Source organism: Arachis ipaensis, chromosome B4 (assembly GCF_059453495.1).
Source record: "Arachis ipaensis isolate K30076 ecotype BB chromosome B4, ASM5945349v1, whole genome shotgun sequence".
Classification (NCBI taxonomy): domain Eukaryota; kingdom Viridiplantae; phylum Streptophyta; class Magnoliopsida; order Fabales; family Fabaceae; genus Arachis; species Arachis ipaensis.
Genome location: NC_142439.1, coordinates 45,166,069 through 45,238,157, shown reverse-complemented (window position 1 = coordinate 45,238,157; position 72,089 = coordinate 45,166,069). Strand labels below are relative to the sequence as shown.

At 39.1% G+C, this 72,089-nt stretch overlaps 3 protein-coding genes across 3 annotated transcripts; 2 read left to right on the top strand and 1 right to left on the bottom strand.

Annotated features, from left to right (window-relative positions):
- The first annotated feature begins 32,118 nt into the window (after positions 1-32,118).
- Positions 32,119-32,955, top strand: LOC107636444 (uncharacterized). The gene has a single exon (XM_016339951.2). The coding sequence runs from the start codon at positions 32,119-32,121 to the stop codon at positions 32,953-32,955; it is 837 nt and encodes a 278-aa protein (XP_016195437.2).
- A 7,265-nt stretch (positions 32,956-40,220) lies between these two features.
- LOC107636445 (ABC transporter G family member 1-like) lies at positions 40,221-41,510 on the bottom strand. Its single transcript, XM_088484563.1, has 4 exons — positions 41,496-41,510; positions 41,160-41,337; positions 40,871-40,950; positions 40,221-40,439 (listed from the first exon to the last, which is right to left on the bottom strand). Exons 1-4 carry the CDS (start codon positions 41,508-41,510, stop codon positions 40,221-40,223), a joined length of 492 nt encoding a protein of 163 aa, XP_088340689.1.
- A 17,744-nt stretch (positions 41,511-59,254) lies between these two features.
- LOC148567395 (uncharacterized) lies at positions 59,255-61,111 on the top strand. The gene is made up of 4 exons (XM_088484562.1): positions 59,255-59,653; positions 59,958-60,180; positions 60,903-60,957; positions 61,036-61,111. Exons 1-4 carry the CDS (start codon positions 59,255-59,257, stop codon positions 61,109-61,111), a joined length of 753 nt encoding a protein of 250 aa, XP_088340688.1.
- Positions 61,112-72,089: the final 10,978 nt, after the last annotated feature.

Here is a 72,089-nt window from a genome sequence, read left to right as displayed (position 1 = left end):
AAATCTTTCTAATTTATGTTTCAATTCTTTTTCAAAATAAATTTCAATCATATCTTTTTAAAATTTTAATTTCAAAATCTTTTTCTAACTTCTTATCTTTTCAAACTTTATTTTCAAATCTTTTTCAATTAACCACTTGACTTGTTTGTTTTAAATAAAAAAAGTTTACTAATTCTTATATTTTTCAAAACCACCTAACTACTTTTCTCTCTCATTAATTTCGAAAGCTAACTAACAATTTTTTCAAAAATCTTTTTAATTAATTAATTTATTTAGTTTTCAATTTGCTTTTATTTCTTTTCTTAAATTTTGAATTCTAACTTATAATTAAAATAAAAATAAAAATATTTTTCTTTTCTTTTAATTAATATTCGAATACTCTCTCTCTCATGTCTTTCTATTTATTTTATTTATTCATTAATACTTCTCTTCTACTCATCTAATAATTCGAACCCTCTCTCTCTCTCTCTCTCTCTCTCTGTGTTCGAATTTCTTCTTCTTCCTTCTTCATTCTATTCTTCTTTTTCTCTGACACATAAAAGAATCTCTATACTGTGACATAGAGGATTCTTCTTCTTTTCTGTTCTTTTCTTTTTCATATGAGCAGGAATAGGGATAAAAGACATTCTTGTTGTAGCTGATCCTGAACATGAAAGGACTCTGAAGAGGAAGCTAAGAGAAGCTAAAGCACAACACTCCAGAGAGGACCTTACAAAAAATTTCGAAAAAGAAGCAGACATGGCAGCCGAACCCAACAACAATGGTAGAGATGCAAGGAAGATGCTTGGTGACTTTACTGCACCAACTTCCGACTTCTATAGAAGAAGCATCTCAATTCCTGCAATTGGAGCAAACAACTTTGAGCTTAAGCCTCAATTAGTTTCTCTAATGCAGCAGAATTGCAAGTTTTCATGGACTTCCATTAGAAGATCCTCATCAGTTCTTAGCTGAATTCTTGCAAATCTGTGACATTGTTAAGACCAATGGGGTAGATCCCGAGGTCTACAGACTTATGCTTTTCCCCTTTGTTGTAAGAGGCAGAGCTAGGATATGGTTGGACTCACAACCTAAAGAAAGCCTGAACTCTTGGGAAAAGTTGGTCAATGCTTTCTTAGCCAAATTCTTTCCACCTCAAAAGATGAGCAAGCTTAGAATGGAAGTCCAAACCTTCAGACAGAAGGAAGGTGAATCCCTCTACGAAGCTTGTGAAAGATACAAGCAATTGATCAGAAGGTGTCCTTCTAACATGCTTTCAGAATGGAGCATCTTATGTATATTCTATGATGGTCTGTCTGAATTGTCCAAGATGTCATTGGACCACTCTGCTGGTGGATCTCTTCATCTGAAGAAAACCCCTGCAGAAGCCCAGGAACTCATTGAGATGGTTGCAAATAACCAGTTCATGTACACTTCTAAAAGAAATCTTGTGAATAATGGGATGACTCAGAAGAAAAGAGTTCTTGAGATTGATACTCTGAATGCCATATTGGCTCAGAACAAAATATTGACTCAGCAAGTCAATATGATTTCTCAGAATCTGACTGGAATGCAATCTGCATCTGGCAATACTAAAGAAGCCTCCTCTAAAGGAGAAGCTTATGACCCTGAGAATCCTGGAATAGAAGAAGTGAATTACATGGGAGAATCCTATGGAAACACTTACAATCATGGAGGAATCATCCTAATTTCTCATGGAAGGATCAACAGAAGCCTAATCAAGCCTTCAATAATAATAATGGTGGGAGAAATAGGTTTGGAAATAGTAAGCCTTTTCCATCATCTTCTCAGCAACAGACAGAGAATTCTAAGCAGAGCCTCTCTGACTTAGCAACCATAGTCTCTGATCTATCTAAAATGACTCTCATTTTTATGACTGAAACAAAATCCTCCATTAGAAATCTGGAGACACAAGTGGGTCAGTTGAGTAAATGAGTTACTGAAACTCCTCCTAGTACTCTCCCAAGCAATACAGAAGAGAATCCCAAAAGAGAGTGCAAGGTCATAACTATATCCAAAGTAGCCGAACCTGGTGAGAGCAAAAAGGCAGTGATTTCCAGTGAGGAAGACCTTGCTGGACGTCCACTGACCAATACGGAGTTTCCCATTGAGGAACCAAAGGAATCTGAGGTTCATATAGAGACCATAGAGATTCTATGGAACTTAATGTTGCAGTTCATGAGCTATGATGAAGATTCCTCCTCTGATGAGGATGAAGATATTGTTGAAGAGCAAGTAGCTCGGTATCTAGGAGCAATCATGAAACTGAATGCCTTGGTTCAACAGAAATTACCTCAGAAGAAACCGGATCCCAGAAAGTTCTTAATACCTTGTACCATAGACACCATGACCTTTGAGAAGGCTCTGTGTGAAATGGGGTCAGGAATAAACCTTATGCCACTCTCTGTAATGGAGAAACTAGGGATCTTTGAGGTATAAGCTGCAAGAATCTCACTAGAGATGGCAGACAAATCAATGAAAAAGGCTTATAGACTTATAGGGGATGTCTTAGTGAAGGTTGAAGGCCTTTACATCCCTGCTGACTTCATAATCCTAGACATTGGGAAGGATGAGGATGAATCCATTATCCTTGGAAGATCCTTCCTAGCCACAACAAGGGCTATGATTGATGTGGACAGAGGAGAGTTAGTCCTTCAATTGAATGAGGACTACCTTGTGTTTAAGGCTCAAGGATCTTCTTCTGTAACCATGGAGAGGAAGCATGAAAAGCTTCTCTCAATACAGAGTCAAACAGAGCCCCCACACTCAACTTCTAAGTTTGGTGTTGGGAGGCCACCATTAAGCTCTGAGTCTCTGTGAAGCTCTCTAAGACCTCACTATCAAGCTATTGACATTAAAGAAGTGCTTATTGGGAGGCAACCCAATGTTATTTAATTATATTTATTTTTTATAGACATTTGTTTTCCATTGCCATGTTATGTTTTCTTTAGGTTGTTGATCATGTGGAGTCATAAAAACAGCTGCAGAATTAAAGTGGAATCAAAAACAGCATCAAAAATAGCACACCCTAGAGGATAGGCTTACTGGCGTTTAAACGCCAGTAAGGATAGCAGAATGGGCGTTTAACGCCCATGCAGGCAGCATTCTGGGCGTTAAACGCCAAAATAGGCAGCATTCTGGGTGTTTAACGCCAGAAATGGCAGCATTCTAGGCGTTCAGAAAAATGCCCAGTAAAGAAGGATTCCTGGCGTTTAACGCCAGCCAGGGTATCTGGCTGGGTGTTAATGTTAAACGCCCAAAGAGGCAGTCAAGTGGGCGTTAAACGCCAGAATGGATAGCATTCTGGGCGTTTAACGCCAGGATGACACAAGGGAGGTAATTTTGTTTCCAATTCGAATTTTTTTTCAATTTTTCAAGTTTTAATTCATAATTTTTTGCATCAAACATATTTTAACGTTTATCTTTCAATTTCTATTTTCAAAAATTAATAATCTTTCCAATTCTTTTTAATTCTTTTTTTCAATTCTTTTCAATTCCTTCCAAAATGTGTTCAAAACTTACATATCTTTTCAAATTGTTTTCAACTCTTTTTAATTTTTCTTGCATACAATAATAAGTTTTTAAAATTAATTGCATCATTCTTCTTCTACTCCCTTCTATCTTATTTTGCTCGAGGATGAGTAAACCTTTTAAGTTTGGTATGGAAAAAGCTCTGCTTTTTGTTTTTTCATTATCATTAATGGCACCTAAGGCCGGAGAAACCTCTAGGAAGAGGAAAGGGAAGGTAGTTACTTCCAACTTCGAGTCATGGGAGATGGAGAAAGTCATCTCAAAAGCCCATCACTAGAAAGAAGGGTGGAGCAAATAGGAGAGCTCATTCATGGATCTCAACAAGAGCACTCTATTACCCTCCATAAAATCAGAGAGGAGCAACAAAGGTAAGGAAGAGATATTGAGGAGCTCAAGCACTCCATAGGATCTTCAAGAGGAAGAACTAGCCGCCCTCACTAAGGTGGACCTGTTCTTTAATCTCCTTATTTATTTTCTTTTTTGTTTTCAGGTTTTATGCTTTATGTTTTGACTATGTTTGTGTCTTCATTACATGATCATTAGTGTTTAGTGTCTATGTCTTAAAGCTATGAATGTTCCATGAATCTTTCACCTTTATTAAATGAAAAATGTTTTCTGAAAAAGAAAAAAAAGTACATGAATTTCGAATTCTATCTTGAAAATAGTTTAATTATTTTGATGTGGTGGCAATACTTTTTGTTTTCTGAATGAATGCTTGAATAGTGCATATTTTTTATAGTGAAGTTTATGAATGTTAAAATTGTTGGCTCTTGAAAGAATAATGAAAAAAGAGAAATGTTATTGATAATCTGAAAAATCATAAAATTGATTCTTGAAGCAAGAAAAAGTAGTGAAAAGCAAAAGCTTGTGGAAAAAAAAGAAAGAAAAAGAAAAAGCAAGCAGAAAAAGCCAATAATCCTTTAAACTAAAAGGCAAGGGTAAAAAGGATCCAATGCTTTGAGCATTAATGGATAGGAGGGCCCAAAGGAAAAAAATCTTGGCCTAAGCGGCTAAATCAAGCTGTCCCTAACCATGTGCTTGTGGCGTGAAGGTGTCAAGTGAAAAGCTTGAGACTGAGCTGTTAAAGTCGTGATCCAAAGCAAAAAGAGTGTGCTTAAGAACTCTAGGCACCTCTAACTGGGGACTCTAGTAAAGCTGAGTCACAATCTGAAAAGGTTTACCCAGTTCTGTGTCTGTGGCATTTATGTATCCGGTGGTAATACTGGAAAACAAGATGCTTAGGGTCATGGCCAAGACTCATAAAGTAGCTGTGTTCAAGAATCAACATAATGAACTAGGAGAATCAATAACACTATCTAAATTCTAAGTTCCTATAGATGCCAATCATTCTGAACTTCAAAGGATAAAGTGAGATGCCAAAACTATTCAAGAGGCAAAAAGCTACTAGTCCCACTCATCTAAATTGGAACTAAGCTTCATTGATATTTTGAAATTTATTGTATTTTCTCTTCTTTTTATTGTTGTGATGAGTGGATAATTTATACGCTTTTTGGCATTGCTTTTAGGTAGTTTTTAGTATGTTTTAGTTACTTTTTATTATATTTTTATTAGTTTTTATGAAAAAAATCACATTTCCGGACTTTACTATGAGTTTGTGTGTTTTTCTGTAATTTCAGGTATTTTTTGGCTGAGAAAGGACTGCAGATGCCGTTGGAAAGTAGACATCTTGGTCTTTCCATCAATATATAATAGTCCATATTTTGCCCGAGATTTGATGTCCCAAACTGGCGTTCAAACGCTAGCCAGAGACCCTTTTCTGGCGTAAAATGCCAAAACTGGCACCAGAACTAGAGTTAAATGCCCAAACTGGCATCCAAGCTGGCGTTTAACTCTAGAAAAGGCCTATGCACTTGTAAAGCTCAATGCTCAGCCCAAGCACACACCAAGTGGCCTCGGAAGTGGATTTCTGCACTATTTGCACCTAGTTACTTATTTTCTGTAATCCCTAGTAACTAGTTTAGTATAAAAAGAACTTTTTACTATTGTATTGAGATATCTATAATTGGACTTTTATGTTACATTTGGGAAGCATGGCCATTCGGCCATGCCTAAACCTTTTTCTCTTATGTATTTATAAGGTGGAGTTTCTACACCTCATAAATTAAGGTGTGGAGCTCTGCTGTCCTTCATGAATTAATACAAGTACTATTGTTTCTCTTTTAATTCACGCCTACTTCTTCTCCAAGATATACTCTCGTACTTAATTCAGTTAAGTCAGAATGAAGGGGTGACCCGTGACAATCACCCACTATCTTCGTTACTCGCTTAACCAAGATCCGCGTGCCTGACAACCAAAAGTGGTCTACATGATGTGTAACGTAGTCATTGGACGACAGCCAGAGTATAGTCTCTTGGGTCTCTGATCCACGGATTTGACTTGCCTCTCCTGACTACAGAGCATTCAAATCCGTGAGATTAGAACCTTCGTGGTAGAGGTTAGAACCAAAAGTCAGCATTCTTGAGATCCGAAAAGTCTAAACCATGTATGTCGTATTCCGAGTAGGATCTGGGATGAGATGACTGTGACGAGCTTCAAACTTATGAATGTTGGGTGCAGTGACAGTGTGCAAAAGGATAGAGAGATCCTATTCCGACACAAGTGGGAACCGACAGATGATTAGCCGTGCGGTAGCTGTGCCTGGTATTTTTCATCTGAGACGAGAAATCCGACAGTTGATTAGCCGTGCAGAAACCGTACCTGGTATCTTTCACCCGAGAGGACGGATGGTAGCCATTGACAACGGTGATCCACCAACATGCAGCTTGCCATGGAAGGGAGCACGCATGATTAGATGAAGACAATAGGAAAGCAGAGGTTTAGAAGCAACAAAGCATCTCCAAACGCTTACTGAAATTCCCACCAATGAATTACATAAGTATCTTTATTTTAATTTACGTTTTCTTTATTTTTCAATTATCAAAACTCGTGACTAATTGAATTTGCCTAACTAAGATTTGCAGGATGACCATAGCTTGCTTCAAGCCGACAATCTCTGTGGGATCGACCCTTACTCGCATAAGGTTTTATTACTTGGACGACCCAGTACACTTGATGGTTAGTTGTGTGGAGTTGTAATGGTGTGATTGCAATTTCGTGCACCAAAGATCCACATCAGTTCTTAGCAGAATTTTTACAGATCTGTGATACTGTAAAGACTAATGGAGTTGATCCTGAAGTCTATAAGCTGATGCTTTTCCCCTTTGCTTTAAGAGACAGAGCTAAATTCTGGTTAGATTCCCACCCTAGAGAGAGTCTTAACTCTTGGGAAAAGCTAGTTAATGCTTTTCTTACTAACTTCTTTCCTCCTCAAAGGATGAGCAAGATTAGAGTGGAAGTTCAAACCTTCAGACAAAGAGAAGGTGAATCCCTCTATGAAGCTTGGAAAAGATACAAGCAATTGATCAGGAGATGTCCTCCTGACATGCTCTCAGAGTGGTCCACCATAGGCGTGTTCTATGATGGCTTGTCTGAGATATCCAAGATTTCCTTGGATAACTCTGCAGGTGGATCTCTTCACTTGAAGAAAATGCCTACAGAAGCAAGAGAGCTCATTGAGATGGTTGCAAATAACCAATTCATGTACACCTCTGAGAAGAATCCTATAAACCATGGAACCTCTCAAAAGAAAGGAGTTCATGAAGTTGAGACTCTGAATGCCATCTTGGCTCAGAATAAGATCTTGACCCTACAGGTCAACATGATCTCTCAACATCTCACTGGGATGTAAATTGCACCTGGCAGTAATCAGAAAGCTTCTCTTGAAGAAGAAGCTTATGATCCTGATCAACTCACCATGGAGGAGGTGAATTACATGGGAGAGCCCTATAGAAACACTTACAACCCTTCATGGAGGAACCATCCAAATCTTTCATGGAAAGATCAACAAAAACCTCAGCAAGGTTTCAATAACAACCAAGGTGGTAGGAACCAGAATAGGTTCAATAATAGACCACCATTCCCATCATCTCAAGGGAATATGGAGACCTCTAAGCAGAGACTCTCTAACTTAGCCACTCTAGTCTCCAGCCTCACTAAGATCATTCATAGTTTCATTAATGAAACAAGGTCCTCCATTAGAAATTTGGAGGTACAAGTTGGTTAATTGAGCAAGAGGATCCCTGATATTCCTCCTGAGACTCTTCGCAGTAATACTGAGGTTAATCCTAGAGAAGAGTGCAAGGTCATAACCATGGAGGTTGAAGCCGAATTGAAGGAGAATGGGAAGGCGTTGAATGCCAGTGAAGAAGCCTTCACTGGGCGTTCAATGCCCACAATGGCAGCAAGCCTGGCATTAAACACCAGTAAGGAACCCTCACTGCGCATTTAACGCCCATCCTGGCAGAAAAGATGGCGTTGAACACCAGCCAGGGAGCACTAGCTGGGCGTTCAATGCCCAAATAGGAAGGCTTTCTGGCGTTGAACGCCAGTGAGGAACCTCTCACTGGGCGTTCAATGCCTAACCAGGCAGCCATTCTGGCACTGAACGCTGTGAAGAACCCCTCACTGGGCGTTTAACGCCCACCAGCCCAGGGAAGCTGGCGTTGAATATAAGAACCGAGACTAATTAATCATGTAAGTAAATAATTAATGTTGCCCAAAATAGGATCCGAAAATTTGGAATGAGAGTTTGAGGATTTAAATAAGATTTTTGGACTCAGTAGATTTTTCTGAGTCAAAAAATGTATTTTCTGCAAAAAACCGAGAAAAATTGCGAACCCGCAGTTGAACTGGTCGAACCGGTTTAAATCTGCCTGGTACATTGCGAGAAGATTTAAAACAATGAAAAACCTTAGAAAAATATTAGAAATGCAAAACCGGGTGTTAATTTTAAAGGTTTGGCCCAAAGTTAGGCCAAATGGGCTAAATCCGCTAACGGGTTGGACTGGGTCCAAGTTGGGCCCAAGCCCAACATATATATAGGTCCATTAATGAACACATTCGGCAACAACACACTTAAACACAACACCACACAGCTGAAAGGGGAAGAAGGAAGAAAGCCCCATTAACACTATTCATCATGAACTTCTCAAGCTCAAAACTTGAGCTATAGAGCTCCGTTCGCCGCACCGTTTGCGGCCACACAATCCTTACGAAGAGCTCTACAAAATCCACCCAAGAAACTGGTAAGGAAGTGATGAACGGAAATTGTCTATTGGTAAAGATTTTTGCAAATAAAATCTCGTTGCAAGTATAGTTCTAAACCAACAAACAATCCTCAATAAAAAATTTGTTTGTCACAAGTACAAATCCCAATAAAAATAAACCGAAGTATCTAAACCTCAGGTCATCTCTCAAGGACTTGCAGGGAAGTGTTCATGTTATTGGTTATGGGACAAATATCTTTGGGGTTTTGGAATAAGGGGCAAGAAATGTAAATAGCAAAATAAATAAGCTAAATACTAAGAAAGCTCTTGGCAAGGAATGAGAATTAGAAGTCCTATCCTCATTATCATCATCAATTATGACAAGAATTGTCCATTGCTCCACTTAGTTAACCTTTAACTATAAAGGAAAGTCAAGTGGACATAATCAACTTGAATCCACAAGTCCTAGTCAAATCTTAAGGAAAGACTAGCTTTAGTGGCTTTCTAGTCAACTAGCAACTTCCAATTATCAATCAACAAAAGAGTTTGATAACTCAAGAGTCTCCAATTACTCAATTCAAACCAAGAGGAGAAAAATCTACTCTAACATCCTTCCAAGCATTTTGTCAAGGACTTGGAAGGATTAAAAGAAAAGCATGGTGAATTGACAACAAGAGTATTAAATCTACAACTACCCAATTATGAAGAAACAATAATAACAACTCAATTAAACAACAAGGGCATATAAAATACAAATCGCATTAAAAGAAAATCCAAATCCAACAATAGTGCATCAATATAGGAGAGACATCAAAAGGGAAATTGACAAGGAAACTAAGAGAACAAGGATGTAACAATAAGAAATTGAAAGGAAAACCAAATGAAAACATGAAATCAAACCTAAATCTAAGAAGAATTAACCTAATCCTAACCTAATTCTAGAGAGAAGAGGGAGCTTCTTTCTCTAGAAAACTAACTAAAGGCTCATCATCCTTCATCCAAGTGCTCCCCCTTGTCCAATCTTCAATTCTGCATGAAATAATCTCTAGAATCAGTTGGATTTGGGCCTGGGAAGCTCAGAAATCGCCCCAGCATTTTCACTTTAATGAGGTCACGTGCGAGCTGCGATGCATATGCATGGGTCATCCGTACACGTTGATTGGCATTTTTACTTCCCACGCGTACGCGTCATGTCACCCGTACGCATCGCCATGCAACTTCACATCCAGGCGTGCGCGTGTATTACGCGTGCATGTCGATGCATGCACTCCAAATCCTTGATTTTCCATGAATTCTCCACTTTGTATGCTTTTCTCTTCACTCCTTTGATCCATTCCTAGCCTTTTCAACTTGAATTCACTAACAAACACATCAAGGCATCTAGTGGAATCAAAGTTGAATTAAAACTAGCAAATTAAAGGCCTAAAAAGCATGTTTTCAAACTTAAGCAAAAATTAAGAGATAATTACAAAACCATGCTATTTCGTTGAATAAATGTGAGAATAATGGAGAAAAATCCACTCAATTCAGCATAAAATGCACCACGAAATAGTGGTGCATCAGGAAGTCACGAAATCCCTCTCAGTTCTTCCTTCCAAAATTTTGAATTCTTAGGGTTTTGTATTGAATGAATTTTTGTGATTTTGGGTGTATAGGTACACTCTAGCCTTTAATTACCTTTGGGTTTGGCCTCCAAAACTGTTGGGCAAGATAAGAGGTCTTGAACTCTTGTGAAATTTTAATTATGATGAACCCTAGGTTGATTAGTTATGATTTGTGTGTATATAGCTTGATTATTGTAAGTTTGGAAGCCTTTGGAATTGAGTTGAAGCTTGTTGGAGTTGATTGGTGGCTTGAATTGTGATTGAAAGCTTGTTTGCACTCAATTTTTGGGTTTTGGAACATATTGGGAATCGGCCAAGGTATGGTTTCGGTTTTCTCTATGTAATATATAATATTTTTTGACACTTAGGCTAGTGACCCATAGGATAGGGTTTAATTAAATTGGTTGTTAGATTGTTGAATGATGATTTATGATGAGTTATGATGGATTGATGATTTGAGTATGTGATTAATTATGATGTTGAATTTGATAAAGATGGTGTAAAATATTTAGATTGAGATGACGTGAGATTGAATATGATGGTTGGTATTGAAAGATTTATGATTGATGAATGTGTTGGTGGAGAATTGTTTATAATGTGATATAATTGATGATTGCGGTTGAGAATAATGAAATGTGACGAAAAAATTTGGTAAGAATGGGCTAATATGACACAAAGGGTATATTGTGATGTAAATTGGAGTTGGAAGGATTTTTCACTTGTTTCATTAGGTTTTATGCATTTTCTTGCACAATAAGTAAGTGATTTGGAGTGGATTCTCATGGTTATGTTAAACCAAGCAACCATCATTTAATTGACACAAAATCATAGGGTTTAAGCTAGAATCAGTTGATTTTATGAATGATTTAGAAACCTTGTGAATTTGGTGATACTTTGAATTTTATGAATGATAAGTTTATTTGGTTGCTTGAAGGAGAAGAAAAGAAAGATACATGAAAGCGTGCTCAACCAAAGTGTGGCCCATGATACTAAAATTGTAGCGCTCATCCAAAGGAGCAAGGGACAACGCTCGAGGACCCAACGGAGCACCCAATGATGCACCAAGAAAGCAAGGATGAGGGAGCAACAAAGAGATGTAGCTCTCACTAATTGAGCGGAGTGTTCACAAATTGAACGCTAGTGACAAGGGTTCGAAGAGCAAAGCTCTCAAGCATAGCGCTAAATGCACCAAACGGAGTGCTCAATTAGCAAGGCAAAGCGCTCAAAGAATGGAGCGCTACGTTAAAACATTTTAACATTTTTGTGGCCTTCATGCAAAGAAATCTAGGTGCAACACTCACAAAATATGGCAACCAAGGATCGAAGAGGGGGCAAGGCGCTACAAGGCTTGGCATGAGGAAATTGCAAGCAAGCAAGGAAACCCACAAAGTGAAGCCAGCAAGGTTCGAAGAGGGAACCATGGAAGCAAGGGGCACTACGTTGGAATTCTCCAACTGAGCGCTATGTGTGAGGCTTGGTTCGAAGGGAGACACACGAAAGGGAGTGCTACGTTTTGAATCTTCACTGAGCACTCCACTAGAGGTAGCCCTTGGTCCAATTTTCAATCAAAAGCCATCTTGGATCCACTTCTTCACTAACTTGAAAAGCTCACTCCAAATTCTGAAAACCAAAAATAGAAAGTGTATAAATAAGAGTTAATTTGATTTGTAAAATAACTTTTGCTCATTTTTAGTTTTACCTTTAGCTCACTTTTAATTTTCAATTGTTTTGAATTTGGGAATTTGGATCAGAGGTTTTCTTTCTGCATTTTCTTTCTTCTGCAACTTTTAATTCTTGTTGTTGGATCTGGAATTGAGATTGAAGAGCTCCATTGATTCAAATTCTGAGAATCATCTTTTACCTCTCTTCTCAATTATTCTAAGAATTGGATCTGAGTTTAGTTTTCTGTTTTCAATTTCTTTCATCTGCAACTTCTACTTTTCTGTTTGGGTTTTTGAATTGAGGTTGAGGAAGTCTATTGTGGAACTGAGTTTCTTTTGCTGTTTTAAATTTCATTTTCTTCTGTAATTTATTTTCTGCTTAATAAAGAGAGTAATTGAGAGTTAGATATGCATTCTAACCTCATTGCTCTTTTTCGATCTTCAATTTCTCTTTAAGGTTTTCATAATTGAATCAAGTTCTCTTGCTGTTTTATTTCTTGAAGCAATTTTCAATTTCTGTTCTTGCTACTGAGATCCAGACTCAGAGCTTTCTGATTTACTTTAGTTTGAAATTCCTTGTTCAATTCCAAGTCCCAGTACCCAAATCCTTTTACTCTTCAAGCAATTTACATTTTTCAGCAATTTAGATTCAGCAATTTACTTTTCTTGCACTTTAAGTTTCTGCAATTTACTTTTCTTGCAATTTAAGTTACAGCTCTTTTACTTTCTTGATCTTTAAGTTATTTGCAATTTACCTCTTCTACACTTTATCCTTTTGCTCAATTTACCTTCTACACCTTTATTTACTTGCAATTTAGTTTCTGTCAATCAAAATCACTCAATTCATCAAATATTCACTTAACTAAATTCATCATCTAACTAAAATTGCTCAATCCATCAATCCCTGTGGGATCGACCTCACTCTTGTGAGTAATTACTACTTGATGCGACCCAATACACTTGTCGGTGAGTTTTTGTGAGGAAATCTGATTTCCACCCATCAAGTTTTTGGCGCCGTTGCCGGGGATTGATATAGATTGACAATGATTAAGTAAGGTGATAATCTAGATTAAGCATTTTTTTCTTTGTTTTTCTTTATTTCTTTTGATAAGCACACTAACTGTTTAAAATTTTACTTAAGCTAACACTAACTCACTCTAGCAGTAGAGTGGTGCATCTTGGTTTCTGGTTTTGTGTTTATGTCAGGAGGAAGAAGCGACGAATCCATACCGTTTGATCCTGAAACACTTTGAAGGTTGAGAAGAGAAGCAAGAGATGGAAGGGAATCCCTCTAATCCACCAGAGGGAGTGGCCAACAATGGCCAACCCCAAAGGAAAATTCCAGCTTCCTACATCTTTCCCAATGCAAGACACTGCGGGAGCAGTATACTCACCCCCAATGTCCATGCAAATAACCAATACTTCTATGCTCATCAAAGGCAACACCCCCCAGCTCCCAAGAGAGGTGTCTTGGAGCTTGAAGGTGTTGACAGCATCTTAGCACAAAACAAGCAGATGCACCAACAACTTCAGCAACAAATGGAGCTGATGGCCAGAAAAATTGATGGACTGCAAATTATTGCAGTAAATGCACAAAGCCCTACATTCAACTATGAGCAACAAATCCCTGAGCAGGTGCAATACATGAATAACACCTCAAGTTTGTTCCAACACAATTTGCATGGTAATGCACACAACCCATCCTGGAGGACTCATTCTAACTTGAGGTGGGGCGAGCACCAAAATCAAGGACAAAGGGGCTTCAACTATAACAGCCACAGCAACACAAACAACCAAAGCCATTCATCCAATAATACCAACCAATTCAAAAACTCACAAAGCACATATCACCAACCCCATAACCACCAGAATAACTTTTCCACATCCACATTCTACCCACAAAATATTCCCGCAAATAATTCAAACAACTTCCAGCAATAACCATCTCATCTCACACAACTACAACCATCTCAGAGAATCTCTAGACTAGAGATAATGATGGAGAAACTCATGAAAAATCAAGTTCTGGCATTCAAAAACCAAGAGGCCTCAATTAGAAATCTTGAAAAACACATGAGGGAAATAGCTGAGCAAATTTCAGAAATGGGTGAGAAGAGAGCAAATACCCCCTCCCCCCAGTATCACTGAAGACGACCCAAGAGACAAAGGAAAAGCCACAAAATCGGAGGATTGCAAAGCAATCACAGTAGGAAGTGGGAAGACTATGGGAAAAGAAGCCATCATCCAGGAAGAACGCAATAGAGAAGCTCCACAGGAAGAGGTAGAGGGGAGAAGTGAAGGGGATCAGAAAATCCCCACTGAAGGCTTCTCACCAGGGGATAAAGTGATGTTAAACACCCAACCAATGAAGGTGTCTCCACAATTATCTGAGTACTATACTGTGAACCGAATCCTTCCACTTGAACACCTAGAGATTATCAAAGAAGAGGCCAGAAGGAAGTTCACAGTAAGAGGAGAAAAGCTGAGGCACTATGATTTTCAGCCCCCATGAACAAAGAATGAAGGATGTCAAGCTAGTGACATTAAAAGAGCTCTTGTTGGGAGGCAACCCAACCAGAGGTAGTTTTCTTTTCCTAACTATTTCAATAAGAAGGTTAAGTAGTTTTATCTGTATTGCAAGGAGCTAAATTTGGTGCTGCACACCAAAATAATTTAAGGGTGAATGAAGGATGCTAAGTTTGGTGTTCCACCAAAAATCTCATTTAAAAACACATTTCACCCTCTGCATAATTGGTTACTAGCTCCAAGCAATAAGGAAAACCACTAAACCACTGTCTGTTTTCTAGTTTTTAGCTTCATTACTTTCAGCAAAGGCACAAGGTTTCATATAAATGGTTGACTTGTTGCATAAGAAAAGGAACTAATTTTGGTGTTCACACACCAAAGTAAGTTCAAAATCTTACAAACAAATTCTACATATTAACCATTTGCCTAAGGGCTTGGGAAACAAGCAACTTCTAAGGATTATGTAGGAAAATATTCAACCTTTGAAAGGGATATGCATCATCATCCAAAGGAGATACAACAAAGAGAAATAATGAGGACAGAAGAAAAGCTGAGAGACATGCCCACCAAGTTGTATTGACACTTAATCCTTTTTACTGTGTTTTAACTTGAAGATTCCTATATGTCTTGCTGAAGTGTTCAATTAGGTGTAAGTGGAGATGTTTGCCAAGAATGCTAGCCTGCATTATGCTTATTATCAATCATGTGTTTAAATTCTGTTTTGTTCCCTTCTGCATAAATAAAAGAGAAATGTTTGATATAGAAAAGTGATTGTCCAATGTTGTAGAAATTAGAATGAAATTCAGTGGTGGTACTTGTTTGATTTAATGGTTAGCTTGATGAGCGGATATTTTATACGCTTTTTGGGGTTAATTTCATATAGTTTTTAGTATATTCTAGTTAGTTTTTAGTTTATTTCCATTAGATTTTAGGAAAAATTCATATTTCTGGACTTTACTATGAGTTGTGTATTTTTCTGTAATTTCAGGTATTTTTCTGGCTGAAATTGAGGGAGCTGAGCAAAAATCTGATTCAGGCTGAAAAAGGACTGCTGATGTTGTTGGATTCTGACCTCCCTGCACTCAAAGTAGATTTTCTGGAGCTACAGAACTCGAAATGGCGCGCTTCCAATTGCGTTGGAAAGTAGACATCCAGGGCTTTCCAGCAATATATAATAGTCCATACTTTGCTCAAGCATAGATAACGTAAACTGGCGTTCAACACCAGTTCTCTGCCCAATTCTGGCGTCCAGCGCCAGAAAAGGATTAAAAGTTGGAGTTCAACGCCAGAAATGGGTCCAAACCTGGCGTTGAACGCCCAAAATGGCCTTATGCACGTGAATTGCTTAAGTCTTAGTCCTAGCACACACCAAGTGGGCCCCAGAAGTGGATCTCTGCACCATCTATCATAGTTTACTCATCTTTTGTAAACCTAGGTTACTAGTTTAGTATTTAAACAACTTTTAGAGACTTATTTTTGTATCTCATGACATTTTAGACCTAAACTTTGTACTCTTTGACGGCATGAGTCTCTAAACTCCATTGTTGGGGGTGAGGAGCTCTGCTGTGTCTCAATGAATTAATGCAAGTATTTCTGTTTTCTATTCAAACATGCGTGTTCCTATCTAAGATATCCATTCGCGCCTAACTATGGAGAAGGTGATGATCAGTGACACTCATCACCTTTCTCAATCCACGAACGTGTGTCTGACAATCACCTCCGTTCTACATCAGATTGAATGAATATCTCTTAGATTCCTTAATCAGAATCTCTGTGGTATAAGCTAGATTGATGGTGGCATTCATGAGAATCCGGAAAATCTAAACCTTGTCTGTGGTATTCCGAGTAGGATTCAGAGATTGAATGACTGTGACAAGCTTCAAACTCGGGAGTGCTGGGCGTAGTGATAGACGCAAAAGGAGGGTGAATCCTATTCCAGCATGATCGGGAACCTCAGATGATTAGCCATGCTGTGACAGAGCATTTGGACCATTTTCACAAGAGGAGGGGATGTAACCATTGACAACGGTGATGCCCCAACACACAGCTTGCCATAGAAGGACGTGCGTGCGTGAATCAGAGGACAAAGGAAAGCAGAGATTCAGAAGACAAAGCATCTCCAAAATCCCAACATATTCTCCATTACTGCATAACAAGTAACCTTTAACCCATGCTCTCTTGTTTATTCGCAATTCAACTGATAAATACAATTGACTTCCTGACTAAGAATTACAAGATAACCATAGATTGCTTCAAACCAACAATCTCCGTGGGATTCGACCCTTACTCACGTAAGGTATTACTTGGACGACCCAGTGCACTTGCTGGTTAGTGGTACGAGTGGTGAAAAGTGTGATTCACAATTCGTGCACCAAGTTTTTGGCAGCGTTGCCAGGGATTGTTTCAGTTTGGACAACTGACGGCTTATTTTGTTGCTTAGATTAGGAAAAATTTCTCTTTTTAGTTTAGAGTCTCTTATTGTTGTCGTGTTAGAATTTTAGAATCCTTATTTTCCTTTTCTTAAAATCTTTTTCAAAAGAAAAAAATAATTTTTCTATTAAGTCCTGTGCCAAACTTTAAGTTTGGTGTTTTCTTGTTGATTTATCTGTGTTTTTCGAAAATTTTAGTTTGATTTTCTAAAAATTTTAAGTTTGGTGGTCTTCTTCATGTTCTTGTGTTCTTGTGAGTCTTCAAAGTGTTCTTAAGTTTTCCTTGTGACTTGATCTTAAAATTTTAAGTTTGGTGTTCCTTGGTGTTTTCCCTCCAAATTTTTCGAAAACAAGGAGCATTAGATCTAAAAATTTTAAATCTTGTGCTATTTTATTGTTTTTCTCTTTTCTCACTAAATTCAAAAATATCTTTTCTCTCTAATTTTAAAACAGATTTTCGAAAATTATTTTTAAAAATTCAGATTTTTTTTTAAATTTAAAATCTTTTCCAAATCATATCTTTTTCAAAACTTCCTTACCACTTTCTCTCCCCTCATTTTTTTCGAAAATCTTCACTTACTTTTATTTATTTTATTAATTTATTTTATTTTCGAAATAAATAAATAAATAAAAAAATTTTATTTTCTCTATTTTACATCATCTCCCTTTTTCCATCATGGATCTAAGTGGAAATGAACAGTCCAGGAGGACTCTGGGGTCATATTCTAATCCCTCTACTGCTTCATATGGGAGTAGCATCTGCATACCCTCCATTGGAGTCAGTAGCTTTGAGTTGAATCCTCAGCTCATCATCATGGTGCAGCAAAGTTGCCAGTATTCTGGTCTTCCACAGGAAGAACCTACAGAGTTTCTGGCACAAGGACATGGAAACAGCTGACAGAAAAATTCCTGAATCAATACTTTCCCCCAAAACGGATGACACAGCTAAGGCTGGACATCCAAGGCTTCAAACAAGGAGATAATGAATCTCTTTATGATGCCTGGGAGAGATACAGAGAGATGCTACAAAAATGCCCCTCTGAAATGTTTTCAGAGTGGGTTCAGTTAGACATCTTCTATTATGGGCTTGCAGAAAGAGCTCAAATGTCCTTGGATTACTCAGCTGGTGGATCTATCCACATGAGAAAGACAATTGAAGAAGCTCAAGAGCTCATTGATACAGTTGCCAGGAATCATCATCTGTACCTAAGCAGTGACCCTTCCATGAAAGAAGAGGTTAAAACAGCAACTGCTGAACTCAGTCCTGTAAAACAAGCTGCTGAATTCAATCAGCAATTGGACTTTCTAACAAAGCAGTTAGCCGAATTCAAAGATAGACTACAAGAAACAAGGATGGCTAATATACATATGGACGAACAGTTTAAGCAAACAAGGCAGCAGCTGTCAAGGCAAATAACAGAAGAATGCCAAGCAATTCAACTAAGAAGTGGGAAAACATTAAATATCCCACCTCAAGGCAGCAAAAAGCCAAAAAATGAGCAAACCACCCAAAATTCACCTGAGGACAGTAAGAGCCCAGGGAAAAGTAATTCTGGAACTAAAACGCCAGAATTTTAGTGGAAGGCTAGCGCTGAACGCCCAGACCATGCTCAGGACTGGCGTTCAACGCCAGAAATAGGCAAGGATCTGGCGTTGAACGCCCAAAATGGGCAAGATCTGGTGCTGAACGCCCAAAATGGGCACAGTTCTGGCGTTCAGACGCCAGGAACAGATAAGGAGCTGGCGTCCAATTTCACTTCAGCTTCTAACCCTGGCACTCAATTGCCAGTGAGGGATCAGACACACACAAATGCTGATAACAACCCCTCTAAAAAGGCTTCTTCAACCACTTCTGTAGGCAATAAACCTGCAGCAACTAAGGTTGAGGAATACAAAGCCAAGATACCTTATCCTCAAAAACTCCGGAAAGAGGAGCAGGATAAGCAATTTGCTCGCTTTGCAGATTATCTCAGGACTCTTGAAATAAAGATTCCATTTGCAGAAGCTCTTGAGCAAATACCTTCTTATGCCAAGTTCATAAAAGAGATCTTGAATCATAAAAAGGATTGGAGAGAAACAGAAAGAGTTCTCCTCACTGAAGAATGCAGTGCAGTCATTCTGAAAAGCTTTCCTGAGAAGCTTAAAGACCCTGGGAGTTTTCTGATACCATGCATATTAGAAGGTCAATGCACCAAGACAGCTTTATGCGATCTTGGGGCAAGCATCAACCTAATACCTGCATCCACTATCAGAAAGCTTGGCTTAACTGAAGAAGTTAAACCAACCCGGATATGTCTCCAACTTGCTGATGGCTCCACTAAATACCCATCAGGCGTGATTGAGGACATGATTGTCAGAGTTGGGCCATTCGCCTTTTCCACTGACTTTGTTGTGCTGGAAATGGAGGAGCACAAGAGTGCTACTCTCATTCTAGGAAGACCCTTCCTAGCAACTGGACGATCCCTCATTGACGTCCAACAGGGGGAAATAACCCTGAGAGTCAATGATGATGACTTTAAGTTGAACGCTGTCAAAGCCATGCAGCATCCTGACACATCAAAAGAATGCATGAAAGTTGATCTTATTGACTCTTTGGTAGAAGAGATCAACATGGCTGAGAGTCTCGAATCAGAGTTGGAAAATATCTTTAAAGATGTTCAGCCTGATTTAGAGGATTCAGAGGACATGAAAGAGCCTCTGAATATTCTTCTGGAAGAAGAAAAACCTCCTAAACCCGAGCTCAAGCCATTACCACCATCCTTGAAATATGCATTTCTGGGAGAAGGTGACACTTTTCCAGTGATCATAAGCTCTGCTTTAAGTTCACAGGAAGAGGAAGCACTTATTCAAGTGCTAAGGACACACAAGACAGCTCTTGGGTGGGCCATAGGTGACCTTAAGGGCATAAGCCCAGCTAGATGCATGCACAAAATCTTATTGGAGGATGATGCTAAACCAGTGGTTCAACCACAGAGACGGCTAAATCCAGCCATGAAGGAAGTTGTGCAGAAAGAGGTCACCAAATTACTAGAGGCTGGGATTAATCCTATTTCTGATAGCCCCTGGGTGAGCCTTGTCCATGTCGTCCCAAAAAAGGGAGGCATGACAGTGGTTCATAATGAAAAAAATGAACTGGTTCCTACGAGAACAGTTACAGGGTGGCACATGTGTATTGACTACAGAAGGCTCAATACAGCCACCAGAAAGGATCATTTTCCTTTACCATTCATAGACCAGATGCTATAAAGACTAGCAGGTCATGATTATTACTGCTTTTTAGACGGCTACTCAGGCTATAACCAGATTGCAGTAGATCCTCAGGATCAAGAGAAAACAGCATTCACATGTCCATCTGGAGTGTTTGCTTATAGAAGGATGCCATTTGGGCTGTGTAATGCGCCTGCAACCTTCCAGAGATGCATGCTCTCTATTTTCTCTGATATGGTGGAAAAATTTTTGGAAGTCTTCATGGATGACTTCTCAGTATATGGAGACTCATTCAGCTCCTGTCTTGATCACCTGAAACTTGTTCTAAAAAGATGCCATGAGACCAACCTAGTTTTAAACTGGGAAAAATGTCACTTCATGGTGACTGAAGGGATTGTTCTTGGGCATAAAATCTCAAACAAGGGAATAGAGGTGGATCAAGCAAAAATAGAGGTAATTAAAAAATTACCACCACCTGCCAATGTTAAGGCAATCAGAAATTTTCTAGGGCATGCAGGATTCTATAGGAGGTTTATAAAGGATTTTTCAAAAATCGCAAAACCTCTAAGCAATCTGCTAGCTGCTGACATGCCATTTGTGTTTGACACAGAGTGCCTGCAGGCGTTTGAAACGCTGAAAGCTAAGCTGGTCACAGCACCAGTTATTTCTGCACCAGACTGGACATTACCATTTGAGCTAATGTGTGATGCCAGTGATCACGCCATTGGTGCAATGTTAGGACAGAGGCATGACAAGCTTTTGCACGTCATTTATTACGCTAGTCGCGTTCTAAATGATGCCCAGAAAAATTACACAACCACAGAAAAAGAATTACTTGCAGTGGTTTACGCCATTGACAAGCTCAGATCATACTTAGTAGGATCAAAAGTGATTGTGTATACTGATCATGCTGCTCTTAACTATCTACTCACAAAGCAGGATTCAAAACCCAGGCTCATCAGATGGGTGTTGCTTCTGCAAGAGTTTGATATAGAAATAAGAGACAGAAAAGGGACAGAGAACCAAGTGGCTGATCATCTGTCCGAGATAGAGCCAGTAGAAGGAACGCCCCTCCCGTCTCTTGAGATCTCTGAGACTTTTCTGGATGAGCATTTATTTGCCATTCAGGAAACACCATGGTTTGCTGATATTGCAAACTATAAAGCTGCAAGGTTCATACCCAAGGAGTACAACAGGATACAAAAGAAGAAATTAATTACTGATGCAAAGTACTACTTGTGGGATGAACCTTATCTCTTTAAGAGATGTGCAGACGGAATAATCCGTAGGTGTGTGCCTAGAGAAGAAGCACAGAGGATCCTGTGGCATTGCCATGGATCTCAATATGGAGGCCATTTCGGAGGTGAGCGAACAGCCACCAAGGTCCTCCAATGTGGCTTCTATTGGCCCACACTCTATAAAGATTCCCGAGAGTTTGTACGTAACTGTGACAGTTGCCAAAGAGCTGGTAATCTGCCTCATGGTTACGCTATGCCTCAACAAGGAATCTTGGAAATTGAGTTGTTTGACGTATGGGGAATTGACTTCATGGGACCTTTCCCACCATCATACTCAAACACTTATATTCTGGTGGCAGTTGACTATGTATCAAAATGGGTTGAGGCCATTGCCACACCCACCAATGATACTAAAACAATGCTGAAGTTCCTCCAGAAACATATCTTTAGCAGGTTTGGTGTCCCTAGAGTACTAATCAGTGATGGGGGCACTCACTTTTGCAATAAACAGCTTTACTCTGCCATGGTTCGGTATGGAATTCGCCATAAGGTGGCTACTCGATATCATCCACAAACTAATGGGCAAGCTGAAGTCTCTAACAGAGAATTAAAGAGAATCCTAGAACGGACAGTAAGTACCCATAGAAAGGATTGGGCACGAAGCCTGGATGATGCTCTGTGGGCTTACAGAACAGCATTCAAGACCCCTATAGGGACCTCTCCATACCAACTTGTGTATGGTAAGGCATGTCACCTGCCCGTGGAACTGGAACATAAAGCCTACTGGGCAACCAGATTCCTAAACTTTGATGCCAAATTAGCAGGAGAAAAAAGATTGCTCCAGCTAAATGAGCTAGAGGAATTCAGATTCACAGCTTTCGAAAATGCCAAGCTTTATAAAGAAAAATAAAAAAAGTGGCATGCCAGAAAGCTGTCATCTAGAATCTTTGAGCCAGGAGAGAAGGTTCTGCTGTTCAACTCTAGACTCAGGCTATTCTCCGGGAAATTGAAATCCCGGTGGAGGGGACCATACTTGATTACAAGTGTATCACCATATGGTTATGAGGAGCTTCAAGATTCTGATTCTGATAAGAGGTTCATTGTCAATGGACAGAGAATCAAGCATTATCTTGAAGGCAACGTTGAACAAGAGTGCTCAAGGCTGAAGCTAGACTAAAAGCTCAGCAAGGTCCAGCTAAAGACAATAAAGAAGCGCTTGCTGGGAGGCAACCCAGCCATGGGGCATCAATCCTCCAAGAATTTTGCCCCATTTCTATTTTTATTTTTATTTTTATTTGTTTATATAGATTTCATTGATGACAAGGTAAAGAATCAATTGCATAAGTTCACAGGGTTACAGAAGGAATCTGCACGCAAAACAGAGAAAAAGAGCTCACTGGCAAGAAAACGCCAGTAAGAGCCTATTTTAGGCGTTCAGCGCCCAAAAGGGGCAGCCAGTGGGCGCTGAACGCCAGTAAGGATAGAAATCTGGCGTTCAACGCCAGAAAAGGGCAACAACTGAGCGTTGAACGCCCAGGAGATCAGCATTTGGGCGTTGAACGCCCAAAACAGGCAGTGTTTGGGCGTTCAAATGCCAGGATGACAGGGAGGAGGCAAAATTCATTTTTCTTCATATTTTTTCATTCAAATCTTGATTTTCATACTTCAATTCATGATTTCTTGCATAAACATGTTAGGAACACTGATTTTTAAAATCCCTAATTTCTAAAAACCCTACCTTAAAAATATCAAATATATCTTAATCCATAAGCACAAACCCTCTTTGCAAATTCAATCCAACTCTTTTAAAATCCTGTTAAAAACAAATCTATCTTTTCAACTCATCAATATCATTTTCAAAATCTCCAATTTATCTTTTTCAAAAAAAAATTAAAATCTAGATCTATCTTTTTCAAAAATCTTCTATCTTATCTTTTCCAAATCAATCTTTTTTATCATATCTTTATCATTTTTTTTTCGAAAACCCACCCTCCCTCCCTTTAAATTTGGGTTCAGCCTCCCTCCCCTTCCATCAACAATTGCACCTAGCTCTCCTTCTATCCCTCTCCTTTCTTTTCTTTTGCTTGAGGACAAGCAAACCTCTAAGTTTGGTGTGTTTATCCGCGATCACTAAGATCATGGCTCCTAAAGGAAAACAACCCACTCCAAGAGGCAAGAAAGAGAGCGTTCTAAAACCACTTTGGAATCAAGGGAAGTTTTTATCTAAAGAACATTCAGACCATTATAACAAAATAATGGGTCTAAGATCAGTGATCCCGGAAGTTAGATTCGATCTGAAAGAAGATGAATATCCGGAGATCCAGGAGCAAATTTGAATCAGGAACTGGGAAGTCCTAGCTAATCCTGAAACGAAGGTAGGGAGGAATATGGTCCAGGAGTTCTATGCTAATATGTGGCATACTGACAAGCAGAAACTATCTGGAACTGCTTTCTATGAATATCGGACCATGGTCAGAGGAAAGATTGTTCATACCATCCCTGACAAGATCAGAGAGATCTTAAAGCTACCTCAGCTGAAAGATGATCCAGACTCCTTCAACAGGAGAATGATGAGAACAGACAAGGGCCTGGATAAGATTCTAGAGGAAATATGTATCCCTGGAGCCAGGTGGACCACCAACACAAAGGGTGTCCCAAATCAACTCAAGAGAGAGGATCTCAAACCAGTCACCAGAGGATGGCTGGACTTCATTGGGCATTCTCTGTTACCTACTAGCAATCGTTCTGAAGTCACAGTTAAAAGAGCAGTGATGATCCATTGCATCATGATGGGAAAAGAAGTGGAAGTTCATCAGCTGATCTCAGCTGAATTCTACAAAATTGCTAACAAAAATTCTAAAAAGGCCAGGTTGGCTTATCCAAGCATGATTTCTCTGCTCTGCAAGGACGCCGGGATAAGGATGGGAATAACTGAGTATATCTTAGTTGAGAAACCAATCACCAAAGCATCAATGGAAAAACAACAAGCCCAGGATGATCCCACCAAGAAGAAAACACAGGAATTTCTCCCAGAAATCCCTCAATCTGAATACTGGGAGTATCTTGAGACATCTGTCACCAAGATACGGGAAGCTATGGAGCAAATAATAAAAGAACAGAAGGAACACAGTCAAATGCTGACCTATATGTTTAAAGAACAAGAGGAGCAAGGGCGTGACTTAAGGGAATTAAAGCGCCAGAAGTTATCTCTTGAAGAATCAAGCACCCCACGGATCAGAGGAACACCCATTTCCCAGAACAAAGGTTGTTAAATTCCAATTTCTGCTTTAACTCTGTGATAGTATCATTAGAGAAGTTCACCTTAAGAGTCATATAGTAGTAATTAGTATCTATTTTGATTTTATATTCAATTAAGCCATAGTTTATTTTTCTCATCATCAGCAAACATGAATAAAATAGTAGATCTTTTGAATAAGAGGCAATAAAATTTTGAGTTTTAATAAGAGAAATTCTAATTAGTTACATGTGGTGGCAATACTTTCTGTCTTTTGAATTTGTTGTTTAAGACTGTTAAATATGTTGGCTCTTGAAAGAATGATGAACATGAGACATGTTATTGATAATTTGAAAAATCATAAAAATGATTCTTGAAGCAAGAAAAAGCAGCAAAAAAAAAAGCCAATAACCCTTAAAACCAAAATGCAAGCGTAATAAAAAGGATCCCAAGGCTTTGAGCATCAGTGGATAGGAGGGCCTAAGGGAATAAAATCCTGGCCTAAGCGGCTAAACCAAGCTGTCCCTAACCATGTGCTTGTGGCGTGAAGGTGTCAAGTGAAAACTTGAGACTGAGCGGTTAAAGTCAAGATCCAAAGCAGAAAGAAGAGTGTGCTTAAGAACTCTGGACACCTCTAATTGGGGACTTTAGCAAAGCTGAGTCATAATCTAAAAGGTTCACCCAATTATGTGTCTGTGTCATTTATATATCCGGTGGTAATACTGGAAAAGAAAGTGCTTAGGGCCACGGCCAAGACTCATGAAATAGCTGTGTTCAAGAATCATCATACTGAAATAGGAGAATCAATAACACTATCTGAATTCTAAGTTCCTATAGATGCCAATCACTCTGAGCTTCAATGGATAAAGTGAGATGCCAAAACTGTTCGGAAGCAAAAAGCTACTAGTCCCACTCATCTAATTAGAATCTGAGCTTCACTCAAAAACTCTGAGATATTATTGCTTCTCAACCTATTAGTCTTCTATTTTATTTGTCTAGTTGCTTGAGGACAAGCAATAGTTTAAGTTTGGTGTTGTGATGAGCGGATATTTTATACGCTTTTTGGGGTTAATTTCATATAGTTTTTAGTATATTCTAGTTAGTTTTTAGTTTATTTCCATTAGATTTTAGGAAAAATTCATATTTCTGGACTTTACTATGAGTTGTGTATTTTTCTATAATTTCAGGTATTTTTCTGGCTGAAATTGAGGGAGCTGAGCAAAAATCTGATTCAGGCTGAAAAAGGACTGCTGATGCTGTTGGATTCTGACCTCTCTGCACTCAAAGTGGATTTTCTGGAGATACAGAACTCGAAATGGCGCGCTTCCAATTGCGTTGGAAATTAGACATCCAGGGCTTTCCAGCAATATATAATAGTCCATACTTTGCTCAAGGATAGACGACGTAAACTGGCGTTCAACGCCAGTTTTCTGCCCAATTCTGGCGTCCAGCGCCAGAAAAGGATTAAAAGTTGGAGTTCAATGCCAGAAATGGGTCCAAACCTGGCGTTGAACGCCCAAAATGGCCTTATGCACGTGAATTGCTTAAGTCTCAGCCCCAGCACACACCAAGTGGGCCCCAGAAGTGGATCTCTGAACCATCTATCATAGTTTACTCATCTTTTGTAAACCTAGGTTACTAATTTAGTATTTAAACAACTTTTAGAGACTTATTTTTGTATCTCATGATATTTTAGACCTAAACTTTGTACTCTTTGATGGCATGAGTCTCTAAACTCCATTGTTGGGGGTGAGGAGCTCTGCTGTGTCTCAATGAATTAATGCAAGTATTTCTGATTTCTATTCAAACATGCGTGTTCCTATATAAGATATCCATTCGCGCCTAACTATGGAGAAGGTGATGATCAGTGACACTCATCACCTTTCTCAATCCACGAACGTGTGTCTGACAATCACCTCCGTTCTACATCAGATTGAATAAATATCTCTTAGATTCCTTAATCAGAATCTCCGTGGTATAAGCTAGATTGATGGCGGCATTCATGAGAATCCGGAAAGTCTAAACCTTGTCTGTGGTATTCCGAGTAGGATTCAGGGATTGAATGACTGTGACGAGCTTCAAACTCGCGAGTGCTGGGCGTAGTGACAGACGCAAAAGGAGGGTGAATCCTATTCCAGCATGATCGGGAACCTCAAATGATTAGCCATGCTGTGACAGAGCATTTGGACCATTTTCACAAGAGGAGGGGATGTAACCATTGACAACGGTGATGCCCCAACACACAGGTTGCCATAGAAGGACGTGCGTGCGTGAATCAGAGGACAAAGGAAAGCAGAGATTCAGAAGACAAACCATCTCCAAAACCCCAACATATTCTCCATTACTGCATAACAAGTAACCTTTAACCCATGCTCTCTTGTTTATTCGCAATTCAACTGATAAATACAATTGACTTCCTGACTAAGAATTGCAAGATAACCATAGATTACTTCAAACCAACAATCTCCGTGGGATTCGACCCTTACTCACGTAAGGTATTACTTGGACGACCCAGTGCACTTGCTGGTTAGTGGTACGAGTGGTGAAAAGTGTGATTCACAATTCGTGCACCATAGCTCAATAACAAAAGCTGCATAATAAAATGTTCCTTGAAGTGTGAATTAGATTGCTGCTATAAAACCTTTTTAACAATAAGCATCCCTTGAGAGTGATCAAAGTAAGAAAGAAAAAGAAAAGAAAAGCCAAGAATTGGCAAAGAAACAAACAATAAGGCTAGACACCAATAGCTTGGACCTTAGGACATATGCCTGTGGTGCTTTTGTACTAGGATATGCTTGAACACTTAGGTTCTTAGGAGTATTTAAAACTTGGCCACTTGGATTAACTAATCTGGGATTGCCTACCCAAAGTCCATCATCAAGAGCAACTTAGTTACAAAGCATTTAGTGATCCAAAGAGATGCTGGGCATTAATGTTCCTAGGAAGAAATTGTGAGCCAAGTGTCTGTGGTGAAGGAGTGTTGAGCAAAAATTTAGCCAAAAGGCTGCTGCAACACTTGCCACCAAGCTTTCATTAAGAAATAAGCTTTCTAAGCAAAAGAAAGAAACAAAAAGCTAACAGGGATCAACCAAAAAGCAAGGCATTATAGCAGCAACTCTAGTGAACCATCAAAGGGACATTCCATATCAGATAGCTAAGAATAAGTGAGCTACATTTGTCTGCATAAAACCCCATGAACCAAGTTCAATTTTCTGCTAAATAAGGATATGTATGCTTCTCTGTTTCATTTCATTTCTTCTTATGTTTAGTTCTTGCTTGGGGACAAGCAAGATTTAAGATTGGTGTTGTGATAACAAGTAATCTTATGCTAGCTTTTCAAGCATTTTTCACTTGTTTCATTAGGTTTTATGCACTTTCTTGCACAATAAGTAAGTGATTTGGAGTGGATTCTCATGGTTATGTTAAACCAAGCAACCATCATTTAATTGACACAAAATCATAGGGTTTAAGCTAGAATTAGTTAATTTTATGAATGATTTAGAAACCTTGTGAATTTGGTGATACTTTGATAAGTTTATTTGGTTGCTTGAAGGAGAAGAAAAGAAAGAACCATGAAAACGTGCTCAACCAAAGTGTGGCCCATGATATTAAAAGTGTAGCGCTCATCCAAAGGAGATAGGGACAACACTCGAAGACCCAACGGAGCGCCTAATGATGCACTAAGAAAGCAAGGTTGAGGGAGCAACAAAGAGATGTAGCGCTCACTAATTGAGCGGAGCGTTCACAAATTGAACGTTAGTGACAAGGGTTCGAAGAGCAAAGCGCTCAAGCATAGCACTCAATGCACCAAACGGAGCACTCAATTAGCAAGGCAAAGCGCTCAAAGAATGGGGCACTGCGTTAAAACATTTTAACGTTTTCGTGGCATTCATGCAAAGACAGCTAGGCGCAACACTCACAAAATGGGGCAACCAAGGATCGAAGAGGGGGCAAGGCGCTACAAAGCCTGGCATGAGGAAATTGCAAGCAAGCAAGGAAACCCACAAAGTGAAGCCAGCAAGGTTCAAAGAGGGAACCATGGAAGCAAGGGGCGCTACGTTGGAATTCTCCAACTGAGCGCTATGTATGAGGCTTGGTTCGAAGGGAGACACACGAAAGAGAGTGCTACGTTTTGAATCTTCACTGAGTGCTCCACTGGAGGTGGCCCTTGGTCCAATTTTCAATCAAAAGCCATCTTGGATCCACTTCTTCACCAACTTGAAAAGCCCACTCCAAATTCTGAAAACCAAAAATAGAAAGTGTATAAATAGGAGTTAATTTGATTTGTAAAGTAACTTTTGCTCATTTTTAGTTTTACCTTTAGCTCACTTTTAATTTTCAATTGTTTTGAATTTGGGATTTGGGAATTTGGATCAGAGTTTTTCTTTCTGCATTTTCTTTCTTCTACAACTTTTAATTCCTGTTCTTGGATCTGGAATTGAGATTGAAGAGCTCTATTGATTCAAATTTTGAGAATCATCTTTTACCTCTCTTCTCAATTGTTCTAAGAATTGGATATGAGTTTAATTTTCTGTTTTCAATTTCTTTCATCTGCAACTTCTACTTTTCTGTTTGGGTTTTTGAATTGAGGTTGAGGAAGTCTATTGTGGATCTGAGTTTCTTTTGCTATTTTAAATTTCATTTTCTTCTGCAATTTATTTTCTGCTTGATCAAGAGAGTACTTGAGAGTTTGATCTGCTTTCTAACCACATTGATCTTCTTCGATCTTCAATTTCTCTTTAAGTTTTTCATAATTGAATCAAGTTCTCTTGCTGTTTTATTTCTTGAAGCAATTTTCTATTTTTGTTCTTGCTACTGAGATCCAGACTCAGAGCTTCCTGATTTACTTTAGTTTACAATTCCTTGTTCAATTCCAAGTCCCAGTACCCAAATCCTTTTACTCTTCAAGCAATTTACATTTCTTAGCAATTTAGATTCAGCAATTTTCCTTTCTTGTACTTTAAGTTTCTACAATTTACTTTTCTTGCAATTTAAGTTACAGCTCTTTTACTTTCTTGTTCTTTAAGTTATTTGCAATTTACCTCTTTTGAACTTTATCCTTCTGCTCAATTTACCTTCTACACCTTTATTTACTTGCAATTTAATTTCTGTCAATCAAAATCACTCAATTCATCAAATATTAGCTTAACTAAATTCATCACCTAACTAAAATTGCTCAATCCATCAATCTCTATGGGATCGACTCACTCTTGTGAGTAATTACTACTTAATGTGACCCGGTACACTTGCCGGTGAGTTTTTGTGTGGAAATCTGATTTCCACCCATCAGTTACCTGAATCGAGAAATTGACGAACCAATGAGTTCGGAATGGAAATGTTGAGTTGACAGTGGTTAAAATGAGTCGAGGACTCGAGGTGAAATGATGGATCCATGATGTACTGAAAATGTTTTCTGAAAACCACTGGATTACTGTTTTATATTGAGACTATTGAGATGCTATGCGCCTGGCAGGGACGGTGGTTAATCCCACCAGTCGAGGTAGCGGCGGCGGCATAAGGACCGTGGTTAATCCCGCTTACGTTGAGATGTGTGGTCTGTGGCAAGAGTATCCCGCTCGTATCCATTCGGATCAATAAAGTGTGCAAGGACAAAATCCAGGATGGTGTTCCGAGCACCATATCTCGGGGGTTCCCAGTTATGATTCCGATGGGCGACATCTCCATGGAAATGTGTCGGGTTGGCAGTTGAACCGACAATGTGATATCACAGCCAATAAGACAGTCATTCATCATATGCATCTTCTATCTGTTTGTTTACTTTGTCGACTTGTAATGGCTTGCCTAATTGTATAACATGCCTAATTGCCTACTTAAATTACTTGCCATAAATCCCTATTCTTGTGTTTTACTTGCATTGATATTACTTGTGTTTTCTACTGGGATTGAGGAGGTTCGGAAGGCGGTGGCGATGGGATCGCATGGAGGGTAGGTTGGTGAAGGCTGTGGGACAGCATAGAGTTGTTAGTTAGAAAATCCTTTAAGTTAGATTACCCTTTTTTTCATGTTAAGTTTTAAGTTATGCTTTATTGTTTTAGTCATGCTTTAAGGTGAATCTTGTGATGGATATGAAGTTCTAAGATTGCCTCTGGCATCCCGGGGTCTTATATCTTACATCACTGGGCACTGTTACAATACTAGGAACCTCCAGTTCTCATACCATATTTCTGTTGTGTTTTTCAGATACAGGTCGCAACCCACATCGGTTAGTTGCTTTGGATGGCGACAGAAGCGGAGGATCCTTATCTGTTTTGGATGTCTTTTGATTAATTTGAATATGTCTCTCATCTTTTGTATTTACTTTGGCCTAGAGGCTTATTTTGAGAGAAAAACTTGTATAAGCTATTTTTAACTTCCTAACTTTTGTATGGTCTGTGCATAACTAGCCAGCTTAAACTCCGTGAGCCATGGATAAATTCTTATACTATTATACTCTTATGCTTTGCTATATTATATATATATATATATATATATATCTTGTGCTTTAAGTTTGTAGCATCGTGAGTACGTCTTGCGCTTTTCAAATCCTATTTTTGAGCTATATCCTTCATCGGGCTTCTAGATTATATTATTTTTTCTATATATTATATGTATGAGCCTAGAATTGTCGTAACCTTTGATTAACCTTTACTTTACCACGCGAGGTAAGGCTTAGGGTAATTAGGGTGTTACATTTAGTGGTATCAGAGCGGTTCGTCCTCGTGAGCTTCAGGGATGGACCGATTGTGCTTCATTGCATACTCTGTGTGTCTTTCCTTTTATGCTATTAGGATATCTATTTGATATATGCATAGCATGCTTGTTTGTGAGTGCCTTTTTGGGATAATTGAAGTACTAGGCTTTTGATATTGAGACTGATCACCTTGATATCAATTGTTTGGTGTAGACAGGAACCCTAATGGCCACTCGCGGATGAGGTTGTACACGTTCTCGAGCCGAGAGTAGAAATGCGCAACCGGCCGATAACCATGCCGAATTCATAGCAGCAATGGCGAATCTTGCGAATACCATAGAGGCTAATACTGCTGCGACTCTTCAAGCTTTGCAGAGGTTAGGCCAATTGGCTGGGAATGGAAACAGGAATGGCGAAGGAAATGCGAATGATAATACTGAAGGGAATGGACATAACATGGGAGGTGGCGACTTTTCTCAAGGTTCATCCTCCAAGTTTCAGAGGATCAACCAACCCCACAGAGGCGGACAATTGGTTCCAGGCTATGGAGCATGCGTTACAAGCACAGCATGTTCCAAACAACCAATATGTAGAGTTTGCTGGCTCTCAGCTTCTGGGAGAGGCACAACATTGGTGGCAAGGAGAACGCCACTTGCTACAGCTTCAGAATGCCGATGTTCCTTAGGATGTATTCCAAACGGCCTTCTATAAGAAGTACTTTTCTGAGTCTACAAGGGAAGCGAAGGAGATGGAACTCATACAGCTGAAGCAAGGTTCCTTATCTATGGCGGGCTACACTAGCCGATTTGAGGAGCTTTGTAGGTTTTCTCGGGTGTGTTAGGGTGCCCTGGAGACCTACAAAAGCTGGAAATACTAGCTTCAAGGATAGCATCATGACTGCTATGGCTCATATGGAGATTCGTATTTTCTCCAATCTTGTGAACAAGGCGAGAGTTGTGGAGGAATATGCTAAGACGGTAGCCTCGTCGAAGGACACTCATGGAGGAAATACTAGTAAGGGACGTGGCAAGTACTTTCAGTCGAAGGGACAGAATTTCAATAGAGGAGGACATGCGCCTCAAGGACAAGGAAGCTTCAAAAAGAACACTTATAATCAGTTTCAGTATGCCAAAGGAAGAGGGAATCAGAGTAAGATTTCTCCATATTTAACTTGTGTGCATTGTGGGCGTTTTCATCCATATGATTCTTGCAAGATTGGTATAGGTGGTTGTTTCAACTGTGGTTTGCTAGGCCACATTGCGAGGGATTGCACTCGTAGGAAGAACGCGAATGCAGGTCAGAGTCAACATCAGGGGCGAGTGTTTGCTATGAACTTCAAGGATGCTTCTAAGGCAGATCCGTTGATGAGAGTTATATGTTTAATTGGTGATAAAACTTTAGTTGCATTGTATGATACTGGAGCTTTGCATTCATTTATTTCTTTTGCTAAAGTTGAGGAACTAGGCTTGAAAGTGTCAGAGTTAGCATTTGAATTGTATGTACATACTCTGCATCAGACGGTTATGACTAGGTCAAGTTGTAGGCAAGTAGGTTTCAAGCTTGAGTGTAGAGACTTTGTGCACAACTTGATTTTTTTATCAATGGTTGGGTTGGAGATGATTTTGGGGTTTGATTGGTTGTCGAAGAATCGGGTTTTGTTGGATTACTTTGAGCGGTCAATTCAGTTTATGCCGGAAGGAGAAAATGGAGCAGTGATAGCTGAGGGTTAGTACCTGAACTCTGTAATGGTGAACTTTAGTGGGAAAGAGTGTCAGGGTTATATCTTGTTGGCTACAAATGCGTTAGGTGACAATCAGGAGATAGATCGATTTTCAGTAGTTAGAGACTTTCCGGAGGTGTTCCCAGAAGATATTCTTGAATTCCCACCTCAAAGAGAGATTGAATTTGCAATTGAATTGGTGCCGGAAGCCGGACCAATATCGATTGCACCGTATCGAATGGCTTCGATAGAGCTGGCTGAACTAAAGGCTGAGTTGGAAGAGCTTCTGAACAAGAGGTTCATTCGACCGAGTGTATCTCCGTGGAGCGCTAGTTTTATTGGTAAAGAAGAAGGATAGAGGAATGCGACTCTATGTGGATTACCGACAGCTGAACAAAGCGACCGTGAAGAACAAGTACCCGCTGCCAAGGATAGACGACTTAATGGATCAACTGCAAGGAGCTGTGGTATTTTCCAAGATTTATTTGAGATCCGGTTACCATTAGATAAGGGTGAAGGAGGATGATATCCCAAAAACTACGTTTAGGATTCGCTATGGACACTACGAGTTTGCGGTGATGTCCTTTGGGTTGACGAATGCACCTGTTGTGTTTATGGATTACATGAACAGAGTATTTCATCCCTTTTTGTACAAATTCATGGAAGTTTTCATAGACGATATCTTAGTTTATTCTAAGACGGTGAAGGAGCATGAGGAACACTAGAGAATTGTGTTGCAAATCCTGAAGGAGCGGAAATTGTATTGATGACAAATCATCTTAGCCTAGTTTCACTAGCCTTTTTCTTTTGTTTTCAATTGAATTATGCACTTTCTTGAGCCATAAGCAAGCCAATTGGGTAAATTTTCATGCTTCCTTTGATTTAATCAACCATAGATGAATTAATGCAATTTCATGAGGTTTTATGCTATAATTGTCACATATTATGAAAGAATGAATATCTCATGATTTTGAGCATAGCTTTGATGTGTTTGATTGATTAATGATAGGTGAAGAAAGCTTGGAGAAAGGTTGAAGCAAGAAGAATGGCTAGGAGGAAGAGAGGACAAAAAGTTTGAGCAAAAGTTTGCCTCAAACTTTAGCTCAAACTTTTGGAATAAGTGAAAACGAACCAGGGAGCAAAAAGCTTGACCAAAAGTTTGCCTCAAAATTTTGTGCAAACTTTTGGGCAAAAAGCTTGAGCAAAAGTTTGCCTCAAACTTTTTGGCAAACTTTTGGCATCACAAATCAACACCCTGGAGAGCAAAAGTTTGCGCCAACGTTTGCCTAAAACTTTTTGGCAAACGTTGGCGCCATGAGTGTGCAAGGGGAGGCCAACGTTTGAGCAAAAGTTTGACCCCAAACTTTAGCTCAAACGTTGGTAGCAGCAAAATGGGGTGGCTGATATGAAAAGTTTGAGTTAAAGTTTGCCTCAAACTTTTACTCAAACTTTTACTCAAGCTTTCATGATTCCAAACCCGGTTCACTTCGGTTCTTCTCCAAACTCCAAGAGCAATCAACCAAGGCCTCTATCAACCCAATTCCATCAAGAGCAAAGGCCCAATTGAAGGCTTGAAGACCATTTGAAGAAAGTGTATAAATAGCATAGGATTTAAGTTTTTAGGAAGCTTTCTTTTCGGTTTTGATTAGTACACTTAGTAGAGAGCTCACTTGACATTTCTTAGCATTGTTGTTTTAATTCAAGAGAATTTGGAAGGAGAATCGATCTCTCTTCTTCCTTGTTCTTGCCCAGCACTCTTTACTTTCCTTGTCTTGGATCTTGGGGTGGAGAATTGAAGGAAATCTGTTTCAATCTCATCCTGAGATCTCTCTATTTCATTTTACTGCATAATTAAATTTCCATTTTGGTTAACTGCTTCTGTCTTCTACTTTCTCTGCAATTTACAATTTACAATTCCTTTGCAATTGTTCTTGTTGGATCTAGGAAGGCACTGAGATCTAGACTTGGTTATCTAGTCTCTTGAGTCCTGAGATCTAAATTCTCATTTTACTTTCTCTGTTTAACGCTTTTTATGCTCATTTACAATTTTGTTTTTAGCTCCGGTTCAATCCAAGTTATCTTCTATTCCTCTGCTTGTTGAATTTTACTTTCCCTTGTTTAATTTCTGCAAATCCAATTCCCAATTCCCTTTACAATTCAAGCCATTTACATTTCTTGCACTTTAAGATTCTGAAATTTACATTTCTTGCGTTCTAAGTTTCTGCCATTTAATTTCTTGTTCTTTAAGATTCAGCACTTTAAATTTCAGTTCTCTTTAATTTCATGCAATTTACCCATTCCCTTTACTTCCCATGCAATTTAATTTCTGCAAATCACAATTCACTCAACCAAATCTTGATTCGCTTGACTAAATCAACCACTAAACTAAAATTGCTCAATCCTTCAATCCCTGTGGGATCGACCTCACTCCCGTGAGTTATTATTACTTGATGCGACCCGGTGCACTTGCCGGTGAGTTTTGTGTCGGATTGTTTTCTGTACATCAAGTTTTTGGCGCCGTTGCCGGGGATTGATTAGATTGACAATGATTAAGTGAGGTGGTGATCTAGATCTAGTATTTTTCTTTTCTGTTTCTCTAATTTTTGACTTACACACTAACTGTTTGAGACTTTGTCTCTACTAACTTCCACTGCACTCAAGCTACAGAGTGCTCTGTGTATCTTTGCTGTTTTGGTTGTATGACATGAACCAGGAGAGAGTTCTCCACCTCTGGAATTTCTGAAGAAGGGCACCAAGAAATGGAGGAGACCGGAAGGAAGTCCATAGTGAGAGGAGAAAATCAAAGGCAACAGGATTTTCAACCTCCATGATCAAAGAATGGAGGATGTCAAGCTAGTGACAATAAAAGAGCGCTTGTTGGGAGGCAACCCAACCTGAGGTAGTTTTCTTTTCATAGCTGTTTCAATAAAAAGGTTAATTAATTTTATCTATATTGCAAGAAGCTAAGTTTGGTGTTGCACACCAAAACAATCTAAGGGAGAATGAAGGATTCTAAGTTTGGTGTTCCACCAAAATTTCATCATAAAACGCATTCTCACTTTCTGCATAATGTTAGCTTCAAGCATTTAGATAAACTAGTTAACTATTCTGCTGTTTCCTAGTTTTCAGTTTTATTACTTTTAAAAAAAAAAGAAAAAGAGTTTTACACATGGTTAATCTGATGCACAAGGACCATTGGCAAGGTACTAAGTTTGGTGTTCCCACACCAAAGTAAGTTCAAAAGCCCACAAATAAATCATGCAGACTAACCATTGTCTCTAAGTGCGTGGGGAACAAGCAACTTTCAATATCACTGCAGGGTACCATACAAACTTTTGGAAAGATTTAGCATCATCTATCAAAAGGAAGAGAGAGGAATGTAAAGATCGGCAATGATGATGAGGAAGAGGAAAGCAAGCAAACTCCAAAAGGTTGTATTGTTCAGTGATTATTTTGTATCAGATGCTGCTAAATTGAAAGTTACATAATACCTCTGCCTGCCTGCATAGTATAGTTTTTCTGTAATTCAATAATTAAGATGCTTGATTATTCACAACACTACACTTTTCACACTTGTTTGCACTCAATACTTCAAAAATGCATCACATGAAAGTTCTTTGAAAAGAAGGATTGAGGAATTAAACAATTTTGAGGCAAGCAAAAGATTAGGAGAAGTGGCGGTTCTAGTTGTATGATTATGTATTGAGGTTGCATGCTTGTGAAAACTTGCATGGGAGCTCATAGGCAGGACATGAAGTTCAAAGAAGTATTGTGGAGATTCTCAAAAATCTATTGATCCAAGAAGCAGCAAACAAAACAAAAGAAAATAAAGAAAATACAAAAGCAAAAAGAACATGGCCCAAGGCTCTGAGCATCAATTACTAGGCAGAAAAAGAAAGAAGAAACAAAACTCAAAGAGTTGTTAGCCTAGTAAATGCTTGTGGTTGAGTTGTGTCAAAGAAAGAGGCTTGAGCAAGTAAATCCTTAGGGGTGCTTTAACACTTAATACCTTAAAACCAACTGGTTTAGGAGTATTGATTGAAAGCTTATCTAAAGAGCCGCTTTGAGACATGACACTTAGAGTCGAGGCCAAAGCACAGAAACTATAAGCTGCTTCAAGGTGACTACATATAAAGAGATCTCCATGATACCATTTGGATGAAAATCCTAAGACCTAAGACTCCCAATATGTGAGGACTAGTAAGAACTGAAGCCCTTGTATGAGCATATAATTTAGAGTTCACCCCACTGTTACTTGATCACTTCACTCACAGGACCTGACAAGTTGTTCTTCAATCCGTCTTAATTGAAAGAACCTCTGAGCATAATTAGTTTCCTTGCTTGGGGACAAGCAAGCTTTAAGTTTGGTGTTGTGATGACAAGTCATCTTAGCCTAGTTTCACTAGCCTTTTTCTTTTGTTTTTAATTGAATTATGCACTTTCTTGAGCCATAAGCAAGCCAATTGGGTAAATTTTCATGCTTCCTTCGATTTAATCAACCATAGATGAATTAATGCAATTTCATGAGGTTTTATGCTATAATTGTCACATATTATGAAAGAATGAATATCTCATGATTTTGAGCATAGCTTTGATGTGTTTGATTGATTAATGATAGGTGAAGAAAGCTTGGAGAAAGGTTGAAGCAAGAAGGAATGGCTAGGAGGAAGAGAGGACAAAAAGTTTGAGCAAAAGTTTGCCTCAAACTTTAGCTCAAACTTTTGGAATAAGTGAAAACGAACCAGGGAGCAAAAAGCTTGACCAAAAGTTTGCCTCAAACTTTTGTGCAAACTTTTGGGCAAAAAGCTTGAGCAAAAGTTTGCCTCAAACTTTTTGGCAAACTTTTGGCATCACAAATCAACACCCTCACTACAAGAAAAACACCCATTCAGGTACATTTGAAAAGTGTAGCCAAAAGTGAAAAAAAATGATGCCTTAGGCTATGGCTACGTTTTTTGGGCTACGGCTACGCTTTTTGGGATGATTCCTATTCGGCCGTTGCCTATTCTCAAAGGCTACGCTTTTCTGCACCAAGGACTACGCTTTTAGCATTTGGGAATAGGGTACGCTTTTCAAGTGATGCTGTCCAGGACCAAAGGCTACGCTTTTCAGCTTCCATTTTTACTAGAATAGGCTACGCTTTTCAGTGCTACTACATCACTTGTAAAGCGTAGCCACATTGTATACCTTGGCTACCGTTTATAAGTGTAGCCTTAGGTCCTACTTTTTTTTTTTTTGTATACCATAGCTACTGTATATAAGTGTAGCCTTAGGTCTCTTATTTTTTTTTATTTTCTATATATATATATTAATAATTTTTTTCTAAAACCTAATATTTAATAATATAATTATATATATAATCCTATATTTTTAATTAAATTAGTGAAATATTATAAAATAAAAATAAATACATAATAATACTATGTAATATTCTTTAAATAATAAAAATTATCCTTAAACAAGATTTAGATTTCCATAATAAATTAGTAGCCATAAAATCTTCTATTTGAAAATAATACAAATTATTTCTCTAAAAATAAATTAGCTCAAGAAAGTATCCTGAAACGACTAAAACGGATCATCAAGGCCACATTTAGTATGTAATTTCTCATTGTGTAACTGAATGCCTTCCTTTATTTAAACCTAGGAATTCTAATGATGCGCCATCTTCCAATCTAATTGGTTATTACAACAGTTGACAAATTGCAATGAGCCACGAAAATACTGCAGCATATATAATCCACATGCAACAAAAATAATTAACATGAAATCAGTAAACTACTCTAGACAAATGAATAATAGTCCCCATTAGTACTGGATTTTTGTTTATTAGAACATTACCATTTACCACTATAAAGTAAACTGTGCTGATTAAGAAAGCAACAATCATTCACATACAAATCCAAGAATCAAGCAGCTGACTGGTTAATAAATACATTATGTAGCCTAACTTATTTGAGAATAAGCATACTCAATGGAAAGGTTTCTGCCATTTAATCACCAAATACAGCTAAAATCAATATCTAACTATTCTAACCCTTACCTCTTTGTTGATCAAATACACAAGACTTGTCCCTGTTTTTCTCTTGAGCCCAAACCTTAACCGTTCCAAGAACCAGAATTTTGGTTACATTTCATAAGGCCATTCGACCAAATTAAACACGGAGGAGAGAAAATCACTCATCTCTCTTTGCTTGTGGTGGTAGTTGTGTTAACAGAAATTGAATAAACTGAAAAAAATAGAGCAAGAGAATTATTAGAATTTTGAATTAGAGGAGAAAAGAAAGAAGATGAAGTCGCTGTCCTCACCTAGCAAAGAAACTTGAAGAACAGTTGGGTGAGTGGAATGCAGCTCCCTCTTAAGCTTCAGTCAGCTCCCTCCTTGGCCATCATTCTCTTTCTCTTGGTGCTATGGTTGATGAAGAGCCAAAAACTTGAAGAACGCTCATGTTTTTGCTCCCTGGTGCTTTGGCTATTCCTCTGTTCCTTGCCCTCTCTCTACTGTCTGTGAATTCATGAGGGAGACAGATAGAGACAGACAGAGAATGGCCCTCCATTCCTCCTCTGATTTCTAAACGTGAAACCCTGTTGACCCTGCCATTCAATATTCACTCTTCCTCAAAGCTTTCTGCTTTCTCACGCTGAAATTGCACACAAGCCGTTTATTATTTATAATAATAATGATGGAACCCCATTTGGATAAATAATCTGGGAAATTAGGGCAATCACTTGATAAACTTTGACTTCACTAGTTCACTAGTTCACCATCTACAGCCACATTTAGATCCTTATGCAACTCGCCTGATTAGTACGACCATTGCTACACTTATGAACAATACTTATCTTCAAGAAATGGAAAAGAGCTGCAATAAGGGATTGAACCGACCACTTACAATTTAGAAACATGCAAGATTACAGCTCTTGAATCAAATTCCTTCCTATCAAGTTCTACAGTGATCAGAATTTGAAACTAATCGACACTAACTTCTGAAACTAAAATAACTGTTATAACATATGCTAGTCTAATAGATATAGTGCAGCAAATTGTCAAAATCTGAAACAAACTAACTTCTGATTTCTAACTAACCTGACAGTTACAACAAATCAACCAACTCACAAATTATCCAACCCAAAGCAAACTGAAAGTACCTCTTGATTGTCACCCTTAAGATCTGAATGTGGCTCAGCAACACTACAAGCAATTCCTCTCTTCCCTCTTTATTCCCTCTATGAGTGACTTGTTGAGTCCCTAATAAACAAGAAGACAATCAGAAACTATTCAGATTGGAGTCCACCCCTTAGGCCTTTAGAACCCCATCCTCCAACCCTTGTATCAATGGCATCTTGGAGTCCCATTTCCCTCAGTGTTATATCAGCTTGTTCCTTCTTCTCAGAAGTGGACATGGAATCTGGAAACTGGAGCTGAGCTGAGTAGTATAAAGTTTCCCCAGCGGTCAAAGTTGAGAGCATAGCATCATCTTGTGTTACATATCCCTGAAAGAAAAATAATATTTATTAAGAATGCATACAAATATATAAACTAGTAAATTGCCAAAAGTTGATTTCTTAAATTTCTTGTATGGCGGACAAAAATAACTCTGAAATATAAAAACAACAGATAAACACTTGAAAGATTTAAAAAAAAGTGATAAAATTAAAGTAACTAATTTTTTTTCAATGATTAATTATAAGTGTTGATTTCTTAAATGGAACGGTCTTGTCTATATATAGTAATTTTGTTGTTGAAATTAAAAAGGTTTAAAAACTAATTTCTCATAAATTAAACAACAATTTGTTAACTTTATCGATAGATATTGTTTCTCTAATGTTACTATTTTACTAACAATTTGAACTCTTAACTAGTTATAATTTTATATATGGGAAGGGAAAATTGTAGTTTGGTTGAGATGCTAATAATTTGTTACTGAAGTTCCATAAGCCAGTGCTTGTTTGTGGCCATTGATTAAAATTTTACCCGTCTGTTTGACGCTAGAGCTTAATCTCCCTGGAACAGATAAAAGAAAGTTATTATGCACAGCAGCAGATGATCCTAATATATTTCCTAATCAATAATACAAAAATAATGTTCGTAGTTATTAAAATTAGCTACTAATATATTTGTGTATAAATACATATGTGTGGTTTAATTTATTTTCAATGTGTATTTGTATTTCAACATATATTTTATATGATCGTTAATAATAAAATAATAACCTGATAAGGCATCAAGAAGTGTGGATTTGCCACAGCCAGAAGGACCCATTATGGCCAAAAGCTTCCCCGGTTGAGCATAACCGGTGAGACCCTGCAGAATTGGTTTCCTTTTGTTTCCATCTGCAACAGTAACCCACAAATTCTGCCATGTCACTGTTACGTCTTCCTTTTCTTCTTCCTAATAATCAATACTATTCATATTTAGAATAAATATGTCATCACTCTCTGTTATTCAGATTCGCAACACCAACAGGAGCAATTATAAGTTACACAATTATAAGTTACACAACAACAACACCAACAAGTAAATCATAATAACACAATAAAAACAAAAACAATAATAATAGACATATCAGAATTCGAACTCAAATGAGGGCCAAAACTCAAACCGAGTTGAGGGAGAGGGAGCAGTGGAGCACAGGCGATGGAATTGGAACAGACAACAGCGATAAAGACGAGCTTCGACGGCGCTGGAGCAGTGGGAGTGGGGACGGCGGCTGGACCAGATTCGACGGCGGCGACACAGCTTGAAGAAGAGAGCAGCGGCTAGGGTTTTTCTTTGAGAGAGAAGAACTTCAATGTCTCGGTGAGTGGTGAGCGAAGGTGAGAAGACGAAGGAGAAGGGCGACGGTGAGTGGTGGTGGCGTGAAGCTTTCTGAAAGAGAGGGAGCAAGGCATGGGTCTGAAGGAGGAGAGGGTTTCTGAAAAGAAAAACAAAATTCATTAAGTATACATGAATATATTAGAAAACACTTCAAAAGCGCACCCAAAACTTAACATATAGGCTACACTCTAAAAGCGTCTTCTTTGATACGAAAAGTGAACCTATAGATATCAATCTACGGCTACGCTTTATAAGTGATTTCTATAATACCTAAGGCTACACTTTTTAAATGATGCCATAATTATGTATCCTTTTATCTTATAAAAAGGCAACACGGAGAAAAGCGTAGCCTATTCATAGAATAGGCTACGCTTTTTCAAATGTAGCTTAAAAAAAGTATGGCTGAATGGGTATTTTTCTTGTAGTGCATGGAGAGCAAAAGTTTGCGCCAACGTTTGCCTCAAACTTTTTGGCAAACGTTGGCGCCATGAGTGTGCAAGGGGAGGCCAACGTTTGAGCAAAAGTTTGACCCCAAACTTTAGCTCAAACGTTGGTAGCAGCAAAATGGGGTGGCTGATATGAAAAGTTTGAGTAAAAGTTTGCCTCAAACTTTTACTCAAACTTTTACTCAAGCTTTCATGATTCCAAACCCGGTTCACTTCGGTTCTTCTCCAAACTCCAAGAGCAATCAACCAAGGCCTCTATCAACCCAATTCCATCAAGAGCAAAGGCCCAATTGAAGGCTTGAAGACCATTTGAAGAAAGTGTATAAATAGCATAGGATTTAAGTTTTCAGGAAGCTTTCTTTTCGGTTTTGATTAGTACACTTAGTAGAGAGCTCACTTGACATTTCTTAGCATTGTTGTTTTAATTCAAGAGAATTTGGAAGGAGAATTGATCTCTCTTCTTCCTTGTTCTTGCCCAGCACTCTTTACTTTCCTTGTCTTGGATCTTGGGGTGGAGAATTGAAGGAAATCTGTTTCAATCTCATCCTGAGATCTCTCTGTTTCATTTTACTGCATAATTAAATTTCCATTTTGGTTAATTGCTTCTGTCTTCTACTTTCTCTGCAATTTACAATTTACAATTCCTTTGCAATTGTTCTTGTTGGATCTAGGAAGGCATTGAGATCTAGACTTGGTTATCTAGTCTCTTGAGTCCTGAGATCTAAATTCTTATTTTACTTTCTCTGTTTAACGCTTTTCATGCTCATTTACAATTCTGTTTTTAGATTCGGTTCAATCCAAGTTATCTTCTATTCCTCTGCTTGTTGAATTTTACTTTTCCTTGTTCAATTTCTGCAAATCCAATTCCCAATTCCCTTTACAATTCAAGCCATTTACATTTCTTGCACTTTAAGATTCTGAAATTTACATTTCTTGCGTTCTAAGTTTCTGCCATTTAATTTCTTGTTCTTTAAGATTCAGCACTTTAAATTTCAGTTCTCTTTAATTTCATGCAATTTACCCATTCCCTTTACTTCCCATGCAATTTAATTTCTGCAAATCACAATTCACTCAACCAAATCTTGATTCGCTTGACTAAATCAACCACTAAACTAAAATTGCTCAATCCTTCAATCCCTGTGGGATCGACCTCACTCCCGTGAGTTATTATTACTTGATGCGACCCGGTGCACTTGCTGGTGAGTTTTGTGTCGGATCGTTTTCCGCACATCAAGTTTTTGGCGCCGTTGCCGGGGATTGATTAGATTGACAATGATTAAGTGAGGTGGTGATCTAGATCAAGCACTTTTTCTTTTCTGTCCTTTAACTTTCAATTAACCCACTAACTGTTTGAATTTTTGCTTAAGCTAACTAAAACTTCATTCTAGCAGTAGATTGAAGTATCACTGGTTTGTGTGTTTCTTATGTTCTGCTTGTATGTCAGGTACAAGAAGAACCACACCAACCTTTCATGAACAAGACGAAAGAACTCTCAGGAGGTTAAGAAGAGCTGAAAGAGGGAAAAATATTGTTGGAGAAGAGGAATCAGAAGAAGAATTCCAAGACATGGAGGAACATTCAACCAATCCACCTGGTGGAGCAGACAATAACAACAACAACCCACCCAAGAGGAGAGTTTTGGCCTCCTACACCTTTGCAAATGCTAGACATTGTGGAAGCAGCATTCTCACCCCTAATGTCAATGCAAATAACTTTGAATTGAAGCCACAACTCATTACATTGGTCCAAAATAACTGCTCGTTTGGGGGAGGACCATTGGAGGATCCAAATCAACATCTATCTACCTTCTTAAGGATTTGTGACACTGTCAAGTCCAATGGCGTGAATCCTGAGACTTACAAGCTTCTGCTGTTCCCGTTCTCATTAAGGGACAAGGCCGCACAATGGCTTGAAACTTTTCCTCAAGGAAGCATCACTAGCTGGGATGATTTGGTGACTAAATTTCTAGCCAAATTCTATCCACCTCAAAGAGTCATCAGGCTGAAAACTGAGGTGCAAACATTCACACAATTGGATGCTGAAAATCTGTATGAAGCATGGGAGAGATACAAGGCTCTGCTGAGGAAATGTCCACCAGAAATGTTCACTGAGTGGGACAAGCTACAGAACTTATATGAAGGACTCACTCTAAAGGCTCAAGAATCACTTGACCACTCAGCTGGAGGATCATTGCAACTGATGAAAACAGCAGAAGAAGCTCAAAATCTTATTGACATGGTGGCCAACAATCAATATTTCTTTGCTCACTAAAGAAATCGCCAACCATCACAAAGGAGAGGAGTAATGGAGCTAGAAGGAGTGGACTCAATATTGGCTCAAAACAAGATGATGCAGCAGCAAATTCAACAACAATTTGAGCAAATGGCCAAGAGGATTGATAGCCTCCAAGTTACAGCAGTTAACACAAGCCAACCATCATCCACATGGGGGCAAAATGAAGAAACTCAAGAAGAACAACAACAAGAGCAAGTACAGTATATGCACAACCAAGGACCAAATGAAGTGTATGGTGATACATACAATCCATCCTGGAAGAACCACCCAAACCTCAGATGGGGAGATAATCACACCCAAAACCAACAACCATGGCAGAGGAACTCAAACCAAAACAACCCAAGAAGCAACCAAAACCACAACCAGCAGCAAACTAACCAGAACCCCTACAGAAAACCTCAAAACAACTACCCCAACTCCAACCAGTACCAATCCAATAACCAACCCACCAACCAAAATGCCTACCATCCACCACCCACATCTCACAACCCACCTCAAGTATCACCTGAATCTCAAAGACTCACTAACTTGGAGACCTTGATGGATAAAATGTTGAAACACCAGGAAATGACAACCAAGAACCATGAAGCCTCCATAAAGAGCCTAGAGAGGCAAATTGGGCAAATCTCCAAACAGATTTCTGTTGAGAGACCTTCAAGTTCACTGCCGAGTGACACAATCCCAAATCCTAAGGAAGAATGCAAGGCAATACAATTAAGGAGTGGGAGAACATTGAAGAGCAGCAAGAGACCACTAGAAGAGGAACAGTCAACACACACAGAAGAAGCCAATGATGATGATGCAATGGCAAGCAAGCAAGCTTCAAAACAAATTCCAGAAAAGGAGAAACAATCAAAAATCCCAAAAAAGGGGAATGAAGCAATTGAAGAGCCAACAAAGAATCAAAAGCAACAAGCAGAGAAGGCCTTTGTACCTCCATTGCCATATCCCCAGAGGTTCAACAAAGAGGCTAAGGACCAACATTTTCATAAGTTCCTTGAGACTCTCAAGAAGCTGGAGATCAATATTCCCTTGGCTGAAGCACTTGAGCAAATGCCTCTGTATGCCAAGTTTTTGAAGGAGCTTATCAATAAGAAAAGAAGTTGGGATAAGAAAGAAACCATACTGCTTACTGAGGAATGTAGAGCCTTGATTCAAAAAGGGCTTCCTCCTAAGCTTGAGGACCCAGGGAGCTTTTTGCTACCTTGCACCATTGGAGAATTAACCATCACTAAAGCAATGTGCGATCTAGGAGCAAGTATCAACTTAATACCATCCTCCTTGGTAAAAAAGTTGCATATAGAGGAAGCTAAACCGGTATAGATATCTCTAGAGCTAGTAGATAAGTCAACGGTATACCCCAGGGGTATGATTGAAAACCTTCTGGTTAAGGTGGATAATTTCATATACCCTGCAGATTTTGTGGTTCTAGATTCAGATGGGGATGATGGCGACTCTATTATACTGGGAAGGCCATTCTTGGCCACTGGTAGAGCTATCATAGACATAGAGCAAGGAGAACTAACTCTCCGGATGCATGATAAGAGTGTCACTCTGAAGGTATTACCAGAAGCCCAGTTTAGTAATGAGAGGAGGGACTACATGGAAATTGACAAGGTAATTCACAACAACATCCCAAGGCAGAAGATTGTGCAGAAGGATGAAAAAGTCCAAGGGGATATTGGAGTATTAGCCACTGAAGAGAGAGATCCCCAAGGTAAGCCTACAGCCAGAAAAGAAAGATCAACAAAAAAGGGATGAAACGCAGAAACAAAACAAAAAGGGGTTGGAAGAATAGGAAGATTCCAACAGAGGGGCTTTCCAAAGGTGACAAAGTGCAATTGATATATCAACAACTGGGAGCAAGCCAACAGATTGATGACTATTACACTGTCAGCAACATACTCTCGTCGGAACATGCTGAAATTGAACACCAGAGAACAAAGAGGAGGATTGATGACAAGTCATCTTAGCCTAGTTTCACTAGCCTTTTTCTTTTGTTTTCAATTGAATTATGCACTTTCTTGAGCCATAAGCAAGCTAATTGGGTAGATTTTCATGCTTCCTTTGATTTAATCAACCATAGATGAATTAATGCAATTTCATGAGGTTTTATGCTATAATTGTCACATATTATGAAAGAATGAATATCTCATGATTTTGAGCATAGCTTTGATGTGTTTGGTTTATTAATGATAGGTGAAGAAAGCTTGGAGAAAGGTTGAAGCAAGAAGGAATGGCTAGGAGGAAGAGAGGACAAAAAGTTTGAGCAAAAGTTTGCCTCAAACTTTAGCTCAAACTTTTGGAATAAGTAAAAATGAACCAGGGAGCAAAAAGCTGGACCAAAAGTTTGCCTCAAACTTTTGTGCAAACTTTTGGGCAAAAAGCTTGAGCAAAAGTTTGCCTCAAACTTTAGCTCAACCTTTTGGGAGAAAAGCTTGAGCCAACGTTTGCCTCAAACTTTTTGGCAAACGTTGGCATCAAAAATCAACACCCTGGAGAGCAAAAGTTTGCGCCAATGTTTGCCTCAAACTTTTTGGCAAGCGTTGGCGCCATGAACAACACACCCTGGAGAGCAAAAGTTTGCGCCAACGTTTGCCTCAAACTTTTTGGCAAACGTTGGCGCCATGAGTGTGCAAGGGGAGGCCAACGTTTGAGCAAAAGTTTGACCCCAAACTTTAGCTCAAACGTTGGTAGCAGCAAAATGGGGTGGCTGATATGAAAAGTTTGAGTAAAAGTTTGCCTCAAACTTTTACTCAAACTTTTACTCAAGCTTTCATGATTCCAAACCCGGTTCACTTCGGTTCTTCTCCAAACTCCAAGAGCAATCAACCAAGGCCTCTATCAACCCAATTCCATCAAGAGCAAAGGCCCAATTGAAGGCTTGAAGACCATTTGAAGAAAGTGTATAAATAGCATAGGATTTAAGTTTTTAGGAAGCTTTCTTTTCGGTTTTGATTAGTACACTTAGTAGAGAGCTCACTTGACATTTCTTAGCATTGTTGTTTTAATTCAAGAGAATTTGGAAGGAGAATTGATCTCTCTTCTTCCTTGTTCTTGCCCAGCACTCTTTACTTTCCTTGTCTTGGATCTTGGGGTGGAGAATTGAAGGAAATCTGTTTCAATCTCATCCTGAGATCTCTCTGTTTCATTTTACTGCATAATTAAATTTCCATTTTGGTTAATTGCTTCTGTCTTCTACTTTCTCTGCAATTTACAATTTACAATTCCTTTGCAATTGTTCTTGTTGGATCTAGGAAGGCATTGAGATCTAGACTTGGTTATCTAGTCTCTTGAGTCCTGAGATCTAAGTTCTCATTTTACTTTCTCTGTTTAACGCTTTTCATGCTCATTTACAATTCTGTTTTTAGATCCGGTTCAATCCAAGTTATCTTCTATTCCTCTGCTTGTTGAATTTTACTTTCCCTTGTTTAATTTCTGCAAATCCAATTCCCAATTCCCTTTACAATTCAAGCCATTTACATTTCTTGCACTTTAAGATTTTGAAATTTACATTTCTTGCGTTCTAAGTTTCTGCCATTTAATTTCTTGTTCTTTAAGATTCAGCACTTTAAATTTCAGTTCTCTTTAATTTCATGCAATTTACCCATTCCCTTTACTTCCCATACAATTTAATTTCTGCAAATCACAATTCACTCAACCAAAACTTGATTCGCTTGACTAAATCAACCACTAAACTAAAATTGCTCAGTCCTTCAATCCCTGTGGGATCGACCTCACTCCCGTGAGTTATTATTACTTGATGCGACCCGGTGCACTTGCCGGTGAGTTTTGTGTCGGATCGTTTTCCGCACATCAAGTTTTTGGCGCCGTTGCCGGGGATTGATTAGATTAACAATGATTAAGTGAGGTGGCAGTTTAGATCAAGCACTTTTTCTTTAATTTTTGACTAACCCACTAACTGTTTGAAGTTTTGCCTCAACTGACTACACTCAATTTTCAAGAGTATCACTGTATGTTCCGTTGTTGATTTATATGTCACAGGAAAGAAGAGCGGTGGATTACTTCTCAGATGACCTACTCAAAGCAACAGTAACTGGCCAAGGAACTGCAGAGTTCAATGACAAGAGAGCCAATAACCAACACTCATTTGAGACACCACAGAATGCAACTTCAGAAAAGGAAGTAATAAATCTTGAAGGAATAAAGCCAGTCATGAATCAAAACAAACAGCTACACCAGCAAACTCAGCAACAATTGGAGTCAATAGCTAGACAGATTGATTTTCTACATCCTACTACAGTGAATGCACAATTTCCACCATGGAAACCACATTCCTATCTGAGAATGAGGGAATCTCAACATCAGGAACAAAGGGACTTCAACTACAACAACCCCAATTTCCCAAACCTGCAAAAACACCACCATACCAACAACAATCACTACATACCACCACACTACCCACCCTTCCAACCCCCAACACGCCACAACCAACCAATCTCACAAGACTCTCAGAGGATCACCAATCTGGAGATCTTAGTAGAGAGAATGATGACACATCAAGAGATGATAAGCAAACACCAGGAGGCCTCACTCGGGAGAATTGAGAGGCAAATGGAACAATTAGCTAAGAATCTCACAGAAATGAGTGAGAAGAGGGCTAAAGGAAAAGAATCACTCATCCAGGATGAGCATCACAAAGCAAAGCCTCACTTAGGAGGACAAGGGGACAAGGAGAAGCAAGCTCAGAATCTGAACTGAGCAAGCACAGAGGATGTCAAGCTAGTGACAATAAAAGAGCGCTTGTTGGGACGAAACCCAACCGAAGGTAACTATCTTTTCATATCTATTTCAATAAAAAGGTTAATTAATTTTATCTATATTGCAAGAAGCTAAGTTTGGTATTGCACACCAAAACAATCTAAGGGAGAATGAAGGATTCTAAGTTTGGTGTTCCACCAAAATCCCATCATAAAACACATTCTCACTTTCTGCATAATGCTGGCTTCAAGCATGTTGGATGAACTAGTTAACTATTCTGCTGTTTACTAGTTTTCAGTTTTATTGCTTTTGAAAAAAAAAGAAAAAGAGTTTCACACATGGTTAATTCGATGCATGAGAACCATTGGTAAGGTACTAAGTTTGGTGTTCCCACACCAAAGTAAGTTCAAAGGCCTACAAATAAATCATGCAGACTAACCATTGTCTCTAAGTGCTTGGGGAACAAGCAACTTTCAATATCACTGCAGGGTACCATACAAACTTTTGGAAAGATTTAGCATCATTTATCAAAAGAAAGAGAGAGGAATGTAAAGATCGACAATGATGATGAGGAAGAGGAAAGCAAGCGAACTCCAAAAGGTTGTATTGTTCAGTGATTATTTTGTATCAGATGCTGCTAAATTGAAAGTTACATAATACCCCTGCCTGCCTGCATAGCATAGTTTTTCTGTAATTCAATAAGCAAGATGCTTGATCATTTACAACACTATACTCTCCAAAACTTGTTTGCACTCAATATTTCAAAAAAAATGCATCACATGAAAGTTTTTTGAAAAGAAGGATTGAGGAATTAAACAATTTTGAGGCAAGCAAAAGATTAGGAGAAGTGGTGGTTCTACTTGTATGATTATGTATTGAGGTTGCATGCTTGTGAAAACTTGCATGGGAGCTCATAGGCAGGACATGAAGTTCAAAGAAGTATTGTGGAGATTCTCAAAAATCTATTGATCCAAGAAGCAGCAAACAAAACAAAAGAAAATTAAGAAAATACAAAAGCAAAAAGAACATGACCCAAGGCTCTGAGCATCAATTACTAGGCAGAAAAAGAAAGAATAAACAAAACTCAAAGAGTTGTTAGCCTAGTAAATGCTTGTGGTTGAGTTGTGTCAAAGAAAGAGGCTTGAGCAAGTAAATCCTTAGGGGTGCTTCAACACCTAATACCTTAAAACCAACTGGTTTAGGAGTATTGATCGAAAGCTTATCTAAAGAGCCGCTTTGAGACATGACACTTAAAGTCAAGGCCAAAGCAAAGAAACTATAAGCTGCTTCAAGGTGACTACATATAAAGAGATCTCCATGATACCATTTGGATGAAAATCCTAAGACCTAATACTCCCAAGATGTAGGGACTAGTAAGCACTGAAGCCCTTGCATGAGCATATGATTTAGAGTTCATCCCACTGTCACTTAATCACTTCACTCACAGGACCTGACAAGTTATTCTTCAATCCGTCTTAATTGAAAGAACCCTGGAGCATAATTCATTTCTTGCTTGGGGACAAGCAAGCTTTAAGTTTGGTGTTGTGATGACAAGTCATCTTAGCCTAGTTTCACTAGCCTTTTTCTTTTGTTTTCAATTGAATTATGCACTTTCTTGAGCCATAAGCAAGCCAATTGGGTAAATTTTCATGCTTCTTTTGATTTAATCAACCATAGATGAATTAATGCAATTTCATGAGGTTTTATGCTATAATTGTCACATATTATGAAAGAATGAATATCTCATGATTTTGAGCATAGCTTTGATGTGTTTGATTGATTAATGATAGGTGAAGAAAGCTTGGAGAAAGGTTGAAGCAAGAAGGAATGGCTAGGAGGAAGAGAGGACAAAAAGTTTGACCAAAAGTTTGCCTCAAACTTTAGCTCAAACTTCTGGAATAAGTGAAAACGAACCAGGGAGCAAAAAGCTTGACCAAAAGTTTGCCTCAAACTTTTGTGCAAACTTTTGGGCAAAAAGCTTGAGCAAAAGTTTGCCTCAAACTTTTTGGCAAACTTTTGGCATCACAAATCAACACCCTGGAGAGCAAAAGTTTGCGCCAACGTTTGCCTAAAACTTTTTGGCAAACGTTGGCGCCATGAGTGTGCAAGGGGAGGCCAACGTTTGAGCAAAAGTTTGCCCCAAACTTTAGCTCAAACGTTGGTAGTAGCAAAATGGGGTGGCTGATATGAAAAGTTTGAGTAAAAGTTTGCCTCAAACTTTTACTCAAACTTTTACTCAAGTTTTCATGATTCCAAACCCGGTTCACTTCGGTTCTTCTCCAAACTCCAAGAGCAATCAACCAAGGCCTCTATCAACCCAATTCCATCAAGAGCAAAGGCCCAATTGAAGGCTTGAAGACAATTTGAAGAAAGTGTATAAATAGCACAGGATTTAAGTTTTTAGGAAGCTTTCTTTTCGGTTTTGATTAGTACACTTAGTAGAGAGCTCACTTGACATTTCTTAGCATTGTTGTTTTAATTCAAGAGAATTTAGAAGGAGAATTGATCTCTCTTCTTCCTTGTTCTTGCCCAGCACTCTTTACTTTCCTTGTCTTGGATCTTGGGGTGGAGAATTGAAGGAAATCTGTTTCAATCTCATCCTGAGATCTCTCTGTTTCATTTTACTGCATAATTAATTTTCCATTTTGGTTAATTGCTTCTGTCTTCTACTTTCTCTGCAATTTACAATTTACAATTCCTTTGCAATTGTTCTTGTTGGATCTAGGAAGGCATTGAGATCTAGACTTGGTTATCTAGTCTCTTGAGTCCTGAGATCTAAATTCTCATTTTACTTTCTCGGTTTAACGCTTTTCATGCTCATTTACAATTCTGTTTTTAGATCCGGTTCAATCCAAGTTATCTTCTATTCCTCTGCTTGTTGAATTTTACTTTCCCTTGTTTAATTTCTGCAAATCCAATTCCCAATTCCCTTTACAATTCAAGCCATTTACATTTCTTGCACTTTAAGATTCTGAAATTTACATTTCTTGCGTTCTAAGTTTCTGCCATTTAATTTCTTGTTCTTTAAGATTCAGCACTTTAAATTTCAGTTCTCTTTAATTTCATGCAATTTACCCATTCCCTTTACTTCCCATGCAATTTAATTTCTGCAAATCACAATTCACTCAACCAAATCTTGATTCGCTTGACTAAATCAACCACTAAACTAAAATTGCTCAGTCCTTCAATCCCTGTGGGATCGACCTCACTCCCGTGAGTTATTATTACTTGATGCGACCCGGTGCACTTGCCGGTGAGTTTTGTGTCGGATCGTTTTCCGCACATCAAGTTTTTGGCGCCGTTGCCGGGGATTGATTAGATTGACAATGATTAAGTGAGGTGGTGATCTAGATCTAGCATTTTTCTTTTCTGTTTCTCTAATTTTTGACTTGCACACTAACTGTTTGAGACTTTGTCTCTACTAACTCCCACTGCACTCAAGCTACAGAGTGCTCTGTGTATCTTTGCTGTTTTGGTTGTATGACATGAACCAGGAGAGAGTTCTCCACCTCTGGAATTTCTGAAGAAGGGCACCAAGAAATGGAGGAGACCGGAAGGAAGTCCATAGTGAGAGGAGAAAATCAAAGGCAACAGGATTTTCAACCTCCATGATCAAAGAATGGAGGATGTCAAGCTAGTGACAATAAAAGAGCGCTTGTTGGGAGGCAACCCAACCTGAGGTAGTTTTCTTTTCATAGCTATTTCAATAAAAAGGTTAATTAATTTTATCTATATTGCAAGAAGCTAAGTTTGGTGTTGCCCACCAAAACAATCTAAGGGAGAATGAAGGATTCTAAGTTTGGTGTTCCACCAAAATTTCATCATAAAACGCATTCTCACTTTCTGCATAATGTTAGCTTCAAGCATTTAGATAAACTAGTTAACTATTCTGCTGTTTCCTAGTTTTCAGTTTTATTACTTTAAAAAAAAAAGAAAAAGAGTTTTACACATGGTTAATCTGATGCACAAGGACCATTGGCAAGGTACTAAGTTTGGTGTTCCCACACCAAAGTAAGTTCAAATGCCCACAAATAAATCATGCAGACTAACCATTGTCTCTAAGTGCTTGGGGAACAAGCAACTTTTAATATCACTGCAGGGTACCATACAAACTTTTGGAAAGATTTAGCATCATCTATCAAAAGGAAGAGAGAGGAATGTAAAGATCGGCAATGATGATGAGGAAGAGGAAAGCAAGCGAACTCCAAAAGGTTGTATTGTTCAGTGATTATTTTGTATCAGATGCTGCTAAATTGAAAGTTACATAATACCCCTGCCTGCCTGCATAGTATAGTTTTTCTGTAATTCAATAATTAAGATGCTTGATTATTCACAACACTACACTTTTCACACTTGTTTGCACTCAATACTTCAAAAATGCATCACATGAAAGTTCTTTGAAAAGAAGGATTGAGGAATTAAACAATTTTGAAGCAAGCAAAAGATTAGGAGAAGTGGCGGTTCTAGTTGTATGATTATGTATTGAGGTTGCATGCTTGTGAAAACTTGCATGGGAGCTCATAGGCAGGACATGAAGTTCAAAGAAGTATTGTGGAGATTCTCAAAAATCTATTGATCCAAGAAGCAGCAAACAAAACAAAAGAAAATAAAGAAAATACAAAAGCAAAAAGAACATGGCCCAAGGCTCTGAGCATCAATTACTAGGCAGAAAAAGAAAGAAGAAACAAAAATCAAAGAGTTGTTAGCCTAGTAAATGCTTGTGGTTGAGTTGTGTCAAAGAAAGTGGCTTGAGCAAGTAAATCCTTAGGGGTGCTTTAACACTTAATACCTTAAAACCAACTGGTTTAGGAGTATTGATTGAAAGCTTATCTAAAGAGCCACTTTGAGACATGACACTTAGAGTCGAGGCCAAAGCACAGAAACTATAAGCTGCTTCAAGGTGACTACATATAAAGAGATCTCCATGATACCATTTGGATGAAAATCCTAAGACCTAAGGCTCCCAATATGTGAGGACTAGTAAGCACTGAAGCCCTTGTATGAGCATATAATTTAGAGTTCACCCCACTGTTACTTGATCACTTCACTCACAGGACCTGACAAGTTGTTCTTCAATCCGTCTTAATTGAAAGAACCTCTGAGCATAATTAGTTTCCTTGCTTGGGGACAAGCAAGCTTTAAGTTTGGTGTTGTGATGACAAGTCATCTTAGCCTAGTTTCACTAGCCTTTTTCTTTTGTTTTCAATTGTATTATGCACTTTCTTGAGCCATAAGCAAGCCAATTGGGTAAATTTTCATGCTTCCTTTGATTTAATCAACCATAGATGAATTAATGCAATTTCATGAGGTTTTATGCTATAATTGTCACATATTATGAAAGAATGAATATCTCATGATTTTGAGCATAGCTTTGATGTGTTTGATTGATTAATGATAGGTGAAGAAAGCTTGGAGAAAGGTTGAAGCAAGAAGGAATGGCTAGGAGGAAGAGAGGACAAAAAGTTTGAGCAAAAGTTTGCCTCAAACTTTAGCTCAAACTTTTGGAATAAGTGAAAACGAACCAGGGAGCAAAAAGCTTGACCAAAAGTTTGCCTCAAACTTTTGTGCAAACTTTTGGGCAAAAAGCTTGAGCAAAAGTTTGCCTCAAACCTTTTGGCAAACTTTTGGCATCACAAATCAACACCCTGGAGAGCAAAAGTTTGCGCCAACGTTTGCCTAAAACTTTTTGGCAAACGTTGGCGCCATGAGTGTGCAAGGGGAGGCCAACGTTTGAGCAAAAGTTTGACCCCAAACTTTAGCTCAAACGTTGGTAGCAGCAAAATGGGGTGGCTGATATGAAAAGTTTGAGTAAAAGTTTGCCTCAAACTTTTACTCAAACTTTTACTCAAGCTTTCATGATTCCATACCCGGTTCACTTCGGTTCTTCTCCAAACTCCAAGAGCAATCAACCAAGGCCTCTATCAACCCAATTCCATCAAGAGCAAAGGCCCAATTGAAGGCTTGAAGACCATTTGAAGAAAGTGTATAAATAGCATAGGATTTAAGTTTTTAGGAAGCTTTCTTTTCGGTTTTGATTAGTACACTTAGTAGAGAGCTCACTTGACATTTCTTAGCATTGTTGTTTTAATTCAAGTGAATTTGGAAGGAGAATTGATCTCTCTTCTTCCTTGTTCTTGCCCAGCACTCTTTACTTTCCTTGTCTTGGATCTTGGGGTGGAGAATTGAAGGAAATCTGTTTCAATCTCATCCTGAGATCTCTCTGTTTCATTTTACTGCATAATTAATTTTCCATTTTGGTTAATTGCTTCTGTCTTCTACTTTCTCTGCAATTTACAATTTACAATTCCTTTGCAATTGTTCTTGTTGGATCTAGGAAGGCATTGAGATCTAGACTTGGTTATCTAGTCTCTTGAGTCCTGAGATCTAAATTCTCATTTTACTTTCTCTGTTTAACGCTTTTTATGCTCATTTACAATTCTGTTTTTAGATCCGGTTCAATCCAAGTTATCTTCTATTCCTCTGCTTGTTGAATTTTACTTTCCCTTGTTTAATTTCTGCAAATCCAATTCCCAATTCCCTTTACAATTCAAGCCATTTACATTTCTTGCACTTGAAGATTCTTAAATTTACATTTCTTGCGTTCTAAGTTTCTGCCATTTAATTTCTTGTTCTTTAAGATTCAGCACTTTAAATTTCAGTTCTCTTTAATTTCATGCAATTTACCCATTCCCTTTACTTCCCATGCAATTTAATTTCTGCAAATCACAATTTACTCAACCAAATCTTGATTCGCTTGACTAAATCAACCACTAAACTAAAATTGCTCAATCCTTCAATCCCTGTGGGATCGACCTCACTCCCGTGAGTTATTATTACTTGATGCGACCCGGTGCACTTGTCGGTGAGTTTTGTGTCGGATCGTTTTCCGCACATCAAGTTTTTGGCGCCGTTGCCGGGGATTGATTAGATTGACAATGATTAAGTGAAGTGGAGATCTAGATCAAGCACTTTTTCTTTTCTGTCCTTTAACTTTCAATTAACCCACTAACTGTTTGAATTTTTGCTTAAGATAACTAAAACTTCATTCTAGCAGTAGATTGAAGTATCACTGGTTTGTGTGTTTCTTATGTTCTGCTTGTATATCAGGTACAAGAAGAACCACACCAACCTTTCATGAACAAGACGAAAGAACTCTCAGGAGGTTAAGAAGAGCTGAAAGAGGGAAAAATATTGTTGGAGAAGAGGAATCAAAAGAAGAATTCCAAGATATGGAGGAACATTCAACCAATCCACCTGGTGGAGCAGACAATAACAACAACAACCCACCCCAGAGGAGAGTTTTGGCCTCCTACACCTTTGCAAATGCTAGACATTGTGGAAGCAGCATTCTCACCCCTAATGTCAATGCAAATAACTTTGAATTGAAGCCACAACTCATTACATTGGTCCAAAACAACTGCTCATTTGGGGGAGGACCATTGGAGGATCCAAATCAACATCTATCTACCTTCTTAAGGATTTGTGACACTGTCAAGTCCAATGGCGTGAATCCTGAGACTTACAAGCTTCTGCTGTTCCCGTTCTCATTAAGGGACAAGGCCGCACAATGGCTTGAAACTTTTCCTCAAGAAAGCATCACTAGCTGGGATGATTTGGTGACTAAATTTCTAGCCAAATTCTATCCACCTCAAAGAGTCATCAGGCTGAAAACTGAGGTGCAAACATTCACATAATTGGATGCTAAAAATCTATATGAAGTATGGGAGAGATACAAGGCTCTGCTGAGGAAATGTCCACCAGAAATGTTCACTGAGTGGGACAAGCTATAGAACTTCTATGAAGGACTCACTCTAAAGGCTCAAGAATCACTTGACCACTCAGCTGGAGGATCATTGCAACTGATGAAAACAGCAGAAGAAGCTTAAAATCTTATTGACATGGTGGCCAACAATCAATATTTCTTTGCTCACCAAAGAAATTGCCAACCATCACAAAGGAGAGGAGTAATGGAGCTAGAAGGAGTGGACTCAATATTGGCTCAAAACAAGATGATGCAGCAGCAAATTCAACAACAATTTGAGCAAATGGCCAAGAGGATTGATAGCCTCCAAGTTACAGCAGTTAACACAAGCCAACCATCATCCACATGGGGGCAAAATGAAGAAACTCAAGAAGAACAACAACAAGAGCAAGTACAGTATATGCACAACCAAGGACCAAATGAAGTGTATGGTGATACATATAATCCATCCTGGAAGAACCACCCAAACCTCAGATGGGGAGATAATCACATCCAAAACCAACAACCATGGCAGAGGAACTCAAACCAATACAACCCAAGAAGCAACCAAAACCACAACCAGCAGCAAACTAACCAGAACCCCTACAGAAAACCTCAAAACAACTACCCCAACTCCAACCAGTACCAATCCAATAACCAACCCACCAACCAAAATGCCTACCATCCACCACCCACATCTCACAACCCACCTCAAGTATCACCTGAATCTCAAAGACTCACTAACTTGGAGACCTTGATGGATAAAATGTTGAAACACCAGGAAATGACAACCAAGAACCATGAAGCCTCCATAAAGAGCCTAGAGAGGCAAATTGGGCAAATCTCCAAATAGATTTCTGTTGAGAGACCTTCAAGTTCACTGCCGAGTGACTCAATCCCAAATCCTAAGGAAGAATGCAAGGCAATACAATTAAGGAGCAATCTAGATCCCACAATTAAGACAATGATCCATAAATAGCTAAGATGTCCAAGTGTGAGTTTTGGAAGGAGGAAGTGAAGTTCCTAGGTCACGTGGTGAGCAAAGGAGGAATAGCCGTAGATCCTTCAAAAGTAAAGGCGGTGATGGAATGGGAAAGACCAACGACGGTGACAGAAGTCAGAAGTTTCTTGTGCTTAGCCAGATATTACTGGAGATTTATTGAAGGATTTTCTCGAATTGCGCTACCGATGTCTAGGTTGACAAGGAAGGAGGTATCGTGTGTGTGGACGTCGGAGTGTGAAGAAAGTTTTTAGACCCTGAAACAAAAGTTAACTTCAGCGCCTGTTTTGATTTTGCCGGAACCGCATGAACCGTTTGAAGTGTACTGTGACACTTCTTTAAAGGGTTTGGGTTGCATGCTAATGCAACACTGGAATGTAGTGGCACGCATTGCATCAGCTGAGACCGCATGAGGTAAATTACCCAACTCATGACCTGAAATTAGCGGCAATTATGTTTGCATTGAAGATTTGGAGACACCACTTGTACGGAGTGAAGTTTAGCATCTTTTCTAAGCACAAGAGTCTAAAATACATCTTTGATCAGAAGGAGCTCAATATGCGTCAGAGGAGGTGAATGGAATTGCTTAAAGATTATGATTTTGAATTGAGTTATCACCCTGGAAAGGCGAATGTGGTAGCAGACGCGTTGAGTCGGAAGTCTTTAACATTTGCTTGGATGAGAATCAAGGAAGAGGAGCTAGTGGATAAGTTTGTGGATCCTAAATTGGATATTGGTGAAGTTACCGGAAGAGCTTATTTTAATCAATTGCAGATTTCAAGTACGTTTAAAATAGAGATTCATAGGGCTCAGCAAGATGGGCAAAAGCTTCAGCAATTATTTCAACTAGTTGGTAAGGAGAGGCGTGGAGAATTCACTAAGGATGGTGAAGGATTGTGGAGATACAAGGGGAGAATTTGCATACCGAATGTCGGGAGTTTGAGGCAAGACTTGTTGTCGGAAGCTCACAACAATGGGTTTCCCATTCATCCTGGCACTACAAAGATGTACTATGACCTAAAGAAGATGTTCTGGTAGCCTGGGATGAAAGATGATGTAGCTACAATGGTATCCAAGTACCTGACGTGTCAGAAAGTGAAAATAGAGCATTAGAAACCATCGGGAATGCTACAGCCACTTGAGATTACTCAGTGGAAGTGGGAAGGAATTGCGATGGACTTTGTGACCGGTTTACCAAAGATTAGGTCGGGATTTGATGCGGTTTGAGTGATCGTGGATCGCTTAACCAAATTCGCTCATTTTCTGCCTATCCGAGTAAACTATTCTATGGAGGAGTTGGCGAGATTGTACATCAAGGAGATAGTAAGGTTGCACGGTGTGCCATCGAGCATAGTGTCAGACCATGATCCCCGATTCACATCAAGATTTTGGGGAGCTTTCCAATGGGCTTTCGGTACGAAGCTATGTCTCAGTACCACGTATCATCCACAAATGGATGGACAGTCGGAAAGGACTATTCAGACATTGGAAGATATGTTGAGAGCATGTGTCTTGGATCAACCTAGAAGTTGGGATCGTTATATGCCATTGGTTGAGTTTGCGTATAATAATAGCTTTCATGCGAGCATTGGGATGGCTTCATATGAAGCCTTGTATGGACGGAAGTGCCAATCTCCTTTTTGTTGGTATGAATCTGGTGAAGCAAGTGTATTGGGTCCTGATTTGGTAGCATAGACTACTGAAAAAATTAAGAAGACTAGGGAGAGGATTCTAACGGCATAGAGTCGACAGAAGAGTTATGTGGATCAGAGAAGGAAATCGTTGGAATTTGAAGTATGAGAGAACGTATTTCTAAGGGTTACACCGACAACTGGGATCGGAAGAGTGATTAAAACAAAGAAGTTGAATCCGAGGTTCATTGGACCGTTTGAGATCTTAAGGCGATTTCGGGCCGGTGGCATATCAAGTAACTTTGCCGCCTCACTTGTCTAACTTGCATGACGTATTCCACGTATCACAACTCTGTAAGTACACGACAAATGAGGCTCATGTGTTAGAGCCCGAGTTGGTCGAGTTGAGGGAGAACTTGACATTTCAAGTAACACCAGTGAGAATTGATGACACCAGTGTGAAAAAGTTACATGGAAAGGAAGTTCAGTTGGTTAAGGTTTCTTGGAAGCAAGTAGGAGTTGAAGAGAATACTTGGGAATTGGAGTCCAAGATGCAGAAGGATTATCCCGAACTATTCTCAGGTAGTCGTTAAATTTTGAGGGCAAAATTTCTTATTTGGTGGGGAGAATGTAAGAACCGAGACTAATTAATCGTGTAAGTAAATAATTAATATTGCCCAAAATAGGATCCAAAAAAATTGGAATGAGAATTTGAGGATTTAAATATAATTTTTGGACTCAGTAGATTTTTCTGAGTCAGAAAATGTATTTTTTGCGAAAAACTGAGAAAAACTGTAAATCGGCAGTTGAACCGATTGAACCGATTTAAATCTTCCCGGTACTGTGCGAGAAGATTTAAAATAGTGAAAAACCTTAGAAAAATATTAGAAATGGAAAACTAGGCGTTAATTTTAAAGGTTTGGCCTAAAGTTAGGCCAAACGGGCTAAAAACGCTAACGGGTTGGACTGGGTCGAAGTTGGACCCAAGCCCAACATATATATAGGTCCATTAATGAACCCATTCAGCAACAACACACTTAAACACAACACCACATAGCTGAAAGCGGAAGTAGGAAGAAACCCCCATTAACACTATTCATCATCAACTTCTCAAGCTCATAACTTGAGCTACGAAGCTCTAATCACTGCACCGTTTGCGGGCACACAATCCTTGCGAAGAGCTCTACAAAACCAACCCAAGAAACTGGTAAGAAATTCACGAAATCCCTCTCAATTCTTCCTTCCAAAATTTCAAATTCTTGGGGTTTTGTATTGAATGAATTTTTGTAATTTTGGGTGTATAGGTACACTCGAGTCTTTGATTACCTTTGGGTTTGGCCTCCAAAACTGTTGGGTAAGGTAAGAGGTTTTGAACTCTTATTAAATTTTAATTATGATGAACCCTAGTTTGATTTGTTATGATTTTTGTGTATATAGCTTGATTATTGTGTTTTTGGAGGCCTTTGGAATTGAGTTGAAGCTTGTTGGAGTTGATTGGTGGCTTGAATTATGATTGAAAGCTTGCTTGCACTCAATTTTTGGGTTTTGGAACATATTGAGAATTGGCCAAGGTATGGTTTCGGTTTCCTCTATGTAGTATATAATATTTCTGGACACTTAGGCTAGTGACCCATAGGATAGGGTTGAATTAAATTGGTTGTTGGATTGTTGAATGATGATTTATGATGAGATATAATGGATTGATGATTTGAGTATGTGATGAATTATTATGTTGAATTTGATAAAGATGGTGTAATATATTTAGATTGAGACGACATGAGATTGAATATGATGCTTGGTATTGAAAGATTTATGATTGATGAATGTATTGGTGGAGAGTTGTTTATAATGTGTTATAATTGATGATTGCGGTTGAGAATAATGAAATGTGATGGAAAATTTTGGTAAGAACGGTGTAATGTGATACAAAGGGTATATTGTGATGTGAGTTGGAGTTGGAAGGGATTTGGTTTGATTTTGGTTGATGATTGTGGTAAAAATTGAAACTTGTGAACTTTGGGTAAAACTGAAATTTTGGTGAACTTCCATGAAACTTATCTTGAGCTGCCGTGCTTGAAATTCAAAGTGTTTTATATTAAATGAAAGAAAATTGAACAAGCTTTAGAATGGTTTAAACTTTGTGGAAATCCAAATTTGGTAGAAAAAGATATGATTGTGGAAAGTTTGGTGACAAAATCTGAAATTCTGCAATGTTGCAGAATTTTGTGATTTCTGGTTTGTGTGCGCACACACACCCCTGTGATTTTTGGAACCTGTGCGCACACACAGCCTTGTGCGTACGCACACACAGGGGAAGGCCTTCTGTTCAGAGCGCTAGCACAACCTGTGCACGCACATAACCAATGAAGTATTACAACCTGTGCGTACGCACAGACCTGTGCGCACGCACACGTTGGAAGGTGCGTTCTGTTGGGGCGCTAGCACGCCTTGTGCGAGTGAACAGAATTGCAAAATTTGGTACTGGTGCATACGCACACGTTTAAAAAATCTCCCTGGGCGTGTGCATGCACATCCCTGTGCGTACGCACATGCCCTGTTTTTCAACTTAAACTTTGATTTTGACTATGTCACCTTCCCACCGAGCTTGTAAATTTCTGTGACACATTTTTAAGACTCTTGGGCTTAATTTTGGGTATTAAAACATGGGAAAAGTCTTAAGTAGAATTAATTGTATTTATTTCGAAAAGTTAGAGAACAAAGACTTAGGTTTCTGGTGTACTGAGGATGGGTATGGTGAAATAAGAAGGGAGAAAGATACCTGACTTGAGAAATTGACGAACTGATGAGTTCGGAATGGAAATATTGAATTGACAGTGGTTAAAATGAGTCGAGGACTCGGGGTGAAATGATGGATCCATGATGTACTGAAAATGTTTTCTGAAAACCAAAGTTTTATATTGAGACAATTGAGACGCTATGCGCTTGGCAGGGACGGTGGTTAATCCTGCCTGTCGAGGTAGTGGCGGCAACTGATGCCAGGGCATTTTGGCCAGTTTCACTGACCTTTTCTTTACTGTTTTTAGGATAGTTTCATGCATTTTCTTAGGAAATAAGCTAGTTTTGGGTAGATATTCACTTACACCTTGATTCAAGCATACATTGTGCATTTTACATGATTTCATGAGGATTTTGCATGAGTTTAGTGACAAATTGTATTCTGCATTACCCATGACTTGGACTAGAACTTTGATGCACTCTATTGCCTGATTTGAGGACCAAAGGAAGCAAGGAATGGGAGGTAACTTGCAAAGTTAATGAGAAAAGTGACTGCCAATGACGCTCTCGAAGCCATCATTACCCACGTTAAGAGTCACGTTAACTAAGTTAACATGAACTCTAATGTGAAGAAGGGAATTTGAGCCAACGTTAGTGACACTTAACATTATCACTAACGTTGGCCAATGCTCACAAGTGGCCACGTTAGAGTCCACGTTAACTTAGTTAACGTGGCCTCTAACGTTAAAAGGGAGAAAGGAAGCAAACGTTGGCCTAAGTGCACAATGCCACGTTAACTTGGTTAACGTGGAAGCTAACGTGAAGAGGCAAGAGTGGTCGACAATGTTAGTGACACCCAACATTGTCTCTAACGTTGGAAGCAACCACACAACCCCAAGGAGCCACGTTAACTTCCACGTTAACTTAGTTAACGTGGAGGCTAATGTGAGAGAAGAAGGTGATGGCCAACGTTAGTGACACTCAACATTGTCACCAACGTTGGAAGGAGCCACACAAGACACTATGAGCCACGTTAACTCCCACGTTAACTTAGTTAACGTGGAAGCTAACGTGGATGAGGAATGATGAGCCAATGTTAGTGACACTCAACATTGTCACTAACGTTGGGGATGGCTAAGCATGGCCACGTTATAAGCCACGTTAACCTAGTTAACGTGGATTCTAACGTGACACATGGGGGCACATTGGAACGTTAGTGACAATGTTGAATGTCACTAACGTTCTCGAAGGATGGCAAGCCCACGTTAAAGAGCCACGTTAACTAAGTTAACGTGGGCTCTAACGTAGGAGCAATGGGGGCTTTTCAACGTTATTGGGAAAGTTAAGTCCCAATAACATGTTCGAAGGACCTAGAGGCAACGTTGGTGGCAACGTTTGTGCCACTAACGTTGAGGTTAACGCGGCTTTTACTTAGGAACGTTAGTGAGAAAGTTGATTGTCACTAACGTTCTCAAACTCATATTTTCACTAAACGTTAACAACCCTAACGTCCTGAGCTAAAAGCTCTACCCACTTCACACTTTCTCTCTGCAAGTAAAGCCAAGCCCAAATGAAAAAGAGAACTGCTTCAAACTCAAGATCCAAAGGCCCAAGACTTGAAGAGCCAACTAGAAGATGAGAAGAGTAGTATATATAGGAGTAGCTTTGAATTATTTTGGAGTGTGGCTGGGAGTTGGAAAATAGCATAGAACTACTTCCTGTATTTTACTTTCTTTGCTCTTCTAGTTTTCATCATGTATTCTCCATCTTTGTTTTCACTTTCCAGAGCTATGAACAACTAAACCCCTTTCATTGGGTTAGGGAGCTCTGTTGTAATTTGATGGATCAATACTAGTTTTCATTATTCTTCTTCTATCTTTTCTCTTGATTTTACTTGAAAGCTTTCGATCTTCATCCAATTGGGTAGTTATCTTGGAAAAGAAACTATTCATACTTGGATCTCTTCTGAACCTTGGAAGAGGAATGAAGAGATCAAGCTAGAAATGCTTTCTCATGCTGGACCAAATTGGGTTTGGATGGATATGTGACTATAATCCTCTCAATGCTTGATTTGGGAAATGCATGTGGTATAATCAGTGACCATACTTCATCTCTTCTCATGGGCAATTGACCAAGGAATTGGCTATTGATCAAGATTTGAGAGATTGAATTACAAGAAATTGTAATTCAATCACTTAAGATTGCCAAGGAGATCAATGAGTGCATTGATTGAGGAAGAGATGTAAATGAGATTGATCCGGAGAATGCAACATCTCCTAAGCCCAATGAACTCCCCATTTCTGATCTTACCCATTTTCTTTAATTTCTGTCATTTACATTTATGAGCAATTCCCCCATTCCCATTTAAGATTCTGCAATTTACTTTCTGCCATTTACTTTCCCGCATTTAACTTTCTGCAATTCTCAACTCAATTTCTAATTCGCTCAACTAGAACATTCCTCTAATTAAAGTTGCTTGATCAATCAATCCTTGTGGGATTCGACCTCACTCTATTGTGAGTTTTTACTTGACGACAAATTCGGTACACTTGCTGAAGGAAATTTGTTATGAGACAAGTTTTCCGTGCATCAAGTTTATGGCGCCGTTGCCAGGGATTGATTGTTCATCAACAATGATTAGATTGGAGGATAACTAGATTGAGCATTTTATTTTGTTTTGATTTAAATTTCTATTTGAGTTATTTACTTCCTGTTTTAGTTAATTTCTTCCCTTCCCCCTACTAATTTTTTTTTTGTTATTTACATTTCATCTCACTAACCCACTAACTGTTTAATATATTGCATCACTCACACTAACAGTAATTCTAAGAGATATACTTTCTGCACCCTTTCTCTTTGCTTGTACTTGTTGGTTGTATGACAGGGAGAAGAAGCGGGGCTTCAACTTCTTTTGATTCTGAACCTGAGAGAACCTTCCTTAACTAAGGAGGGAGGCAAGAGACAAACGTGTAGTTGGTGCTGAAGAAGAGGAGGAACACTTTGACGAATACTTTGAACCAAACATGGAAGAAAACATGGAAAACCATCATGAAGAAGAGGCTCACAACCATGGCGGAAGAGGTCGAGCAAATCATACTGGGAGGATAGAAGAGTTTTAGGCTCTTATATCAATCCAAACCCAGGAAACTATGGAAGTAGCATTCAAAAGCCAACCATCCATGCCAACAATTTTGAACTGAAGCCACAGCTCATCACCCTTGTGCAGAACAACTGTTCGTTCGGAGGAAGTGTCCAAGAGGACCCAAATCAATATTTAACCACCTTCCTGAGAATATGTGACACAGTGAAGTCTAATGGTGTTCATCCTGACACCTATAGACTGCTTTTATTTCCATTCTCACTCAGGGATAAGGCAGCCAAGTGGCTGGAATCTTTCCCAAGGGAAAGCTTGACAACTTGGGAAGACGTGGTGAACAAATTCTTAGCAAGATTTTACCCTCCTCAAAGAATCAATAGGCTGAGAGCTAAGGTCCAAACCTTCAGGCAACAAGATGGTGAGACTCTATATGAAGCATGGGAGAGGTTTAAAGACCTGACAAGGAGGTGTCCAGCTGACATGTTCAACAAATGGGTGCAGCTGCACATTTTCTATGAAGGGCTCTCTTATGAGTCAAAGAAGGCTATAGACCATTCATCCGGAGGATCTTTGAACAAGAAGAAAATCATTGAGGAGGCTATAGATGTCATTGAAACAGTAGCAGAGAACGACTACTTCTATGCTTCCAAAAGAGGGAACACAAGAGGAATAATGGAGCTAAACAATGTAAATGCTTTATTGGCCCAAAACAAGCTCATTACCCAACAGCTAGCTGACCTCACCAAGAAGATGGAGAGGAACCAAGTAGCAGCAATCTCCACTTCATCAACAACCCAAGAAGGAGTGAATGAAGAAGCAGAGGGTAGTCAGGAGCAAGCCAACTACATTGGGAATTCACCTAGGCAGAACCATGATCCTTACTCCAAGAATTACAACCCTGGATGGAGGAATCACCCAAACTTTGGGTGGGGAAATCAACAAGACCAAAGCCTTGATCAAAGACGCCCAAATCCAAACAATTTCACATTTAGACCATATCAACATCCCAATAAAAACACCTCTCCACATTCATATCAAGGCCAGAACAACCCTCCTCAACCTGACCTATCATCATTTGATGAAAGAATCTCAAGGATTGAAAATCTACTTGAAGGCATATGCAAGGATATCCAAGACAACAAGGTGTTCAAGGAGGAAGTGCGAGCCAGTTTCAAGAACCAAGGAGACACAATCAAGAGGTTAGAATCTCAGGTAGGATATCTCTCTGAGCAAATTCCCAAACCCACAGATGGATTCCCAAGTGACACAGAGAAGAATCCGAGAGGTGAAACAAAGAATGTAAGATGGGAAGATTGCAAGATGGTCACTATAAGTGATAAGGAGACTGAGGACAAGCCAAGCAAGCTGTCAGAACAACCTGAAGATAACTCAATAGAGAAGGAGGAAAAAGAATACCAAGAACCAGAAATATCAAAACAGGAGCTGCTGAGACTCTATGCACCTTTTCCCCAACTGCTCAATGGTGCTGTGGAGAAGAGAATATACTCAAGATTTCTTGACTTGTTTGCATCTTTGCATGTGAACATACCATTCATCAAGACTATCCAACAAATGCCTGCATATACAAGTATATGAAGGAGCTGCTTCCTAGGAAAAGCTCACTCAAGGGAGGCCAGACTATAGTGATGAACAAGGGGTGCAGTGCCCTCATTCAACCACAGTTGCCTACGAAAAGAAAAGATCCAGGGAGTTTTCATGTCCCCTGTGCCATAGGAGAAACAATGTTTGATAGAGCACTCCACGATTTGGGAGCAAGCATCAACTTAATGCCCTTAGCCCTGGTGAAGAGACTGCAGATCAATGAGATATTGCCCACAGATGTGGTCATCAGGCTGGCTGACAAAACTCAAAAACAAGCAATAGGGGTGGTGGAAAATGTGTTGTTAAAGGTTGGGAAATACTACCTCCCAACATACTTTGTCATCTTGGACATGGAAGAGAGTCACACTCACCCAATCATATTGGAAAGACCATTCCTAGCTACAGCCAGAGCACTCATAGATGTGGAGCGAGGGGAGCTAATATTGAGGATCCATGATGAACAACTCAGCTTCAATGTCTTCAAACTCTCCCAAGAAGCTGACCAAGAAAATAAAGAACCAAGCACAGATCGTAACGAAATATTGACAGAGGAAGCAAACATTGAAGCACAACCAGCCCAACTGGGAAAGCCCTTGGTTGATGAACAAGGAAATAAGCAACTGTCACAGCTCAAGGAAAAGCTGGAGGAACCTAAACCACCAGAAACATGTGAAGACAACAACAAAATTTCCTTAGAAGAAGAAGCTACAAAGAGCAAGGCAACATCAAAAGGGACAAAGAAGAAAGTACTAAGGGGGTGGAGGAACAAGAAGATCCCTACGGAAGACTTCTCTCCAGGAGATAAAGTGAACTCAGCTTACTTCCTAGATATCCCCCCTAATCTCTCGACTGTACCATCTCAGTTACCTAAGGTCTTCACTATTAACAAAGTCCTCTCCTTGGAACATGTGGAGATCATTGATACAACCAATGGATATAAGTCCAAGGCAAGAGGGGAGGACTTGAAGCATTATCAACCTTCCTGATGAAGGAGAAACGTCAAGCTAGTGACGCTAAAGAAGCGCTTCATGGGAGGCAACCCATGTTTTATTAGCTTTTACTAGTAAATAAGTCAATATTCATAAATTCCAACCCAAACTTGGTGACGTTCTTATATTGCAGTATATATAGTGAAGAACAAGTTTGGTATTCAAAGCATACCAAGAAAGCATGAATGCAACAGAGAGCATGCTAGTCTTGGAGCTTTGAACAGAACTTTTCATCACAGTGCTTCAAATTAAGTTTGGTGTCACCCCATGGTGCCACCAAAATGCATATAAGGATACACAGTTAGTTAGTTAGTTGGAGTTCATGAATAAACAATCTAATCTTTTCTTTTCTTTATTAATTATAGCCGTAAAGGCTAAATTGTCTTTTTGATATTATGTCTTACTTTTCTTATTTGATCTTTATAGGGAAAGGAAAGGAGCATTAAAGGAGATTGATTGGACAATTTAATGAGAAAGGTTCGGCCACTTCATGAAGAGGGCACTATACACGTGCCTCAAAGGGGAATACATTGGGAATGGTTGCCATGCAACATTGGAGGAAGAACAAACTTGGAAAGCGAACCAACTACATCATAAAGTTGAGAATCCTCGTGCTTACTCCATACACAACCCCATCTGTTCATCATACACCAACCTCATCAATCCACACCTTTCATCTCTTCATCACTTCTCTATATAAGTGAATCAAATTCACACCATCTCCACATTTGAAATTCATACCCCTTGCACTTTACTTTCCAGCAACCAATTCTTCAACCTCCCACTCTCTAAACCCCACATCTCTTCCCTTCACTACACCCGTTTTGCTTTAATTTCATTCATGGCATCATCAAGTTCCAAGAGGCAGAAGAGGAAGGAACCAACGGAAAACATTCCCTTCGACGAGAAGAGATTCAAGACTGCCTTCCATGAACGAGAATTTGAGCGGATAAAGCTCAAAAAGATACTGCCCGAGTTAACCTTCCAAATCAATGAAGACAAATGCCCACAGATTTGGGAGAAGATTGAAGAAAGAGGGTGGCAATTGCTCACCAATCCAGAGGGGAAGATCAATGCAAACCTCATCAAAGAGTTCTACGCAAATGTGGTCAGAAAAGACAAAACCAGGACCCCAACCTTCAAAAGCTATGTAAGAGGAAAGGAGGTAGATTTCAGCCCAAATGCTATAATAAGAACTCTTCACCTGAAATCACCATATTTTGATGAGCCTAGCTATCATGCAAGGATAAGTAAAAGCCAAGACAATGATAAGCTCACTGAGATAGTGACTGACATCTGTGTTATAGCAGCGGACTGGGAGAGGTATGGAGATGGGAGACCCCGGTTCATCAAGAGGGGAGACCTCAGCCCAGAAGCCAAGGGGTGGTTTGAACTTGTAAGGAGGTCTATTCTCCGAGCTGCGAATAATTCAGAGGTAAATATTAATCGAGCAACTATGGTACATTGCCTAGTACAAGGTGGAGAAATCAACGTACATGAACTTATAGCTGAGGGAATTCAAGATTCAGCTGAGAAGCTTGAATCAGGTGCCAGGCTTTGGTACCCCAGCACCATTCTCCGATTGTGCACAAAGGCCAAAGTGGTTTTTGAGGATAGTAATCCAGACTAGGTTAACCCAGGGAGGCTAATGACAACCCAGCGTATGGCCTATACCACACTTGCTCAGCAACAAAGAAGGCCACAAATAGGGAAACTAAAAGCAAAGGAAGGAGCCCACCAAGAGGAGTCTCATGAGGAAGAATATCAACAGGGAGAGTATCCTTACCTAGTCGATTTGAATATGAATCACCTTCTAAGAGCTATTGAAGATTTGGGGATGAGACATATGGAAGGACAAGAGCAAATATTGAACTGGATGAGCCAACAAGAAGAGTGGAAGAAACAACAAATGGAGCAGCAACAGGAACAATACTCCCAGCTAACTCAAGCCATCCACCAAGTTACTGAGAGGCAAGAACGTCAAGATAAGCATTGGCAGGAACTCAATCAGCACAAATAGCCTAGATGACAACATTCAATGAGTTCACTGTGCTTAATGAAGGACGGCAATTACATCGGGAGGAGTTCTATGTCAACACTCAAGCCAAGTTGAACTACATGTCCAATAATCTGCATCATCTACACTATGCCATCCCTACATATGATGAGGTCCAAAAGGATTTTATAGAACAAGAGGAAAAGAAGGTGAAACAGCAAAAGGAAATACTCAAGAAGAAGATGGAAGATGGTGGTTTCTGGAAGAAGCTGCTTGGAAAAGGCAAGGGAAGTGGGAGCACAAGCAATCAAGAAGGAGAGCATGGACATCCACAAGAGTAAAAGGTGGTGGAGTTCCTTCTTTGTTCCATCTTTCTCTATGTTTTAAATAAGGAAGGTCTTGTATGAAATAGAACTTGCTTCCATGTTATGTTTAAACCTTTTTCAATTCTGTCTTTTAGGTTTTTGGTATTGAAGAAAGTCTCTGTGTGCTAGTCTTTATGTTACTACACCATCTCCTTACTTAATTGTATGTTTGTCCCTTTAAATCAAATGAAAAGAAAATGAGTTGTTTTTAAAAAGACCAGAGTGGAGTTCATAATATGGAAGTGCATTCATGAGTTTTTGGTGTGATCATAAGTTAGCTAAGTTGGTTCAACCACAAGGTGGAAGGACAACTATCTGTCATGAATACCATGCTTGAGACACACCCCATGAGACTAGCTAAATAAGAAGATCCTAATAAGAAAAAAGGAAAGAACAATCAAAGTTGAGGAATAAAAGAAAAAGACTAAGCAATAAGGCTAGGCACCAATGGTTTTAAATCTTGAAGCATGTGTCTGTGGTGTTCCTGTGTGAGGGATCTACTTGGATGAATAAGCTCTTATGGGTGCCTTATCACTTGGTAACTTGGGTTAACTAACTTGGGATTATCAGCTGAAAGTCCACTATCAAGAGTAACCTTCACCACAGAACATTTAGTAACCCAAAGAGGTGCTGGACACCAAGGCCTCAAGAAAAGAAAAAGAATAAACTATATGCCTATGGTGTGCATGTATGGGGGAGAGACTTGAGCAAGTAAGTCCTTAGGGGTGCTTCAACACCTAGCACCTTGAACCAACTGGTTCGGGAGTGTTGGCTGAAAGCTTATTTTAAAGAGTTGCCCCTTTACAGAACACTTAGCCTAAGAACAAAAATAAGCCCTGAAATAACAACAAAAGGATCAATAAATAAAAGTTTCATGGGATGCAATCATAGTGAGTATTCTAGGATATGATAAAGGTTTGAAAGCCAGGAATGAACCTAAGTTGCTATGCATGAAACCAACATAAAACCAGGGACATGACTTCCACAAGAATGACTCATTTCTCTTGGTATCCCATTCATCATTCTCTTGTTCCAGTACTTGCTTAGGGACAAGCAAGCTTTAAGTTTGGTGTTGTGATGCCAGGGCATTTTGGCCAGTTTTACTGACCTTTTTTTTACTATTTTTAGGATAGTTTCAGGCATTTTCTTAGGAAATAAGCTAGTTTTGGGTAGATATTCACTTACAACTTGATTCAAGCATACATTGTGCATTTTACATGATTTTATGAGGATTTTGCATGAGTTTAGTGACAAATTGTATTCTGCATTACCCATGACTTGGACTAGAACTTTGATGCACTCTATTGCCTGATTTCAGGACCAAAGGAAGCAAGGAATGGGAGGTAAATTGCAAAGTTAATGAGAAAAGTGACTGCCAATGACGCTCTCGAAGCCATCATTACCCACGTTAAGAGTCACATTAACTAAGTTAATGTGAACTCTAATGTGAAGAAGGGAATTTGAGCCAACGTTAGTGACACTTAACATTATCACTAATGTTGGCCAATGCTCACAAGTGGCCACGTTAGAGTCCACGTTAACTTAGTTAACGTGGCCTCTAACGTTAAAAGGGGAAAGGAAGCAAACGTTAGTGACATTCAACATTGTCACTAACGTTGGCCTAAGTGCACAATGCCACGTTAACTCCCACGTTAACTTGGTTAACGTGGAAGCTAACGTGAAGAGGCAAGAGTGGTCGACAACGT

What these genes read in the sequence shown, in the direction of transcription:
- LOC107636444 (XM_016339951.2), top strand. Translation starts at nt 32,119, where the DNA reads ATGACTGCTATGGCTCATATGGAGATTCGTATTTTCTCCAATCTTGTG.
- LOC107636445 (XM_088484563.1), bottom strand. An exon ending in ACTTCTTGATGCCTTATCAG is followed by an intron (nt 40,951 to 41,159) that starts GTTATTATTTTA and finishes TATCTGTTCCAG; the next exon opens with GGAGATTAAGCTCTAGCGTC. An exon ending in CACTGGCTTATGGAACTTCA is followed by an intron (nt 40,440 to 40,870) that starts GTAACAAATTAT and finishes TTTTTCTTTCAG; the next exon opens with GGATATGTAACACAAGATGA.
- LOC148567395 (XM_088484562.1), top strand. Translation starts at nt 59,255, where the DNA reads ATGGAGGAGTTGGCGAGATTGTACATCAAGGAGATAGTAAGGTTGCAC. An exon ending in GTGTATTGGGTCCTGATTTG is followed by an intron (nt 59,654 to 59,957) that starts GTAGCATAGACT and finishes CAACTCTGTAAG; the next exon opens with TACACGACAAATGAGGCTCA. An exon ending in TTATCCCGAACTATTCTCAG is followed by an intron (nt 60,181 to 60,902) that starts GTAGTCGTTAAA and finishes TTGGGTGTATAG; the next exon opens with GTACACTCGAGTCTTTGATT.